The following is a 71,283-nucleotide window of genomic DNA, read 5'->3' on the forward strand; positions in this document are numbered from 1 at the left end:
GTCATAAAGCACGAATCATCTCAGGCTGGTTTCTTGAACATGACAATGAGTTCACTGGACTCAAATGGCCTCCACAGTAACACGTTTTGGATGTGGTGGAACGGGAGATTTACATCATGGATGTGCAGCCAACAAATCTGCAGCATCTGTGTGATGCTATCATGTCAATATGGACCAAACTGTTTACAGTACCTTGTTGAATCTATGCCACGAAGGATTAAGGCAGTTCTGAAGGCAAAAGTGGGTCCAACCCGGTACTAGCAAGGTGTACCTAATAAAGTGGCCGGTGAGTGTAAATGGGCTCAGGGAAATTTGTCGGGTAAAAAAATACGATGGGAAAATATATCAAATTTTACCAATTAAAGGGACAGTCAAATAATTTGAAAAATATATTTTTTTGAGGGGGGAAAATCATTTGGGTGGTGATAAATATGAAAGAAAAGTGCTAGGGAAAATAAAACAGCAAGTTATTAATTTGTATTAAATAGAGGACAAATATAGATTTCAAGAAAAAATATATTTGAACATTTTTGTTTTCAATAAAATAGTGGATTAAAATAGAAATATATATTTATATCTGATTAATTTATCAAATTTTAAATTAATCTCTTCATATAATTTTGTTGCTAGCTACTTTTTGGCCCTATAATTATTTTATTAAGTCATTTATCTATGTATTCTTAATTAAGACATGACTGGTCCTCCATTATGTTAAAGTAGTGAAACATCTAAAACATGCAGGACGCCGGTGTTATGGATTAACTGGTGGCAAGATTAACTGGTTGAAACCTATGCGCACCGCGATGTTTCTAAAGAGTAGGTGGCTGTGTTGATGCCTGATGAAAATATTGCCAACGTAACCAAACTGTTCGCAAAAAGTTAATCAGACATCATATCTGACGAGTAAATTTCTGTTTTTGCAAGCTACAACGACGTGGCAAAGAACTAATATCCACAGAAAAGCATTCAGAACAGCGTTGTTCACAAGACCAGATTGACTTGTGACACATCTCCCTCATATATAAGCATACGAAAATCAAACTGCTGGGATGCATCTGTAGCAGTAATGGTAACTGAAAGTGGACATTCTCTTCGTTTAGTGACAAACGTACTTGTGAATAAACATAAAAAAAATCAGTTTCACAATGGAGTGTCTTTCCTCTTGCTTACCATATGCTGTAAAGCGAAACAGACATCTTTGAGCAACAAGTCCTTCCATTATGTAAATTTCTGAATGCAAATATAAACCCATGTATTATTCAAGACGTACCGCTTATATTTGCACTCAAGTGCAAATATGACAACCATGGAACTAATTCAGACACTGAGTTCTGCATGACTCCTGCAGGGACAACCCAGTTACACATCATGCAACAATTAGGACGTGGAAATACGGTTTCATGGCGCCTCTTTCAATCGCAACTGAGCTGTGAATATACCTAGATTCTTTACCATATCTGCAGTTCGTGAATTATGTTGACATTTTTGCTGAGAATAACAGTGGAACTGTATTTAGCAGATCCGACCAAGATTAACTAGTGACAGTCGGGGTCCACAAGCAGATGTTTGTAAACTTTAGGTGGTCAGGTTGTTGCCTGTTCAAAACCCTGCTAACGTCACAAATGGTTCGGTAAATTTTTAATCATGCAAACAAAGCCTTGCTTATGTAAGGGGGCCCCCGCAATTGTGCCTTCACACTATTAAAGACCTCTTGCTGCAGACTCATAGAAATTAGAAGGCTGCGCGATTTATACATATGATTACTTACGTTACTGTCAGTTTCACTGCAAGGATGTGTGGTGTGGTACTCTGCTTTTATTTAAAGCATGAGAATAAGGTATAACCGTCACTGGCAAGCCTATTAAATATGTCAAACGTTGACAGCAAGTGTTTTTCTTTTCCATAAAATAAACTTCCAAAAAGATATTATCCAGATTTGAACAGGTGCCAGAGCATCAACTACCAGTTGAAAAGACGCCAACTTGACACCACTAGACTATCATGGCGCATACTCAACAACCATCCCTGCCTCTTATCAGTACGATATTAACTGACAGCTATTGACGCTTTCGAGAACAGACTTAGATCAACTGGTGACAGTCAGTTTGAAATAGTTACGAGAACATTTTTGACGTAATTTGGATGAAAAAGGGTATATTTTTTTCCCCGGTGTCTCTTACGACGGAGTTTTAGGGTGACTTGATGAAAAGAATAAAGACGAACTTTGTTTTAAGTAAAAGGACGAGAACAAAATATCAATAGTTGAAGATGAAACTGGCACAAAACCTAAGGTAGCAATGTCTGCTGTAAATGAGTTAGGAACTTTGGTATTAAAGAAATTATTTTTACCTAATCCTGTGGAAACACTTTAATCAGCAAAGGAGCTATCCCGACATATCACTGACTGTGAACAAGGCAGTTTAAGCTTCTCATCCTTTCTTCAAACTATTCCCACTTTATTTTTCAAGTTTTTACAATTTCGAGTTGAAGTTGTTTTTCCTCACCATTTTCTTGTTATTAAATTCTAACTTTTCACTTTTCCTTGATTTTGTCACTCAGACACAGACACAAGCCTCTACAAATGTTGGTTTTTTAGTTTTCTAAGAGACCCCAAAACTCCGTCCTGTATGGTGAACTGTAACAAGTGACATAAACAGTGGTTTGAAAACAATCTTGATTTTTATTGCTATTGTTTCAGTCAGTATGTAATTTGAATATATCAATGAGGAAGAGATGAGAAATAAAAAACCCAATTGTTCTTTTAAAACCTTGTATTTTATTTGCCATGGTTTAACACTTATATTGGCTTAAGTAGTACTTTGGGATCTTTTTATGGCATCTTGCGATCTATTTCGATCTTCCTTCGATGATTTTCAAGCTCTCAAACAACACATAAAACCAGTACAAGTTCTGTGTAATTTACAAGCTCTGTGTCAGCGGTTATGCGGATATTTCAAAAAAAGCAACATACAATATTGAAGCAATAAAAAGTCATTTTAATAAGTTATTCTTCAGATCTTTATGGATAACTTCCGGATCAGATAGTATTTGGCAAACATTTGTAGTTCTTTAAGTTGAACTCGCATTGTTTATTTCCTGGTTTGGTAAAGGGGTCCTAAAAAGCCACACCCACAAAAACATCTGCCTCTCCCAGCTGCCACCACAAGATAATCTCGCCACCGGTTAATCTATCACATCGGCCCTCGAACAGACTTTGGACACCCCTGGCTTAGGGAATATAAATGGGCATTCTGAAATAATGAACACACAAATGGCCACATAAAACCGTGACAAAAATAAAAATGTTATATCTACATATATTCGTGGGTGGACTTTAAAATATCTAATATAAATAACAGCAAGAGAGACATCAACTCCCATATAAAACATATTGTTTTTCCTTTGAAAGATCTCAGCAAGCGTCACTTCCGTAATTCATGGCGGCGCACAACAAAACAAAAGTTACGACTTTAACTACGGTTTTATGAATCCCGGATGATCGCCAGAGGCGATGCTTCAAGCACTAAATGATCATTCTTGCGCACGTGCAGGTCGAGAATTTAATAACAACATGGTCACATGTGACCTACCGGTGGCTCACGTGAGTCTATATAGTCACATGACACCGGGAGCCGAGTCCCGACAATCTGCTCGCGAGCACGCGGAGACCGAGGGACCGAGCGCTCTGGCGGTCATCAAGGATTTATAGAACCTTAGTTACAGGGCAAAGAGGCTCAGAGGGGGTACCAGGATTAAAACTGGAAAGCCGGAGCGGCAGAACACTGCAGGCACCTTTGGAACAAAGGAAGCAATAGTACACATGGTGCCCATGCGCCAGTTATGTTCTGTCCCACCCTACCCCCATAATGGGAGAAGGCAGAGCCTGCACCTGTAGAGGCCAAAGCCAGAGTTTCAGGCGGCCCGGATTGGGTGGAGAATCCGGCACCCCATCTGGGAGAGGAGGTCTCTCCTGGAGGGGAGGCGAATAGGCGATCCGGAGCAGAGCCTGCGCAGCAGAGGAAACCAGGTCCTCCCCGGCCAAAACCCTCAGGAGCGTCTGGGGGATCAGGCGGAATGGGGGAAAGGCATAGAGAAGGGTCCGGGGCCACTCGTGCGCCACAAGCCAGAGGACTGGCACTGTCCATCAGGGGGAACAAGAGGGGACAGTGAACCGCATCTCTGGAGGCAAACAGGTCCACCTCCGCCCTGCCGAAGATCGCCCAAATGCGATCCACCACCTCTGGGTGAAGCCACCAGTCCCCCGGAAGCGCCACCTGCCAAGACAGAATGTCCGCGGACACGTTCTGCGAACCCGGAATATAGGCCGCCCTGAGGATAGCAAGGCGTGGTGCCGCCCAGACCAGGAGCCGGCGGGTCAGGGACAGTAGTCTCAGAGACCTGGACGCCCCTTGGTGATTTATGTGAAAGACAACCGTGGTGTTGTCCGACCGAACCAACACGTCTCCCCAGCAGCCCTGGAAGGAAAGCATGGAGCGCCAGGAACACAGCCATCAGCTCCAGAACATTGATATGGACCCCACAAAGCCGCGGGGACCACACCCCCTGAGCCGCACGGACTTGCCAGGTTGCTTCCCAACCCTTGGAGGAAGCATCCGCATGGACGACTTCCTTCTGACATGGAAGGGGGCCAAGTGGAACACCCGCCATGATATAGGCCTGTGAGTACGCTGGGAGGGGTCCACGCCGACCCTGTTCAGCCACATCTGCAGGGGCCGCAAAGAAAGAAGCTCCAGAGGCACCACGCTGGATGCAGCAGTGAGCATGCCCAGAAGACACAGGTACTCCACAAACCGTGGAGCCCTGCCAAGACAGAAGCTCCGAAGCATGGCCGGAATATCGGTGACACGCCGAGGAGAAGGACAGGCGGTCATAGAAACAGAGTCTAGAACCATGCCTAAGAAAACAGTCACCTGGGAGGGGATCAGGCTGCTCTTCTCCAGGTTCACTCTCAAACTCAGCTGACGTACAGGTCCTTCTCAAAATATTAGCATATTGTGATAAAGTTCATTATTTTCCATAATGTCATGATGAAAATGTAACATTTATATATTTTAGATTCATTGCACACTAACTGAAATATTTCAGGTCTTTTATTGTCTTAATACGGATGATTTTGGCATACAGCTCATAAAAACCCAAAATTCCTATCTCACAAAATTAGCATATTTCATCCAACCAATAAAAGAAAAGTATTTTTAATACAAAAAACGTCAACCTTCAAATAATCATGTACAGTTATGCACTCAATACTTGGTCAGGAATCCTTTTGCAGAAATGACTGCTTCAATGCGGCGTGGCATGGAGGCAATCAGCCTGTGGCACTGCTGAGCTCTTATGGAGGCCCAGGATGCTTCGATAGCGGCCTTTAGCTCACCCAGAGTGTTGGGTCTTGAGTCTCTCAACGTTCTCTTCACAATATCCCACAGATTCTCTATGGGGTTCAGGTCAGGAGAGTTGGCAGGCCAATTGAGCACAGTGATACCATGGTCAGTAAACCATTTACCAGTGGTTTTGGCACTGTGAGCAGGTGCCAGGTCGTGCTGAAAAATGAAATCTTCATCTCCATAAAGCTTTTCAGCAGATGGAAGCATGAAGTGCTCCAAAATCTCCTGATAGCTAGCTGCACTGACCCTGCCCTTGATAAAACACAGTGGACCAACACCAGCAGCTGACATGGCACCCCAGACCATCACTGACTGTGGGTACTTGACACTGGACTTCTGGCATTTTGGCAGTTCCTTCTCCCCAGTCTTCCTCCAGACTCTGGCACCTTGATTTCCGAATGACATGCAGAATTTGTTTTCATCCGAAAAAAGTACTTTGGACCACTGAGCAACAGTCCAGTGCTGCTTCTCTGTAGCCCAGGTCAGGCGCTTCTGCCACTGTTTCTGGTTCAAAAGTGGCTTGACCTGGGGAATGCGGCACCTGTAGCCCATTTCCTGCATACGCCTGTGCACGGTGGCTCTGGATGTTTCTACTCCAGACTCAGTCCACTGCTTCAGCAGGTCCCCCAAGGTCTGGAATCGACCCTTCTCCACAATCTTCCTCAGGGTCCGGTCACCTCTTCTCGTTGTGCAGCGTTTTCTGCCACACTTTTTCCTTCCCACAGACTTCCCACTGAGGTGCCTTGATCCAGCACTCTGGGAACAGCCTATTCGTTCAGAAATTTCTTTCTGTGTCTTACCCTCTTGCTTGAGGGTGTCAATAGTGGCCTTCTGGACAGCAGTCAGGTCGGCAGTCTTACCCATGATTGGGGTTTTGAGTGATGAACCAGGCTGAGAGTTTTAAAGGCCTCGGGAATCTTTTGCAGGTGTTTAGAGTTAACTCGTTGATTTAGATGATTAGGTTCATAGCTCGTTTAGAGACCCTTTTAATGATATGCTAATTTTGTGAGATAGAAATTTTGGGTTTTCATGAGCTGTATGCCAAAATCATCTGTATTGAGACAATAAAAGACCTGAAATATTTCAGTTAGTGTGCAATGAATCTAAAATATATGAATGTTAAATTTTCATCATGACATTATGGAAAACAATGAACTTTATCACAATATGCTAATATTTTGAGAAGGACCTGTATGTGGGCGAGCACCGCCCGAGTGTCTTGTATCGCCTGATTGCGGGTCGCAGCACAAATGAGCCAGTCGTCCAAATAAGGCAGGATCCGCAGTCCCCGTGCCTGCAGGGGGGAAAGGGCCGTTGCCACACACCAAGTGAAAACCCGAGGAGAGAGGGAAAGACCAAAGGGAAGGACCCTGAACTGGAAGTGCCTCCCGTGAAATGCAAAGCGGAGAAACCGCCAATGATCCGGAGCAATGGGGACATGAAAATAAGCATCCTTCAGGTCGATAGACGTGAACCAGTCGCCCGGGGAGATTGCTTGTAGGATCTCCCTGGTGGTCAACATGTGAAAAGGCATAACCTTGAGGAAAGTGTTCAGACCCCGGAGGTCCAATATTGGACGAAGACCGCCAATCTTCTTGGGAACCAGAAAATAAACAGAATAAAAGCCCCCTGGATCCCGCAGGGGGTCCACCGGAACAATCGCACTCTTGGCCAGCAAGGTGCAGATCTCCCAGTTCAGGGTCTGAGCCTTCATTGAGTTGCAGATTACTGTCATCTTGGCTCGGCTGGGGACGGGAGGCCGGTGGCGGAACTGAAGACGGTATCCCCGGCACAGAGTGGACAACACCCACGAGTCCGGGGCGTGAACAGCCCAATAACTGAGGCCACCATCCGCTCGGAGAGACTGAAGGAGGGCCTTCATCTGGGCCAGCTCCGTCGAAAGCTGATCCACTCTAGTGGACAGACCCGGGGCACCTGTTGGCTCTCCTCCCAGACGCCAAAAGCATCAGAAATTATAATGCTAGCTGAATTATAAATAAACTTTTAAAACATATAGCACATTTCTTCATTAAAAATTCATATTGTAAAGCTTATTTATTCTCAATCACACTGTCCAGCATTACAGTTGGATTACATAAAACTGACCATTTATTCTGGTTAACCTTAATATCACCTGAAATGTTAAATCGATTTTCAGTGACAATTAAAATAATAACATAAACTGTTAGAAATCACTTGTGTTAAACGTTCACTGTGATGACTGCCAGCGGGAGCTTAGTGCCGATAGTCCGGTCAGATCTCTACCGGGCTAGCTCACCTCACCGCCGGTAGGGCTGGCGAGGCGAGCCGGTTACTACGCCAGGAACGGAAAACTCCGAACACGTCGGAGCACATTTGAAATTAAGCGATGTCTAGATAAATCAAGCAGATATTTCACGTCTACGTAGTTATATTCCCGCACTAAAAACATTGTAGAACTTAATTTGTGTCACAGAAAGTGTAATTTTCCACAATTTACTCACAGCTTTTGCTGCTATGGTCCGCCATGGCTTCCCCTGCTTGACCAATCCGCTTCGACCCGCAATGAATGATGGGAAATGATGGGCCGCGAAGGATACTCACAACGCATCCTTCAAATCGGGCAAAATAAGGACACATTTGTCGGCAGCATTTGCTCGGAATGATTCATGAATTGGGAGAGCCTTCGTCGCCGCGCTGTAACATAATCGGCCTACAAATACGTCCTTTGAAGGATGCAGCCCTGAGGCTGACTTCCGGGTCAGCCTCGGCGTTGGTACATTCCCTTTCCGGTTGATTTTCTGAAATGTAAAAGTGTTTTCTGAAATGTAAATTTGTTTTCTGAAATGTACATTTGTTTTCTGAAATGTACATTTGTTTTCTGAAAAGTAAATTTGTTTCGGTACTTGTAAAAGTGTTTTGCACCCCACGGCCACCGTACATATTAGAACATACAAACCTAATCTGTGCAGCAAAACTTTGGGGTTGAAACCAGCCTCCAGGATATTGTGATGCAGCTCATATTCTTTGTCTTCTTTGGTAGCCGTTTCAGAAATCTCTCCTTCTGCTGCACGCTGCCACTGTTTGAGCTGCAGTCTCCACATCTCTGTTGTTAGTTTCTCTTCAAATATTCCTTAAACTGTTACGGAGTAGTGATGTGACATTCACAAACGAGTTGGCTCTTTACATTTAAATTACGTTATATGTTGGCGATTAAATACGAAAACCGAAAGAGCGGAAGATACGAGCACACTGAGCATGCTCATTGCTCACAATTTGTTTTCGTCACGTGTCACGACGGCAGGGTGTGCGGCGCTGCGTGCGACGCGGACGCAGCCTGCGTGCAGTGGGAGAGAGGAGGAGGAGGACGGTCACGGTGTGCTTCTTCCTCGAATACGGAACAATAAGTTGGCACACTTTATTTGGTTAATGTTTCCAGTTAAGTCTTGTTACCATTAGTGCATTCATATTTTTGTTTTGATATTTTATACTTCATTTTATGGAAAATATATACATAAATACATACTTTTTTTGCATGAACATACTGTGGTTCTATTTTGCACCTTTTAAATAACAGATGATACAGCTGATGATTTACAGATGATTTAGCTTTAGTTAAAAAAATTCACCAACACATGCCAGATTTACCAAAAATGTATATACGCTGCTCAAAAAAATAAACACTCAAATAACACATCTTAGATTTGAATGAATGAAATATTCTCATTGAATACTTTGTTCTGTACAAAGTTGAATGTGCTGACAACAAAATCACACAAAAATCATCAATGGAAATCAAACTTATTAACCAATGGAGGCCTGGATTTGGAGTCACACACAAAATTAAAGTGGAAAAACACACTAGAGGCTGATCCAACTTTGATATAATGTCCTTAAAACAAGTCAAAATGAGGCTCAGTATTGTGTGTGGCCTCCATTTGCCTGCATGACCTCCCTACAACGCCTGGCCATGCTCCTGATGAGACGGCGGATGGTCTCCTGAGGGATCTCCTCCGAGACCTGGACTAACGCATCCCCCAACTCCTGGACAGTCTGTGGATGGAGCGAGACATGATTTCCCAGATGTGCTCAATCGGATTCAGGTCTGGGGAACGGGCGGGCCAGTCCATAGCTTCAATGTCTTCATCTTGCAGGAACTGCTGACACACTCCAGCCACATGAGGTGTAGCATTGTCCTGCATTAGGAGGAACCCAGGGCCTACCTCACCAGCATATGGTCTCACAAGGGGTCTGAAGATCTCATCTTGGTACCTAATGGCAGTCAGGCTACCTCTGGCGAGCACACGGAGGGCTATGCGGCCCTCCAAAGAAATGCCACCCCGCACCATTACTGACCCACTGCCAAACCGGTCATGCTGAAGGATGTTGCAGGCAGCAGATCGCTCTCCACGGTGTCTCCAGACTCTGTCACATCTGTCACATGTGCTCAGTGTAAACCTGCTTTCATCTGTGAAGAGCACAGGGCGCCAGTGGCGAATTTGCCAATCCTGGTGTTCTCTGGCAAATGCCAAGCATCCTGCACGGTGTTGGGCTGTGAGCAAAACCCCCATTTGTGGACGTCGGGCCCTCATACCATCCTCATGGAGTCGGTTTCTAACCGTTTTGCAGACACATGCACATTTGTGGCCTGCTGGAGGTCATTTTGCAGGGCTCTGGCAGTGCTCCTCCTGTTCCTCCTTGCACAAAGGCGGAGGTAGCGGTCCTACTGCTGGGTTGTTGCCCTCCTACGGCCTCCTCCACGTCTCCTGGTGTACTGACCTGTCTCTTGGTAGCGCCTCCAAGCTCTGGACACTACGCTGACAGACACAGCAAACCTTCTTGCCATAGTTCGCATTGATGTGCCATCCTGGATGAGCTGCACTACCTGAGCCACTTGTGTGGGTTGTAGAGTCCGTCTCATGCTACCACGAGTGTGAAAGCACCACCAACATTCAAAAGTGGCCAAAACATCAGCCAGAAAGCATAGGTACTGAGAAGTGGTCTGTGGTCCCCACCTGCAGTACCACTCCTTTCTTGAGTGTGTCTTGCTAATCGCCAAAGATTTCCCCCTGTTGTCTATTCCATATGAACAACATAATGTGAAATTGATTGTCAATCAGTGTTGCTTCCTAAGTAGACAGTTTGATTTTACAGAAGTTTTATTTATTTAGAGATATATTGTGTTGTTTAAGTGTTCCCTTTATTTTTTGAGCAGTATATTTAATACCATATTAAGGGTAAAATAGTTTTTTCTTCGAAATATGCACATTTAAAAAAATAGATAATTTCAACCACTCTTTTAAGTAAATGGATCCAGAAGATTTGGTTGCCTTCAGTGAGCCATAAGTCCCATCTCTATATTACTGAGCAGTTTGAGATTAGCTTCCACCTAAACTCAGTGACGCACAGACAGAGGAGTTTCTTCATCTTATTGGTGGTTGGCAAAAGTGAACAAAGTTCATCATGGTTTAATTTCTCAAATGTGTGTATGTGCATACTACATAATCAAATTTTATTAATTCAATTTATATTCCGGTACTATGAAAGCTAATCGTATTTTTTCTGTGTTGCTTTACGCATCTGTATAAATCTGTCTGCAATCATAATAACTGCGTATATATACATATACATTATATATGTTGGACTTATTTCTAAATGGAGAAACCCAAGCCAAAAACCCATCCAAAACTTATTGTTTTTTTTTTTGTTTCTTTTTCCAAATGCTGTGCATCAGGTCACGTCTTAACTCAACTATACTAGATTCCCATCTTTCTTCAGAATTGACTTTTCAACACCTTCTGTAACAGAATCGCAAAACATGAGGATTAGTGAATCAACATCACCGCTCATGTCTATTTCCCTAATTTTGTATTCACTTAATGTCCTATATTTCTCACATTCAGCTCTACTAAAAGACCAATTAGGCCACCCCCAGTATCATTCTCTTTTTTATTCAAGCCAGCTTAATTCAGTATAAGAAACTGATCACTTCTAATTGCTGTGTCTTTAATAACAATCCAACAGAGCGCTGCCAATTAATTAGAAACTTATGTAAGACCAATGGCTATTTCTGTACTTGTTCTAATGTTTGATCTTGTTCCTTCCCCATTAATTATGCATTCACGATTTCTAGACTTCACTCCTCAATAACCAACCCATCCTTTAAGTCCCATATTGTATTGTAGGCATTAAAGTCACCACACCATAACACCCTTTCATTTAAATGCAATATTACATCCTCTAGTAAAGTAAGAGATAATTTCTTAGGATTGTAAAAATGTGTTACCTTAAACTTCCCTTATGATAACATATTTTGAGAAGGACCTGTACTTCGATAAGATCCCACAAATTTTACAAGATTTATTTCCACCCAGTGTTGCATTAATTTTTCACCAAGATCTTACATTGATGATGGTAGTCTGAACGCTGTGCAAAGCGTTCTCTAGCACATCTCAAAGATTCTTAATGGGCTTAAGATCTGGAGTCTGTGGTAGCAAATCCATGTGTGAGAATGATGTCTCATGCTCCCTGGACCACTCTTTCACAATTCAGCCCGATGAATCCTGGCATTATCATCTTGGAATATGCCCGTGCCATCAAAGAAGAAAAAAATCCATTGATGGAATAACCTAGTTATAACCTCTTTATGCTCCCTAGCAATTTGAAGCCTTTTTTTCCGGTTAGCCTCACTGACTAACTTTTACTATAGCCCAGAGTTCTATTATGTTTCTTGGATTCGATTTCACCAAACGTTTAAGTGATCGCTGATCACGATCATTCACGATTTTGTTTCCAGCCACATTTTTTCCTTGAAGACGATGGGTCCCGACTATCCTTTCAGTTTTTAAAAATGCGTTCTTAACCCAATTTTGGTAGTTTCTGCATATCCTTAGATGTTTTTCTGCTTGATGCATGCCAGTGATTTGGCCCTTCTGAAACAGACTGACATCTTTTCCACGACCAGGGGATGTGTCTTTGAACATGGTTGTTTAAGAAATGAGAAGCAACTCATTGTAGTCAGTTCCCTCTGTCTTCTGCTGTCTGAAAAGATGGACACATCAAAGCAGTAAGCTGCAAATTACACTAAAAAAACAATCTTTATTTTAGACATGAATTTATTGTGTGTTGATATGATGTCCTGGCCATTGTTTTGATAGCAGTACCATCGTGCCTTCTGCTAATGTTAGTGCTGTGTGCTGCTTTTAGCTTCTTGAGGACATAACGTACTGCATGTTTTGAATAGTATTATTACATAAAAAGTTTTGCATTGTTATCACTGTTTTTGTCTTGTTTCTGAGGCACTAGATAAGTGTATCTGTGTTATCAAACAACAAAAATGGCTTAAAAACGGGTTAAATGCAGTGCTCCTTGACCTCAAGGGGGGCGGGGTGTAAAGTATGTCAGTAGCATTTAAAAAGACCGCACCAAAACAAGTTGCTCTCAGATGCATCTCAGAATACAGGAAAAAGAGGAGCCTGAGGCGCTACAGTAACAAGGAATTCAGACCAAAGCATTGCAGTTCCACTTTATGACCACAACTGAATGATTTAAGTGTGAAAAGGAAGGATTTAAAAGCATGATATGTCCCCTTTAAAGAAGCCAACAGTTGAATTGACAATTAATTATTTTCAGACATCAAAAAATCCTGTATTAATCAAGCAGCTGATTAAACACAAAAACAGTTGATGTAAAAAAGAAAGGTTTGAGTCATGTAAAAGAAATAATCTCTCTGGAGGAAGACTAGATGTTGTTCTCCAGCACTATGATCACAGCAATACGCAACTAAAACCAGAACAACCCCATGTTATGAAAGTAAAAGCAGTCTTGTTCAGTATCCTGACAGTGCTGAGATGGTTGGGTATCGTTTACGGTAAGTCATGCACTTTTCCCTCTCAATAAACAGTGAGTGGGTTTTACAGTTTATGTCCTTCTGAAGAGCCATCCTTGACTCCTCCAGATGGGACAGGGAGCGTCTGGCTTCGCTCAGCTTCTGCTTCAGAGACTCCAAGGTGGCATCAATCTGTTTCACTTCTGCTTCCAAACTGCAGACAGTTTATAAATGAGGACATGGACACAGTGAAAAAGGACACAGAGGTTTCTGTTGTTTCTGTGTGTCTACCTGAGCTGGGGTTGGTCCCTGCAGAGTTCCATGTTTGGTCTGAGAGAACGAAGATAAAGCCTGGACTGAGCCACTCTCAGTGGGGCCTCTTTGTTGTGAATGGCCTGCTGTAGAGCCTCAATGTTCTTCTCCTGGGACCCGATTTGCTCCAAAGTCTACAAAAACACAACACAGTCAAGTATATTTCATCAGCCAGTCTGTTTTTCTGTGTGTCTGCTCATTTACCTGAACTAACTTCATCTCCAGCTGGGTCTTGGCCTCAATAAGGTCCTCACAACGCAGGCTGAAGGCTCGGTCCACGCGGGTGCATTGGACTCTCAAATCGTCAGTGATGTCCTGCAGCATTTGCTCCACAAGCATTCTGGCACACACAAACACAGCAACTATGTTTCCAACTGTCGATGGAAATCTCTCTGGCAGCACAGTGAACCAATGTGGCTCTGACCTGAGATTGTTGGTGGCCTGTTCCTCCTGCATGGCCTTGGACAGGTTGTCTTGAGTAAACTGTGTCCATGATGAGGGGGTAGAAACCCTGCAGTAGACAGGAATGAACCTTGTTTGTTAAAGATGGGCACAGTGTTTATATCTTCACAGAGTGAGACTCACTGTTCCTGCATGGTGGCTGAGCTGGGGTGCTGCTGTGTATCTGGACTCATGTTACTGTGTCTTCCACTAGCATCGTCAAAGCTATAAGCCTGACACTTATCAGACCAGTCCATCTCCAATGTTTGCTGGGCCTCTCTGTTCCTTCTGACACAGAAACCATCAGTCCATGAGAATATTGTTTGGAAGACTGTTCACAATGGAGCCAGTTACCACTTTTACACTCACTTGATTTGAGCGACAATCTGAGCAGCAGTTTTCTCCAGCAGAGCCTGAATGCTTCTGATCAAGTCCACCTCCTACAAAACACACAAAACTACAGCATGTTCAGCCTGTTCTGGTCGTCTTACTTTCATAATGTAAAGATTTTTAGCTTAATTATTTTCAATGTAAGCTTTGAAAAAGTGGAAAAAATAATTCATTTTAGGACAAAAAATTATTCTTTGAAATGTTTTTTAAATAAATTATCTTGAAAATGTTTGCCCTATTATGAAAAACAAATACAATCTTTAGTTTGAGAAAGTACTTTTCAGGTATTCTTTCTCATTTCCTTGCTGCCCAAATGATTGGCATCATTTGGTGTAGATTTGATCTGTGAATTATTTCAGGAAAAAAAAATCAAAGAGCATGTTTATCTTATCTTATTGTGAACTAGGCAAACTATTAAAATATAGGCTGTTTGAACAAAGATGAATCCAAACTACTGTGCAGTAATGTAAGATTACAGATCTGACCTTTACCAGCTCCTCCTCCACGATGTCTCTGACCAGCTCTGCTCCCAGTCTTCTTGCTCTGCAGGTCAAATTATCAGTGGCGATGGCATAAGGAGTCTCAGTGGAATCCAGAGATCTCTCCAGACGCTTCTTCAGCATCAGCAGTGACTCTGTATCAGCCTGCAGGTGCTCAATGTGCCGCTGCAGCTCAGACTTCCAGTAGTGGATCTCTTGGAGTCTCTCTCCAAGAAGACGTGTTCCCTCAGCCTGGGTCTTCAAAGCAGCAGCCTCTGTGTCCTGGCTCAAAGTTCTGGACTTCTGCTTGATGTTTTGGGCTTTGTTGTGGTTGGTACCAGCCTGTTCAAGGATGGTTTGGTAGTTGGAGAACCATTCAGCAGGGCTGTATTTAGCTGAGCGGTACCCGGCGGTGACTGAGCCTGAGGACAGCTGTGGGATGTCCTGTTCTAGAGGAGGACTTTTCTCCTGGTCTCCCTGAGCTGCTGCTATGCTGCCATAATACGACGGAGACATAATAATATCTGAACTCATTTTCTGACAGCTTAGTAGAAAGAAAATCAACCAGGAAGACAATCTGAGTAGATTTAGTCAGAATAATAAGTCTCCTGTGGAGTCATACAACCAGTATGTTTGCTGTTGCCTAGTTACACATGGCTGGAGCAGCTCAAGTGACTGGGATCAGATGAGAAGAGGGGAGTGGAAACACAAAGAGGACATTACAAAACAATTACAAAACAAAGTCTGAACCTTGGGAAAAGTGTTAAATTTAAATTATTATAAACCAATAATCACACACTGACTTTTTATGTAAGATTACTGTTGCTTATTAATCTTTATTTTTTGTGTGTAATCAAAATGTCCACCATAAATATTGAGTTCTGTTTTTTTTTCAGTGATGTTACTAAGAGTGGTTTAATTTGGATGATCGATGTCCACCATTAAATAAGTGAGATAATTAACCATTAAACCCGTATTTATAATGTTGAGACAAAATGGCTTTTAGAATGCTGTGCATTACGGTAATAGAGCAGACCAGACGCCTATCCAGGCAACGGTTGAGAAATTAAGAGGAAAACAGAAAAGTAACCTGAAGAACATTTATATTAATGACATACAACTATTAGACATACAACTATTTACAACTGAAAGGTTTCCTTTCAGCTGTAAATATGTCATTCATATAAATGTTCTTCAGGTTACTTTTCTGTTTTCCTCTTAATTTCTCAACCGTTGCCTGGATAGGCGTCTGGTCTGCTCTATTACCGCAACGCACCGTGTATGTGCGAAGCTAGTGTTGGCTGGCGTGGCTGTCGGCTCACTTGACCCCAGTGAACTGTGCTGGATGACACAGAAAACATAACAGCAATAACCCTGATGGTTATGCCAGATAGCACTAAAGTCGTGAGTGCTGTGCTCTGCATATTCCAATGCGGACACGGCAGTGGCGGATGCTGGTCTTTCAAGGAGGGGAAGCTCAATTTCAAGATTGCTGATTCGCTGATTTCGCTGTCAACCAAAAAAGGATTCAGCCTCAGACAGATCATCCAATCATCATGCAGAAGCTGAGCGTCCGGGCCAGCCGAGGCCAGCCCACTGCCCCATAGACCCCCAGAGACGCTGAGCGTCCGAAGAGCGGGACAAAGCCCAGCATTTTTGCTTCGCTATTGAACTCACTGTTTAAAGCACTGTGAAGCTGCGGGAATGAGTGAGAGGAAAGCCGTGTCGTTACCAGTGATAAGAAGCTGATTCTGAACAAAAGTTGAGCACATTGTAGCGCATATTTAGTCAATGACATGTACACACAACAGTATATATTTGATCACGTATTTTTTGACATTTTAGGGGAAGCAGAGCTTCCCTTGCAGTCTTAGAGCAATCGCCACTGGGACACGGTGCTTAATGGCTCTTAGGGTATTTACAATGGCGTCATTGATGCTAACATTCTGGAGAGCAATTATCATCCCGATCATTTGAAAGATGTCATCCAAACAACTCAAAATGGCATCATTTGATAAATTATTCCCCTCAATTTGATCTACTAAGGTAACCAGAGCTGAATGAAGTTAAAGAAACTCCACCATCCTTCCTAAACCTTGAGCTGGCGCAGTAGCTGCTCAGGGAGCAGGTACCCAGGATACTAATCTCTATGTGACGCTGATTGGCCCCACAGTCATTCAGTTGTAGTTACATTATGAAATAAATGACCATGGGGAAAAATCACCCTTATAAAATAAAAGCTGGCTTTTTTAAATAAAAGCTGAGTTTTAAAAAAAAGTCACATTTTGAAATAAAAAAAGCTTCTGGAATTACATAAAAATAGTCTCAACAATAATTTTCATTTATTAGGTAAAAATTGTATATTAAACTTCTTTTATATTATAAAGCTGATGTTTAATGGAAATAATTAATATATTTCATAATAATGAGTTGAGAATTTAATATGCATTTAAATATTTCACAATTTCAATGTCACATTAAATCATAATCTATAATTTATTGATGTAGATACTTATTTCATAATGTTTCATTCATTTATTTAATTTCGAACACTTTGGCGTTCCTTACAGACCGACGTAACAGCGGTGACTTGGAGTGGTGGGGGCGACGCATGGATACTTCGTCGCAGGAAGAACAAAACAGTGTAACTTTGTTGAGTTTGGATGAAAGCTGATCTCTAACTGTTCAGGAACCGTTAAAGGAACATTTGAAGAGAAGCTAACAACAGAGATGTGGAGACCGCAGCTCAAACACCGGCAGAGTGCAGCAGAAGGAGAGATTTCTCAAACCGCTGAAAAAAGGAAAAAGAACATGAGCGTCCGCCATGTTGTGAGTGGTAAGTTGGGTTTGGAAACCTATACAAGTTTGCTTAGAACCGGGGGTTTTCTGTGTAAAGAAGAATTTCTAAAAATTACTTTCCGCTCTTTTGGCTAAATTGTTTATATATATATATATATATATATATATATATTAAGATGGAGGTTGCCAAGATCAGTTTTGGGTCGTTTTCAAAAGACAATTTGGCTTTTCAACACATTAGGTTAATGTGAAATTCCAGAGATGCAGATATGATATTGGTGTTTGAAAGTGGCTATGGTGTTTAAATGTAGGAAAGATAAATGGAAGGTCCTGGATGTAAATTTCATTGTGATATGTTTAACATCCATTTATGAGTATTCTGTGGTAAACAAAAAATATCCAAGCACTGTTATAAGAATCAATCACTAGCATTCCCCTTTCCATTGTGCCCAAAACGTTGTTGATATTCTGCTAATGTCGCAAAAACACTATTTTGCAATTGTGGTGTTTCCATTAAATAAGAAATGCAGTTAAAATCACATGTAAATACGTTTGTTCAGGCAATAACATCATCCTCCAACTGTATCCTGTAGTCTTCTTCCTCTTTTTTCGCCTGTAGTAACATCCGGTTGTTGGTCACCTGACTCGTGTGATGGGGAAAAAGTGTTTCCATTGCAATTTTGTCAAATACGGCCAAAACACCCACCTCATCCTAGCGCAAAAACATTTTAGCAAAGAATGGGAGTCTTTTCGAAATTGGAGTGTTTCCATTAAGCAAATTTATTTTTGTAATTACAATTTACGCAATTTGATGGTCAATGGAAACACAGCTACTGAGGTTTATTAAAGTAACATTTACAAGAGAGAGCACAGTTTTCACCATTCAGAGGGTTCTTCTGGTTCACAGATGGCCTTTTTCCACGGCTTCGCGGCTCATGGCGGTTCAGCACGGCTCAACTTGCTTTTTAGGCTTCTCCAATATTAACGGTTTCGTTGAACCTTTACTATTTTCAGTACCTGTTTGTTGGGATGGGTATTGAATTCAGTAGTTTCATAGGTACTGAATGAATTCCGTCGGTACTACCTAGTACTGATTCACATAAAACCAATGATACCATGTTTCGGTACCTAAATGCATCATTGTGACACTGAGGGAGTGGAAGAGTGGGCGATTTCCATGCTGAACATGGACACAGCATTGCACGCACGAGAGCGTATTGACGTCAGTAGCCGCTGGTACCATCAACAAAGCATGGTTGATAGAAAACACTCGAAAGTACGGCTGTACTTTTCAAAATGCGATGCAGATTAAGCTTGCAGCAATATTTGTGACGTGAAGTGCAAGGCCAGCAGCAGGTATACTTCTGATCTGAGGAAGCACCAGGTAAGGACACGATTTTTCTCAAGCCTGAAGAATGCACACTTTTCATCAGCCTTAGATATATGGCTACAACTACAGCTATCAGCACCATTAGCATGCCTGCGTCCGTTAGCAACTTGAAATGTTTGAAACAACTCAGATGTTGCAATACAAAAAGCTGGATGTTGTTTTGATATATACATTAAAGTTTATATACAGAGAAATAAATATGTTAAATAGAAAAATTTTTAGATTTTATTATCAAACGAATGAACATTTATTACCACATAAACACACACAAGTACCGAAAATTAGTACCGTTGAGTAACAATACAATTCCCAGGTACCAGGTATCGGTACCATATTGGTTCAAATTTGAAAGGTACCCATCCCTACCTGCTCGCTTGTGGTTCCAAGTGAGCTGTCCTGTGCTGAAAACACGACATTGGAAGACTGTCGGTCACTGATAGGATAGGTTGTGGAGTCACTGGTTGCATCAGTCGAGTGACTACCCTTACAAAAATCAGACACTATTTAAAAACAAAAAAAAAGAAAAGAAAGAAAATGGAATAGAAAATCAACACCGTGGTCCAACGATGAGATGCAGACACTTTTGTGCTTGGTGGCTGAGGAGAAGAAACAGCGGGAGCTGGTTGAAGCAAACACAAATGAAAAAGTATTCAGAGTTGTCCGAGCTAATGACCGCTCAGGGCTACCAGTGAACAAGCAGCTCAGTCACTGTTGTAGTGGATTCCATGTTTAATGATGGTGAATGTTTTGTGACTTCAAGCATCTTTTATGGTACTTTTCCTATTGCCGGTAATCTTTGAAAGATATTCTGATGCCATTGTCTCCTGAATGAAGGCAATGACATGGCTAATCAGCACCAATGCTTACTTTGTGCTCTGCTTGTGTTTTTCAATCACATTCTCTTAAGTATGTTCCACTTTTTTGTTGTGCATGTACTTAAGTTGAGTGTTTTATTTCATTCCGGACTGTCTTACTACATGCGAGAGGCATTCTTCTACCTTGCTAAATTTTTACCTTCCAAGCTTCCCTGCTTCTGCCCCTGCAGAAGCACAAATTGGTCTAGCATACAGCAAAGTATTTTCTCACTTTGCAACACTAGCTTTTATTTCCAATTTTCAAGTTATTTTTTAATGCAAAAAGTCTTTTTAAAGGGCTTTTTGTTAACCACCTCCCATTTCTGCCTTTTATCTAGGAAAGAGGAAGGGAGTCCCAAATAAGGATCTGTCACCATTTATTACGGTGATGCAGACAGAAGATGCACTGAGTGAGGAAGCTTCCTTGCGAACGGAGAGGGTGGTGCAGAATGCTGCATTTTTTTTCAAGAATTCTTTGGAGTGCTGGCAGTTGTTGGATGCGCCTTGGGTCACAGATACACTATATTGGCAGACGTATTTGTCTATCTACTTTTACATGTAAATGAACTTTAGTGACATCAATTCATTTCAATAATGGGTGTGAACAGTTGCTACAATTCGATTCAGTTTTATTTTGTGCCAATTCGCAACACATGTTTCAAGTCACTTTACACAGTCAATTAAATCCAATCATACAGATTTCAAGTGGGGTACATACGTTCCAATTAATTCTAACTATCAAACAGTGCAATCAGATTGTTTATTATTCATATTGGTTAAAAAGTTTTTCCATCTAAGGAAACCCAGCAGATTGCATTGAGTCAGTGAATTGCAGCATTCACTCCTCCCAGATGAGCATGTACAGACAGTGGACAGTCGTTTGCATTGACTTTGCACCAATCCCTCATACTGAGCATGCATGTAGGGACAGTGGAAAGGAAATCCCCCTTTTAACTGTATGAAACCTCCAGCAGAACCAGGCTCAGTGTGAGCGACCATCTACCTCGATCGACTGGGGTTTGGAGAGAACACAGCAGAGACACAAAAAGAACACAGAAGCACTAATTCAGTGGTACTTTCTATGGGAAAGAAATGTTAAACATTAATGGTTGTAGCTCCTTCAGTGGCTTCACCTAGGAAGGAAAGACAGCTAAGAAGATTCTTACTGAGACAGGTTTCCAAGTCTAAAGTATGTAAGAGAGCACATACAGTTAGTCACAGTAAAAGCTCAGCCAGTAGCTATGTCTAGGAGAGACAGGATTAAACACTGAAAGACAGGGCCAAGTGTATCATCAGTAGAAGGTGAACATTAAACTGTCAGCAGCAGCTCAGCTGATGACTCCCTCCAGAAAGGTGCCACAGACACAGAGCCAGGCCAGATGTAGCTTCGAGGAAGAGACAAAATAGAGATAGAATATTAAGTTAAAAGCCGAAATAACACAAAATTTGTGGTTTTTAGTATAACAATGGCCATCAGTGGGCTCTAGATGGACAAACTGTCTACTTTTAAGGCTAGGCTTAAAACTTTCCTTTTTGATAAAGCTTATAGTTAGAGTGGCTTAGGTTATCCTGAGCTATTTCTGTGGTTATGCTGCTATAGGCTTAGGCTGCTGGAGGACATAATGACCACTTTCACTTTGTTCTCTCTCTCTCCTAGAAGCTACACCTGGCCTGACTCTGTATCTACCTGTGACACCTTTCTGGAGAGGGGCATCGTCCAAGCTTCTGCTGGCAGCAACTTAATGCTCACCCTCTACCGATGACCCACTTGGCCCTGTCTTTTAGTGTTTAATCCTTTGTCTCTCCTAGACATGGCGATTAACTGAGCTTTTACTGTGACTAACTATGTGCTCTCTTTCAAACTTTATCCTTGAAAACTGGCTCAGAGTTTATCTGTTCTTTCTTTCTAGATGAAACGACCAAAGGAGCTACATCCATTAACATTTACTTTTCCTTCCCATAGAAAGGACTTCTGGATCAGTGCTTCTTTGTTCTCTCAAACCTCCAGTTGGTCGTGGCAGATGGCTGATCAAACTGAGCCTGGTTCTGCTTGAGGTTTCTTCCTGTTAAAAGGGAGTTTTTCCTCTCCACTGTCGCTACATGCATGCTCAGTATGAGGGATTGCTGCAAAGTCAACGCCAGTGACTGTCCACTGTCTCTACATGCTCATCCAGGAGGAGTGAATGCTGCAAGTCACTGACTGGATGCAATCTGCTGGGTTTCCTTAGACAGAAAAACGTTTTATCCAATTTGAATAAATAACTGAATCTAACTGCACTGTTCAATGGTTAGGAGTAATTGGAATTTATGTACCTGATTTTGTGAAGTGCCTTGAGACGACATGTGTTGTGAATTGGCGCTATATAAATAAACTGAATTGAATTGATTGGAGTATACACACTCTAAAACATGCCATTTGCTTAAAGAACAACCCACTTAAAGCAGTAATTTGGGCAACATTGTACATAAAATATATATACATTTTGCATTTAAGATGAAAAACGTTTTTTGTCAGTAGATAATTCAGAACTCCTCAAGCAGCAGCATAGTTTTAGCTTAATCTGGTTTAAGTTCTGTTAAAAAAAATCTCCGATTAAGCACCCTTTGCTATCCAATTGTTAATCAAAAAAAATTATTGACACATTAATCAATTATCAAAATAATCATTAGTTGCAACCCTTGTCTTCACTCCAAACTATATACACCTGAACCCATGGAAGTGATTGTAACAGTGTGACTCAATACGTTTGGCAATATAGTGTACTTCCAAGTTCAGTTCAGACACAAGCTCAGCATCGTTCTTTCCTGCTCACAGCCAAACTGACATCCCACCCTCCTTTGACCCACAGCTTTTCTGTCACACCTCAAATGTTTTGTCTTCCACCATAGCCACGGATCCTTCTGCTTCTACGTGTTTGCCTTCCACCAAATCAGAAGATGTGGTGCCCCCTTTGCCTCCCCCTTCCACCCGTGTGTCTCAAGAAGTCAGGTAAGAAGACAACTATGAACTGGATTAAGGCTCCAGATCCAGATGGTATCAGCCTTAGAGACCTGAAGGCCTTTGCAGAGCTGCTGTTAGCCTGAGCCAGAAGAATGTTCTAGTGTTATGGAAGATCTCCTGTCTTGTTCCGGCACTAAAGAAAACTCGCCCATCAGTCCTCAATGACTGTTGTCCTGACATCCCACATCATGACGGTCCTAGAGAGACTCCCGTTTGCCCACCTGTGTAAGCAAACAATAATATATCAGGACCCCCTTCTGTTTGCTTATCACTGTGGAGTTGGAGTTGCCATTGTACACCTGCTTCAACAAACCCATTGTCATCCAGCAGCACTGTGAGGATCATGTTCTTTGATTTCTCCAGTGCATTTAACACAATTCAACCCGATTTGCTTTGTCAGAAACTACAGAAGACTCAGGTGGAGGCCTCAACAATCTCCTGGACCAAAGAATACCTGACAAACAGACCACAGTTTGTGAGACTGAAGGGTTGTGTGTCCAACCAGGTAGTCAGGAGCACCACAGGGTACTGTACTCTCACCATTCCTTTTCACTCTGTGCACCTCAGACTTCCTGTACAAAACAGACTTCTGTCATCTGCAAAAAAACTCGGATGACTCTGCAGTGGTGGGGTGGATCAGAGATGGACAAGAAGCCGAGTACAGGGAGCTGGTGGACCGGTTTGTGGCATGGTGTGGAAACAATCATCTCATCTTGAGCGTGACTAAAACAAAGGAGATGATTTTAAGATTTTGAGAGAAACAAGAACAGGTCAAACACGATTTCCATCATGGGTGAAGAAGTGAAGGTGGTGGAGGAGTATAAATACCTCGGTGTTCACCTGGACAACAGACTGGAGTGGAGATGCAACTGTGAAGCCATCTACAAGAAGGGACAGAGCAAACTGTACTTCTTGAGGAAGCTTAGGTCCTTCGGTTTTTGCTGCAAAATGCTGCATATCTTCAATAAGTGTTGTGGAGAGTGTGGTCTCTTCTGCCATCATCTGTTGGGGTGTCAGCATCAGAGCCAGAGACCTTAAAAAGCTCAACAAGCTGATAAAGAAGGCTGGTTCTGTTCTGGGACTCTTCTAGAACCTATGGAGATCATTGTGCAAATAAAAATTCTTCATAAAATGAAGAACATTATGGAGAACCCTGAGCACCCTCTTCATGAGACTGTTGTAGAACAGTGTCTTCAGTCAGAGGCTTCATTAGATCTGCAGTAAGAAAGAACGCTACAGGAGATCCTTCCTGCCCACAGCAATCAGCATCTACAACGGCTCTTTGAAGAAACCTACATAATGAGCTACAACAACATTTAATTTCCCCTTTGAGATGAATAAAGTATTTTCAAATTGAATTTCAATTTAATCGTGTAATGTATAAATTTTTAATTATTTGCTCCCCTTGTACATAGTTTGTGTTTTGCAGGTATCAGCAATAAAAAAACAATTTTAACATGTATGCTTGCATCATGATTTCCTATTTTATCTGAGCATTCACTGGTGAGAAGAGCAATAAAGAACAACCCAAGCATTTGTCATTGACATTTGTGCACTGATGGCTCATTTTTAAGACACAGTAACCTAAATAAGTTCAATTTCTTACTGGGTGAAGCCATCAAACAAATATCACTATTCTTGGATGTGTCAGTGCAGAAGAAACCCTACTGTTTAGTCATAGCACTTTTATATCAAGGTGTTCGTGCCATATTAGCATCTGTATTTCCTGATACTAGGGTAGTCTTAAATGAAATGTTTTTTGTTTTTTTTTAACTACTTCTTGGTTCATAATTCTGTTGACCAAATCATAGCACACCAAAAGTGATTTATCCAACAGTTTATATATTCTTATTTATTTTCTTTTAGCAATTTTGTAGCAATCTGGTAGCAAGCTTCCACAGTGCAATGCAGCTGTCTTTCTTAAAGGCGCACTTTCACTAAAAGTCGAATCCTGTCGCTCCAGAGCTGGATGCAGTTTGTTGAACAGGAAACTAAACATTTGTACAGGCATTTTGAAGTTGTACAACCACTGCACATTTGTGAAACTGGTAACAGAGGTTCGGTTAAACACCCAAACTGCTTGTCTGCGGCGATTAATTTGCAACAGGAGAGCTGTCTGAAACACACACGGCATACATATTGTAATAACAAATATCTTCAATCGTTAAACCGTTGTACGCTGGGCTTATTGTGTATATGACCACTATAGCAAGCTAGCGTTGTCTAGCTTTAGCTTACCTTAAGACGTTGTTTAGCTCCTATCTCAGTTTGATACCACTTCATGGTGTCCCACAGTCACCTCTTCTTATCCAGTGTTTTTTGTCTTGCAGCCTTTTCTGGCTCTTTCATTCACTCTGAGTCTAATACAAATCCACAGATTGAGGAGGAGGTCCTTTATTGTTGTTGTGTTTGTGTCTGATACGAATCATGTTACTTTTGGGACTGTGAGGCTGCCTTGCTATTATTGATCCCACCCACATTAAGACGGTACTCAATCATCATGGAAAATGATTCAAAATGAGTTGTGTTGAGCTGACCTAAATATAGTAGGTACTAATACAAAAGGGGCAAAGGTGTTAGGCAGTTCTTTGATTCTGAAGGACAAAGAGAAATACAAAATATTAACGAAACAGTGTGAGAACCAGCTTCTCTGCAATTATTGAGAAAGTGGACTTCTTGTTAGACTATTCTGTTCAAGCAACCTTTAGAGTGGAAACAGAGAAACCAAATCTACACAAAGTTCATAACCAATTCACAACACATTGTCTTAAGGCATTTTACAAAGTTAATTCAATAGTTATATAGACAGATGCCAAGTCACGAACGTAGATTGTACTGATCCTAGTGATCAGACATTGTACTCAGATTGAGATTATTATTCAAATTGTTCATTTTTTCTGTTTGAAGAACCCACCAGATTGCATAGAGTAACAGCAAATAACGCAAAATTAGAGAGTAGTATGAGAATGTCACAGAGTGAAAATGGTCATTATGTCCTCCACCAGAGTAAGCCTATAGCAGCATAACTACAGAGATAGCTCAGGATAACCTAGGCCAGTCTAACTATAAGCTTTATCAAAAAGGAAAGTTTCAAGCCTAGTCTTAAAAGTAGACAGGGTGTCTGCCTCACGGGCTAAAAACGGGAGATCGTTCCACAGGAGAGGAGCCTGATAACTAAAAGATCTACCTGCCATTTTGCTTTTAGAAACTCTAGGAACCACCAATAAACCTGCAATCTGAGAGAGAAGTTCTATGTTAGGAACACATGGAACAGTCAGACCTCTGATGTATGATGGACCTAGATTATTAAGGGTTTTATATGTGAGAAGGAGAACTTCAAATTCTATTCTGGATTTAACAGAGGGCTGATAAAGGGAAGAAGAATAGAAGAAATATGATCTCATTTTTATTTTCATCAGAACTGTTGCTGCAGCATTTTAGATCAGTTAAAGGCTTTAAGTGCACGTTGTGGACATCCTGATAGTAAAGGTCGCACTTTAAGCTGTGTTAAAGTACGACTCTACTTCCTGGTCTGGACCTTGTGTTGAAAGGGGTTTGGAGAACTAATAAATTCGGCCTGACTGCTAGATAGACTGTCCAAAGTGAGATGGATTCCATCTCTCTGGATCAGATCAAGTTTTTCCCAGATATTCATCTATGAACACACTCCTAAACCTTGTGGAAGATGTTTACAGAATAGTTACTGTTGCTATTGCTGGGTAGGGGGGGTCTATCAACAAACCTTGTAAATTAACAATAGGATGTTGTCAAAGTTCATGTACACATAAAAGTAGACAGAAAAATACTTTTGGCAATATAGTGTATATATTGATTATAAAGCAACTCAGTCCAGGCTAAAGTCAAAATGCTTCCTAATATGCATATTGTGTTTGAATATTTTTTGCAGATGTTAAGCAGATGCTGATGGTTAAAGAAGAAGCTAACTTAGACTACAAACCTTGTGCTGACCTGCATGACCCAAAGACCCAGCACATACAGGAGGAACAGGGGAGAGTCTGCACCAGTGTGGGGGGAGAACAGCAAGACACTGAGAAGGATATAGAGGTTGATGATATAAAGCACTCTGTCTCTGAGCTGATACACTTGTCAGAACATGGACTGAAAACTATAAACATGGACAATGACTGGAAAGAGAGCAGAGCTCCCGAGTCAGATGGAAACGACAAACCTTTTAGCTGTTCTGAGTTTGCTAAACAAGGGTTGAAGTTTAGCTGTGAAGACTGTGGTATAACATTTGTAGGAAAACGTGCTTTGGACAGTCATAAGAGAATCCACACAGGAGAGAAACCTTTCTGTTGTGATCTTTGTGGACATAGATTTAGCCATAAAGGAAGTTTCAACATGCATAAGAGAATCCATACAGGAGAGAAATCCTTCTGCTGTGATCTATGTGGAAAAAGATTTGTCCAAAAGGCAAATTTAATATCACACATCAGAGTTCACACAGGACAAAAACCATTCTGTTGTGATCTTTGTGGAAAAAGATTTACCCGAATAGATACTTTAAAGACACATAAAAGAAGCCACACAGGACAGAAACCTTTCTGTTGTGATGTTTGTGGACAAAGATTCACCCAAAAAGCAAATTTAACAATGCACGTGAGAATCCACACAGGACAAAAACCATTCTGTTGTGATCTTTGTGGACACAGATTTAGCCGAATAGATTTGTTAAACACACACAAGAAAATCCACACAGGACTGAAACCTTTCTGTTGTGTTGTTTGTGGACAAAGATTTAGTCGTAAATCTAATTTAAACATACACATGAGAACTCACACTGGACAGAAACCTTTCTGCTGTGATCTTTGTGGAAAAAGATTCAGTCATAAATCAAGTTTAAACACACACAAGAGAATCCACACAGGACAGAAACCTTTCTGTTGTGATCTTTGTGGAAAAGGATTTAGCGAGAAAGGGTCCCTAAACAGACACACGAGAATCCACACAGGAGAGAAAGCTTTCTGCTGTGATCTTTGTGGAAAAAGATTTAGCGAGAAAGGGTCTTTAAGGAAACACATGATAATCCACACAGGACAGAAACCTTTCTGTTGTAAAGTTTGTGGAGAAAGATTTAGCCTGAAAAGAAATTTATGCACACACATCAAATTTCACAGCGGAGGAAAAAATGCTAAGCTATGAATACTTGGAACATTCATAGTTATTTTGATATTATTGTAATATTTGAACTAGTGTCCCAGCTGAACACAAATGCACCATTCCCAGCAGTTGGGAAAGTCCCCTTTCACCAAAGACAATTCCTCCAACTTGCATTTTATATGATGTTTGGAGTTTGGGCTGACTGGATGCTACAGGCAGCCGTTTGGACATCAGCTGATTTTTCTCCAGTATCTAATGTTTACATTCAGCTTGAAGTTGTATCAGGTGAGTCATTCACTTCTGGGCAGAACAGCTTATTGTACCTTATTGCTGTTGAAACATATGCATATGTTGACAAGGTTTTGGTTCAGCCCACATTTCTTTCTCCACTGTAGCTGCATGCAAAACCTTCATTCATTCATTAAACATTTTTATTGCAAGTAACAGCAGATGTTAACAGCAATATTTACTTTTCCAAAACTACATACAGACAGAAAAATACTCTGATTTTTAAAGTGTGATTAATGACTAGTTTTGTTTTTTAGTTGTTTCTCTTAACCTCTGTGCAATAACTTAAATATGGTAAAACTAAGGAACAGTACAGAATGAGGAGTGGTTTTTCATCTTAACATGTTTAGCTTTGTGCAATATAGAAATACTTTTACTTTGAATGTACCTGTTGTGAGGTTTTCCAGTTCTGTTTATCATAAATAACACCAAGAAATGTAGCTTTGTGTACCATTTCATCAATCGTCCCATTTACAGTGCCTTGCGAAAGTATTCGGCCCCCTTGAACTTTTCAACCTTTTGCCACATTTCAGGCTTCAAACAGAAAGATATAAAATAAAAGATTTTTGTGAAGAATCAACAACAAGTGGGACACAATCGTGAAGTGGAATGAAATTTATTGGATGCGTCAAACGTTTTTAACAAATAAAAAACTGAAAAGTGGGGTTTGCAATATTATTCGGCCCCTTTACTTTCAGTGCAGCAAACTCACTCCAGAAGTTCAGTGAGGATCTCTGTCCCAAATGACTGATGATGATGAATAGAATCCACCTGTGTGTAATCAAGTCTCCGTATAAATGCACCTGCTCTGTGATAGTCTCAGGGTTCTGTTCAAAGTGCAGAGAGCATCATGAAGACCAAGGAACACACCAGGCAGGTCCGAGATACTGTTGTGGAGAAGTTTAAAGCCGGATTTGGATACAAAAAGATGTCCCAAGTTTTAACATCCCAAGGAGCACTGTGCAAGCAATCATATTGAAATGGAAGGAGTATCAGACCACTGCAAATCTACCAAGACCCGGCCGTCCCTCTAAACTTTCATCTCGAACAAGGAGAAGACTGATCAGAGATGCAGCCAAGAGGCCCATGATCACTCTGGATGAACTGCAGAGATCTACAGCTGAGCTGAGAGAGTCTGTCCATAGGACAACAATCAGTCCTACACTGTACAAATCTGGCCTTTATGGTAGAGTGGCAAGAAGAAAGCCATTTCTCAAAGATATCCATAAAAAGTCTCATTTAAAGTTTGCCACAAGCCACCTGGGAGACACACCAAACATGTGGAAGAAGGTGCTCTGGTCAGATGAAACCAAAATTGAACTGTTTGGCCACAATGCAAAACGATATGTTTGGCGTAAAAGCAACACAGCTCATCACCCTGAACACACCATCCCCATTGTCAAACATGGTGGTGGCAGCATCATGGTTTGGGCCTGCTTTTTGTCAGCAGGGACAGGGAAGATGGTCAAAATTGTTGGGAAGATGGATGGGGCCAAATACAGGACCATTTTGGAAGAAAACCTGTTGGAGTCTGCAAGAGACCTGAGACTGGGACAGAGATTTATCTTCCAACAAGACAATGATCCAAAACATAAAGCCAAATCTACAATGGAATGGTTCACAAATAAATGTATCCAGGTGTTGGAATGGCCAAGTCAAAGTCCAGACCTGAATCCAATCGAGAATCTGTGGAAAGAGCTGAAGACTGCTGTTCACGAACGCTCTCCATCCAACCTCACTGAGCTCCAGCTGTTTTGCAAGGAAGAATGAGCAAGAATTTCAGTCTCTCGATGTGCAAAACTGATAGAGACAAACCCCAAGACTTGCAGCTGTAATTGCAACAAAGGGTGGCGCTACAAAGTATTAGCGCAAGGGGGCTGAATAATATTGCACGCCCCACTTTTCAGTTTTTTATTTGTTAATAAATAAAAAACTGAAAATTTCATTGCACTTCACGATTGTGTCCCAATTGCTGATTCTTCACAAAAAATTCGAATTTTATATCTTTATGTTTGAAGCTTGAAATGCGGCAAGAGGTTGAAAAGTTCTAAGGGAGCCGAATACTTTCGCAAGGCACTGTATCTGTATTTTCAGTCCTTTGTCCATTTTGCAGTTCACAAACAACATTATTTTGGTTTTTCTCTCATTTAAAGACAGTTTTTTACAATCAAACCACATTTATAGATTTTTAACTTCTTCATTGACTTCTTTTATGCTCCAGAGTATCTCCAACACATAAAATGTTTGTTTCATCAGCAGAAAATACACATTTCATAACTTTAGAGATCTTTTATTTGTCATTTACTTAAATTATAAATTATTTATTACCTAAATCTGACCCTTGCAGAACCCCACAAGCACTGTCTAAACACTGAGAACACGCATCTCCCAGTTTCACATACTGATGTCTGCCAATTAAAGAACTTTTAAACCAATGTTACACAAGTCTTCTGAACCGATAGCGTTTCAGCTTTTTTAACAATAAATCATTATTGTGCATTCACGCCAAACATATCGTTTTGCATTGTGGCCAAACAGTTCGATTTTGGTTTCATCTGACCAGAGCACCTTCTTCCACATGTTTGGTGTGTCTCCCAGGTGGCTTGTGGCAAACTTTAAACGAGACTTTTTATGGATATCTTTGAGAAATGGCTTTCTTCTTGCCACTCTTCCATAAAGGCCAGATTTGTACAGTGTAGGACTGATTGTTGTCCTATGGACAGACTCTCCCACCTCAGCTGTAGATCTCTGCAGTTCATCCAGAGTGATCATGGGCCTCTTGGCTGCATCTCTGATCAGTCTTCTCCTTGTTCGAGATGAAAGTTTAGAGGGACGGCCGGGTCTTGGTAGATTTGCAGTGGTCTGATACTCCTTCCATTTCAATGATTGCTTGCAATCATTGAAATGCTCCTTGGGATGTTTAAAGCTTGGGAAATCTTTTTGTATCCAAATCTGGCTTTAAACTTCTCCACAACAGTATCTCGGACCTGCCTGGTGTGTTCCTTGGTCTTTATGATGCTCTCTGCACTTTGAACAGAACCCTGAGACTATCACAGAGCAGGTGCATTTATACGGAGACTTGATTACACACAGGTGGATTCTATTTATCAGTCATTTGGGACAACATTGGATCATTCAGAGATCCTCACTGAACTTCCGGAGTGTGTTTGCTGCACTGAAAGTAAAGGGGCCAAATAATATTGCAAGCCCCACTTTCTGTTTTGTATTTGTTAAAAAAGTTTGACACATCCAATAAATTTAATCCCACTTGTTGTTTCTTCACTAAAAATCTTTATTTTATATCTTTTTGTTTGAAGCCTGAAATGTGAGTTTGGACACACCTTCTCATTCTCATTCTTATTATTGTGGACTGTTACAGTAGATACTTCGAGTTAGAGAAGTTAAATAATGCTACTTCTGCTGCTGTGTTTCATAAGTTGAAAGTTGTTTTTGCTATGCATGACATTCCAGATACTGTGATATCTGACAATGGTCCCAACATACATGTAGTGAGTTTCAGATATTTGCTCATACTTGGGACTTTAGTCATGCCACCACAAGCCCTTATTATCTTCAGAGCGATGGGCTTGCTGAGAAAACTGTACAGACTGCCAAGTCTTTACTGACAAAAGCTACAGCTAATCATAAAGATATACAGTACAGACCAAAGGTTTGGACACATCTTCTCATTCAAAGAGTTTTCTTTATTTTCATGACTATGAATATTGTAGCTTCACACTGAAGGCATCAAAACTATGAATTAACACATGTGGAATTACATACTGAACAAAAAAGTGTGAAACAACTGAAAATATGTCTTATATTCTAGGTTCTTCAAAGTAGCCACCTTTTGCTTTGATTACTGCTCCGCACAATCTTGGCATTCTGTTGATGAGCTTCAAGAGGTAGTCACCTGAAATGGTTTTCCAACAGTCTTGAAGGAGTTCCCAGAGATGCTTAGCACTTGTTGGCCCTTTTGCCTTCACTCTATGGTCCAGCTCACCCCGAACCATCTCGATTGGGTTCAGGTCCGGTGACTGTGGAGGACAGGTCATCTGGCGCAGCACTCCATCACTCTCCTTCTTGGTCAAATAGCCCTTACACAGCCTGGAGGTGTGTTTGGGGTCATTGTCCTGTTGAAAAATAAATGATGGTCCAACTAAACGCAAACCGGATGGAATAGCATGCCGCTGCATGATGCTGTGGTAGCCATGCTGGTTCAGTATGCCTTCAATTTTGAATAAATCCCCAACAGTGTCACCAGCAAAGCACCCCCACACCATCACACCTCCTCCTCCATGCTTCACGGTGGGAACCAGGCATGTAGAGTCCATCCGTTCACTTCTTCTGCGCCGCACAAAGACACGGTGGTTGGAACCAAAGATCTCAAACTTGAACTCATCAGACCAAAGCACAGATTTCCACTGGTCTAATGTCCATTCCTTGTGTTCTTTAGCCCAAACAAGTCTCTTCTGCTTGTTGCCTGTCCTCAGCAGTGGTTTCCTAGCAGCTATTTTACCATGAAGGCCTGATTCACACAGTCTCCTCTTAACAGTTGTTCTAGAGATGTGTCTGCTGCTAGAACTCTGTGTGGCATTGACCTGTTCTCTAATCTGAGCTGCTGTTAACCTGCGATTTCTGAGGCTGGTGACTCAGATAAACTTATCGTCCGCAACAGAGGTGACTCTTGGTCTTCCTTTCCTGGGGCGGTCCTCATGTGAGCCAGTTTCTTTGTAGCGCTTGATTGTTTTTGCAACTGCACTTGGGGACACTTTCAAAGTTTTCCCAATTGTTCGGACTGACTGACCTTAATTTCTTAAAGTAATGATGGCCACTCGCTTTTCTTTACTTAGTTGCTTTTTTCTTGCCATAATACAAATTCTAACAGTCTATTCAGTAGGACAATCAGCTGTGTACTTTATCCACCTACTGCACAACACAACTGATGGTCCCAACCCCATTTATAAGGCTTGAAGTCCCACATATTAAACCTGACAGGGCACACCTGTGAAGTGAAAACCATTTCAGGTGACTACCTCTTGAAGCTCATCAACAGAATGCCAAGAGTGCGGAGCAGAAATCAAAGCAAAAGGTGGCTACTTTGAAGAACCTAGAATATAAGACATATTTTCAGTTGTTTCACACTTTTTTGTTCAGTATATAATTCCACATGTGTTAATTCATAGTTTTGATGCCTTCAGTGTGAAGCTACAATATTCATAGTCATGAAAATAAAGAAAACTCTTTGAATGAGAAGGTCTGTCCAAACGTTTGGTCTGTACTGCTGCAGATTTGTCGGCTGCACATCCATAATGTAAATCTCTCGTTCCACCACATCCCAAAGGTGCTCCATTGGCTTGAGATCTGGTGACTGTGGAGGCCATTTGAGTACAGTGAACTCATTGTCATGTTCAAGAAACCAGTCAGATGATTCGTGCTTTATGACATGGCGTGTTATTCTGCTGGAAGTAACCATCAGAAGATGGGGACACTGTGGTCATAAAGAGATGGACATGGTCAGCAACAATACTCTGGTAGGCTGTGGCATTGACACAATGCTCAATTGGTACTAAAGGGCCCAAAGTGTGCCAAGAAAATATCCCCCACACCATTACACCACCACCACCAGCCTGAACCGTTGATACAAGGCAGGATGGATCCATGCTTTCATGTTGTTGATGCCAAATTCTGATCCTACCATTCGAATGTCGCCGCAGAAATCGAGACTCATCAGACCAGGCAACGTTTTTCCAATCTTCTATTGTCCAATTGTGGTGAGCCTGTGCGAATTGTAGCCTCAGTTTCCTGTTCTTAGCTGACAGGAGTGGCACCTGGTGTGGTCTGACCATTCTCCTCTGACCTCTGGCATCAACAAGGCATTTGCACCCACAGAACTGCCGCTCACTGAATATTTTCTCTTATTTGGACCATTCTTTGTAAACCCTAGAGATGGTAGTGTGTGAAAATCCCAGTAGATCAGCAGTTTCTGAAATACTCAGACCAGCCCGTCTGGCACCAACAACCATGCCACGTTCAGTCACTTAAATCACCTTTCTTCCCCATTCTGATGCTCGGTTTGAACTGCAGCAGATCATCTTGACCATGTCTACATGCCTAAATGCATTAAGTTGCTGCCATGTGATTGGCTGATTAGAAACTTGGGTTAACGAGCAGTTGGACAGGTGTGCCTAATAAAGTCGCCGGTGAGTGTATGTATATGTATATATATATATACATATATATATACATATATATTAGTGGGAGTACAGTTTATTAATGAAGAAGCTAGAACTCATAATGACCCCAGTTTTGCCTGTATGACAGGAGCCATTGCGAACAAACCAGAGAAGACATTTAAACAAATCCGTCTGAGTAAGAAAGACTGATGTGTCACAAACAGCAGGGACAAGACAAAACACAACAGATAGTGACAAAGTAGATCCAGAAAAGGAGTGCCCACTCCACTCCAAGCCTCACCCGCTAAGAAAATGTAGGCTGTTTAGAAGCAAGTCTTTAACAGAAAGGAAAAAGGTTCTTAAAGACAAACACATTTGCTTTAGGTGCTGCTCCTCAGTTCAACACATGGCCAAAGATTTTACTAAGCCGATAAAATGTGTGTAGTTGTGAAAACCATCCCACAGCTTTACACCCAGGGTTCCTTACATAAAAAGTGTCCTGCTACCCCAGAAGATCATGGCGGGAAGCAACAGGATAACTACTATCGCAGTAACATCCCAGCTGGCCATCCAAACAGAGCAGTCAAAATGTACGCTGTCCTTGAGCAAAGCAGTTGCTCTTTAGCAAAAACAGACTTTTTCAACCTGTTCAACACTGATGGACCACTAGAACCATACACACTAAAAACAACACAACACACAGAGTGTGACATGATACCTGATGATAGATCAGAAATCCCATCTCTAGATATGGCTAGACACTATTCCCACCTAAAAGCAGTCGCAGACAAAATACCAGCTATTGACAAAAATGCAGACATCCTCCTCCTCCTTGGAAGAGATATCCTCCAAGTGCCCAAGGTTAGGGACAGCACAATGGGCTCTGCAATGAACTTTATGCCCAGTGTCGCGCCCTCAGATGGGTCATTGTTAGAGAAGTTTGTCTGAACAGAAATCACAAATTAACTAACATAAATGTTTACAGAACTTAACACACTACAAAGCGGATGAGCTACTCGCTTCAGCACTTGCGAGAACAGCATACAAGTTAAAGAGAGACTGGACAACCCTGTCCCAGATACAATCTTTTAAACTACGGTGTTTCCCCTTAGAGTCAGATGCAGACTACATCAGCAGTAAAGTGTTCCAGAGAACACAGCATGATGACAAACCTGCGCTCCCAGTCAAAGACTGGGTAACCTTTACGGTTACCTCGAAGCCGCCTTCCAAACAACCCGCCACAAGCTGTCAAAAGGCACACATCACTACAATGCACTTTGGACACAAAACCACTCATGAAAAAACATTTCATAGACTTCATGCAAAAAATGTTTGATACAAACCAAGCAGAGCCAACTCCACCACTAAAAGGAAACCAAGAGTGCTGGTACATACCCATTTTTGGCGTGTATCACCCCCAAACGCTGACATGAACAATGCTTTTCTTGGAGTCCTGATACACTTCCGCAGAAACCCATAACAGAGTTAAGGATGACGGTACATGTACTTGGCAATAGTCCATCCCCAGCCATAGCCATATATTGTCTCCGCCATGCTGCTCTTGAAGCAACAAGCACCACAACTGAGGCAGTGGAGTTTATCACTCGCAACTTTTACGTTAATGATGAGCTTGAATCTTTTCTCAGCAAAGAATTCACTGGTAAGAGCAGTTTCAACTCTTTTCAGAAAAGCAAAAAGCATGTCAACTGAAAATATTGACAGCAACAAGGGCAATGAGAGCATAGAAGCACAAATGGTTATTAAAGCTGTGCAGCAAGACATTTTCACAAAAGAGATAAAGTGTCTGAAAAGGAGAACAACTGCCTAAACAAAGTCCTTTTAAAAAAGTTGACTCCATTCTTGGACAAAGACGAACTATTAAGAGTAGGTGGCTGCACAGACTCAGCAGAAATGACTTTTGAGGAAAAACAACCTCTTATCATCCCAAAGTGTCATGTTGTCATCCTGTTAGTAAGGCATTATCACGCACAAGTTGCTCACCAGGTACGCCAACTTTCAGCAGGAGCTGTAAGGTCAGCTGGCTTATGGCTTATTGGAGGAAAAAGACTTGTGCCTAGTGTTATACATAAATGTGTAACCTGTAAAAGGTTGAGAGGTTAACAGCAAATACAACAAATGTCAGATTTACCCTTAGGCAGGGTCACTCCAGAACCACTATTTTCACACGAGTAGGAATAGATGTTTTTGACCCATGGACTGTGACCTCTCACGGAACTAGAGGAAGTCATGCAGAGAGTAAAAGGTGGGCTTCTGTCTTCTCCTGTCTCAGCACTAGAGCAGTGCACATCGAAATTATAGAATCTATGACATCTGCAAGCTTTTTAAATGCACTTATATGTTTCACTGCACTACAAGGACCTATTAAAAGGCTCACGTCAGACAGAGAAATGAACTTCATAGACACTTGTAAAGACCTCAACTTCAAAGCAGATAATCCAGACATACAAAGCTACCTACAAGACAACAAATGCAGTTGGACATTTAATCCTTCCCACTCTTCTCATATGGGTGGAGTGTGGGAGAGGATGATCGGCATCGCAAGGTGCTTATTGGATGCACCTCTTCTTCAGACAAAATCATCCTCTCTAACATATGAAATGCTCACCACTCTAATGGCAGAAGTTACTGCTATTATGAATTCAAGGCCCTTAGTCCCAATATCCTCAGACCCAGAATCACCAGTAGTGCTTACCCCATCTATGCTGCTGACTCAGAAGATGGATACGCTCTCTGCTCCTGCAGGTGACTTTGATATGCACAACCTTCCAAACAGACACTGGAAAAGAGTACAAGGACTAGCTGATGTGTTCTGGAAAAGGTGGAGGATGGGCTACCTAACAACACTACAACCCCAGAGAAAGTGGCACACTGAAAAGGACAATCTGCAGGTTGGAGATGTACTACTCAAAGACTCCCAGACCAAAAGGACGATGTGGCCTACTGGACTTGTTGTTAAAACTATACCTAGTCAGGATAATAAAGTGTGTAAGGTTGAAGTTAGGGTGTCTAAACAAGATTCTTGATGTGTAGTAGTTTAATATATTATTCCAGGTGGGAAGTGTGCTGTCCATTAAGGACAAGCAAAATAACACAACAATGACCTCTAAGTGGGGTTGAGCGGTACTACAGTTTTGTTTCTTGTAACAGGAAGTTTCGGTTTCAACATGTTTTTGTTGCTGATCAGTGAGTGGAGTTGCAGCGCGAGTTACAGTGGAAATGATCTTCTACAGGGCTACAAGGAGCATATGCCTGCAAGACTCATGTTGTTTGGTGATGTTCTGTACCAAGCTGTTGATCTGATGAGTGTACTATTATGCAAATTCGTCACAACATGAATACTAATGTATGCAAACGGCGATCAGTGCAAGTCATGGTCATTTCTACATGATGCATTTCTGTAATATGGTTTCACAAGCAATTATTTTTACTTTATGTTTCAAATGCAGAAACGTTTTGTGTTTTGTATATGTGTACTTCTGCAGTTTTACAGAGAAAGCTTAATATTCAAATGGACATTAAACGTGACCCAAAGACATAAATCGGTGTCTTCATTTGAAGCTGTTTGCTATATATATATATATATATAAGTCATCACATCCACTCAACACCTGATCCATAAGCCTTTGGAAGGTAGCGGGTGCACCATGCAATCCAAAAGTCAAAACAGTGAACTGGAAAAGCCCCCAAGGGATGCGAAAGGGCTTCAACTCCCTGGACTGCATGGAAAGCGGCACTTGCCAGTAACCTTTGCACAGGTCAATAGTTCTCAAATATTTAGCTTTGCCCAATCTACTGATCTTATAAGCAATGCGGGGAATAGGATAGGAGTCAAACTTTGACACAGAATTAAGGTACCTGAAGTCAATACAGAAGCGCATTGTTTCCTTCTTTCTTTGGCGCCAGAACAACAGGATTACATCGCTCACTTTTGGAAGATTCAATAATCCCAAGGGACTGCATCAGATCCATCTCTTTCCTCAGGGAGCCGAAAAGGTGCTCTGAAATCCTGTTGCTCAGACGTTTAACTTTAGCATCACTTTTTAACACAATCTCATGTTGAAGAATATCTATTCGACCTGAATATTCTTTAAATATATGAGGATTACATAATGCTCTGACCTGAAGTTGTTGTTCACCTGACAGGTGTTTCAGGTCAAGTTCCATTGCTGCTAATGAGGGCATGTACTGGTCATCCACATCTTCCTCCTCTTCCACAGTTCGAAACAGCATGACTTCTGCCCTTTTTTGGTCTTTCTGTCCACTCCTTGAGGAGATTAACATGCAGCACTTTGGTGGATTTTGGCGGTCTGGATTTAACAACTTAATAGGTGGTAGGTCCAAGCTATTTTACCACCTCAAATGGCCCCTGCCACCTGGCCAGAAGCTTACTCTCACTGGATGGTAGCATGACAAGGACCTTCTGACCCAGGACAAAGGTCCTCTGCCGGGCTAACTTGTCGTACCAAGCCTTCTGGTACTTTTGGGCTTTTGTCAATGCTATCATCTTCTGTAGCCTCTCTCTCATCTGCATGATATAGGTGATAACATTATCAGGCCCCTCCCTCCCCTCTTCTCCAATCAAGGTCTCCTTTAGTAAAGCCAGATGTCCCCTCACCTCATGACCGTATAAAAGTTCAAGTGGAGTGTCAACATGCACAGTGGGGCGGTTCCCTGTAAGCGAAGAGGAGATGGGGTAACCATTGATCCCAATTGGAACCAATTTAATCCACAAACCTACACAGCATTTGTTTGATTGTCTGGTTGAACCTCTCTGTAAGCCCGTCGGTCTGTGGATGATGAGGGGTAGTTTGTACACCCTGAATCCTCAGCTGCTGATATACCAGCTTTAGATGAGTAGACATGAAGTTAGTGCCTTGATCTATCACAATCTCATGGGGAAATCCAACCCTGGAAAAGAGTTGCACCAAGGAGAAAACCACAGCTCTAGCTTTAATTGTTTTTAACGGGAAACACTTCTGGCAACTTTGTTGCATAGTCTGTTATCACCAACATATATTGGTTTCCAGCTTTACTTCTTTCAAGTGGACCCACAATGTCCATACCCAAACACTCAAAGGGAGTGTCAATCAGGGGAAGAGGCCGTAGTGGTGCTCTTGAGGGGAGCCTGTTTGAGTTTTTTTGGCACTGAGGGCAAGTCCTACAAAACTGGGCAACATCAGCCCTTAATCCAGGCCAGTAGAAATGACGCCTGATGCGAGCGAGGGTCTTGTGTTTCCCTAAGTGGCCAGCCCAGGGAATTAAATGACCCAGATTAATCACCATCTCTCTTGCATCCTTGGGGACTACAAGCTGCCTGAATGCCCCCTGTTGGCAGTAAAGCATATTTTCCTGTAGAACAAACTCATCAGCGTTACCTTCCTCAGGTTATTTGGCTCTCAGGAAAAGGGCAGCCAGACTGGGGTCATCATAAATCAAGTCATACACATTCCAAGTCAAGTACATGGATTCAGTTGATCCTAGTTACCAAACAATGCAGTCAAATTCAGTTTATTATTCAAATTGGTTAAAAGGTTTTCTATCTAAGGAAACCCAGCTGATTGCATCCAGTCAGTGACCCACAGCATTCACTCCTTCTGGATAAGCATGTAGTGACAGTGGACAGTCGCTTGCATTGACTTAGCAGCAATCCCTCATATTGAGCAAACATGTAGCGACAGAAAACTTCTAATGTTATTTACAAATGACTTCAGGTTTTTAAAACCATGAATCAGAATTGGACTCCCTCACAACTAAAGATGAGGTCAAAATAGCCAAGTACATTTTTTGCTATTTTTATTGCATTCAAATCGGAAAGCAGCATCACGATTCTGTTATTAAAATGCACTTATCAGGTCTTATCAGCAAATGTGACTACCTGTATAACCACAGACCTTTTCATTTTGATGGTTTGGAGTAAATACAGGTAAATAAAAATAAATAGAATATTGTGAAAAAAAACTTTCAATATTTCTTGTCACTCATTTCAGAAAATGAAACTCAGAAACTCACCATAGTTATGCTACTGTAGGTTTAGTCTGCTGGAGGACAAAACTACTTTCCCTCACTCTGCTACATTCTCTTACCACACTCTCCAGCGCTCTTTGCTTTGGTTTCAACTTATAACTTTATGTTCTCTCCTTGTTTTTTTCTCTTCCAAGAAGCGACACCTAGTCTGGTGTTTAGCTGTGACACCTTCATGGAGGAGGGCAACAACTTTGGACTTGCTTAAAACTACAAAAAAAAAAAAAAAAAAAATGTAAGGTATTTTTCTTTAATTGCTAGTTCAAGTATTTGAATAAATAAGAAATAATTAAGGTACTGATTAGAGGTTGGGGTAGTGCAAAGATTAGAAGCAAAATGTTTTCTATGTACATTCAAGATACTCCTGCCAAAAAAGCCCCGATGCCTTCAATGAACACCCAATTTTTAGTTTGTCATTAGTTTGTCTGTCATTACAGTCTGGAATCATGGCTTCTATAGTGTTGCTGTTTTGATCTTTAGGATTTTTTGCCAGTTATAATATGAAGATGTTTGAATTTGTTTGAATGAGTGATTTGTGTCTAAAATAATTTTTTATTATATTAAGATATGGTTAATCAATTTGAGTCTTCATTGTGTAAACTTTAATAACATTTAACAGCATAGTAGCACAAAAAATATATGCTAATTTTAATTAGAAATTTCCAGACCTTGGGTCTCTGATGTATATGTGTGGGAAACTGATATTTGCATTAAACGCACTGTGTGTGCTCCTAAAAATAGAACCTTGAGACAGCTAGCACAAAATAAATGGCAAATGTCTTAACATAGAAGGGCTATTGAAAATAAATAACCCCCTAAACTGTCAGAAGTTCCTTTGGTGAGTTAAATTCCTGAAATCTACACATTTTCTATTTTGAGCTGGGTTTGAAGCAGTCAAGTGTTTTAGGAAAAGACAACAATAAATATTGATGTATGACGACCTTCTAACAATTCATGGGTTCACTCACATATTTGCCACAAACATGTTCAGAAGATTCATTAGATTCCATCATAAGTGTGGATTTAAAAACCGTGCTAAAAAGATTTTTTGCAAAAACCCACACCACAAGCCATTACATTGACAAAATGATTTACAAATTAAAGTGAAAACCCTCACATACCGTTGAAAAATAGAAACAAAAACACCCAAAGGTGTCCATTGATCTACAGCAAAACAGATTATTAACAACAGAAAACATGCAGCAGAGTTGTTGGTCTTCCTAGAAGTAGGCATCACAGAAACCTTGACCTCAGGTCAGACTGCACAATGCTCAGAGAAATAGTAAAAGTCATAAATTATAGTTCATATTTTACTGACCTCAGAGGGTCAGATGTTGAAGATTATGACAGTACCATTAGAAAAAGAACGAACTGTTTTGACTTGCAAGGGAGAATTGTTAATCACGTTATTCTGGAGCAAGAGATAATACAAAAGTTCGACTTTTGTCAGAGAATGTGCAAATTATGAGTCCTCAAGGTAAGAATCGAATCCTGTGTCTGTTTTTACCTGCAGTGTCAATTTAAAGAAGTTCACCGTGATGCAAGTAGAGGGTTTAGCATTTAGTTAAAGAAACATCTCCCCTGCACCTCTGCAAACACAGAGGTTGATGCAGGAAAGGTTAATACAAATGTAAAACCAACAAAGTAGGGTGAACTGCTAGTTGTAGGAGTAACTGCAAGCAGCACATATGAGGCCAAGGGTTAAAAAGAAACTCTCAACAATCATGTTCCAAAATGTTAAAATCTAACACTTCTTTCTGGCCCTGAATTACCCACATCTTACTACCTTTGACCGGCCTGCTTGAGTTTGTTGTCAAAGTGTAAATCCTGTTACGTTTTTATAGGTGCATGATGAAACAGCATTTATTGTGAAGACCAGTATTGCTTTCTTAATGTCATTGGTGTGTTTATGTGCCTCATCAAATGTTTTGAACAGCTTTAACAAAATTGCTCATAGCCCTTAAATATGTCGGTTAACATTAAAAATAGAAAGGAAAATAGTAAAATTGATGCAAAATGCAGTTTTTAACCCCCACGTCGTGGGGTCTGCTCAGCTGTCTGGTGCAGGGGGTTTCGGGCCGTTTTCTATGGAGGGGTGCATGTGCTTATGGTACAATGGCTGGAAGTTTGCTTCTGGCTTGGCCTGCAGTTTTGGGTCGGGTGTAGCTTGTTGGTCAGGATCAGGGCTCTAATGCTAATGCACAATCCATCCATCCATCCATCCATCAATCCGTCCGTCCATCCCTCCATCCGTCTGTCCGCCCGCCCTTGCGGGGTACACCCTGGACAGGTGACCAGTCAATCACAGAAGGCATGTCAAAGAGTAAAGTAGAATGAAAGAAGCAGCATGAAGAGGGTGTGTGCTGGAGCTTAAGAGTCAAATGTTTAATATCATGACAGTGGCAGATATCTAAGCAACCCTTGGTGGATGTATGCACAATTCCAGGTAGTTGGCCTATTCAGAAAAAAGTCCAGATGTGGTTTTCAATCCCTGTGTGCCTTGTCTGATTCGGAGGACTTGCTCTTTTCTTTAAAAATACGAGAGCAAAACTTTACACTAGAACTGCCAAGGAGTCATTTTGACTGTAAACATTTTCAACTCTATGTAACGCTCTATGTTATGTATTTATGTATTTATTTGTTTATTTGGTAGGGACAAGTATATACATCTTACATGACACATATTATAGCACTTATAACCATGGCTAATTTGCAATGCTCTAGTAGAGCCCTCTGTGACTCAGACCTCATGACTCTAAAACGGTTTTCTTCAAAATCTCTTGAACTCTAAGATATTTGTAACATAAAGAATCACAGTAAGGACCATGTATACCTTCAACAACAAAAACAAGAGTTTTGAAAATATTAGTTAACCATAACTGTTTGGAAATTTTTAAGTTCAATTCAATTCAGTTTTATTTATATAGCGCCAATTCACAACACATGTTGTCTGAAGGCATTTCACAAAAGTCAGGTACATACATTCCAATTAATCCTAACAATTGAACAGTGCAGTCAGATTCAGTTATTTATTCAAATTGGATAAAACGTTTTTCTGTCTAAGGAAACCCAGCAGATTGCATCCAGTCAGTGACTTGCAGCATTCCCTCCTCCCAGATGAGCATGTAGAGACAGTGGACAGTCACTGGCGTTGACTTTGCAGCAATCCCTCATACTGAGCATGCATGTAGCGACAGTGGAGAGGAAAAACTCCCTTTTAACAGGAAGAAACCTCCAGCAGAACCAGGCTCAGTGTGAGCAGCCATCTGTCACGACCAACTGGGGGTTTGAGAGAACAAAGCAGAGACACAAAAAGAACAAAGAAGTACTGATCCAGGAGTACTTTCTATGGGAAGGAAAAGTAAATGTTAATGGATGTAGCTCCTTTAGTTGTTTCACCTAGAACGAAAGAACAGATAAACTCTGAGCCAGTTTTCAATGTTAGAGTCTGAAAGAGAGCACATAGAGTTAGTCACAGTAAAAGCTCAGTCAATTGCCATGTCTAGGAGAGAGAAAGGGTTAAACACTAAAACACAGGGCTATGTGGATCATCAGTAGAGGGTGAGCATTAAGTTGTTGCCAGCAGAAGCTTGGATGATGCCCCTCTCCAGAAAGGTGTCACAGGTAGACACAGAGTCAGGCCAGGTGTAGCTTCTAGGAAGAGAAAAGAGAGAACAAGGTTAAAAGGTGAAATAACAGCAAACAATGCAAAATTGGAGAGTAGTGTAAGAATGTAGCGAAGAGTGTGAAAGTGGTCATTATGTCCTCCAGCAGCCTAAACCTATAGCAGCATAACTACACAGATAGTTTCAGTTCTGATTATTTAGTTAAACGGCGCTTATTTACAACAATGTCGTCTCAAGGCACCCCACAAAGGGTCCCACTGATGGTCATAGTTATACTAAAAACCACAAGGATTGGGATACCTCTCTCTGTCAGACTGATTATAACCATTGGAAAAGAGAAGGGGTCATGCAGGTAGCAGAAATGGAGGGTGTGTTTGCACCTCAACCATAACTGAGCTGGTTTAGACTAAACCTGACTCCCCCTTACTCCGTCCAACAGGGAGGGAGGAAGGCGGAGGTAAAAAATAAGGAAGATAGCTCAGAATAACCTAAGCCACTCTAACTATAAACTTTATCAAAAAGGAAAGTTTTAAGCCTAGCCTTAAAAGTAGACAGGGTGTCTGCCTCACAGACTAAAACTGGGAGCTGGTTTCACAGGAGAGGAGCCTGATAACTAAAGGATCTGCCTCCCATTCTACTTCTAGAGACTCTAGGAACCATCAGTAAACCTGCAGTCAGAGAACAAAGTGCTCTGTTAGGAACGTATGGAACAATCAGATCTCTGATGTATGATGGAGCTAAATCATTAGGGCTTTATATGTGAGGAGGATAATTTTAAATTCTATTCTTGATTTAACAGGGAGCCAATGAAGGGAAGCTAAAATAGGAGAAATATGATTTCTCTTTTTAGTTTTCATCAGAACTCTTGCTGCAGCATTTTGAATCAGCTGAAGGCTTTTAACTGCATTTTGTGGACATCCCGATAGTAACGAATTACAATAGTCCAGCTTTGAAGTAACAAATGCATGGACTAGTTTTTCAGCGTCACTCCTGGATAGGATATTTCCAATTTTGGCAATGTTCCAGAGATGAAAGAAGGAAATCCTTGAAACCTGTTTAATATGGGATTTAAATGACATGTCCTGGTCAAAAATAACACCAAGGTTTTTTACTTTATTACCGGAGGTCAATTTAATGCCATCCAGGTTAAGTGATTGACAAAGCAGTTTCCTTTTTAAAGACTCCAGTCCAAAGACGACAACTTCTGTCTTGTCTGAATGCAGCCCTAATGTGAAGGTGTATTCAAAATTAATTTAGTACCTTCACAACCCTGGGTTTAAACTGCTTTAATAAAGTTTAATCAGTCTTTCCAAATGTCTTCTAAAATTCCAGAATAAAAACTATTTTATAAATGTTAAGTAAAATAAAAACAATAGAAACATAAAACAGTACATTTGGTCTGCTGACTTGATCTGTTAGGTGAGATGATGCAAATGTATTTTTTCATCATTGCTTAGCTTTTCTCTTGTAAATCACATTATTGTAGATGTCATTGTCATCATGATTCAATAGGTCTCCTGGGCTGGAAGAGTTTACGAAAACCATATCTTCTTGTAAGTCATAAATCTGAGAAGAATAAAACACAACAAATAAAAAACGCTGCGTGAGCAAGCAGAAATATTTTAAACCTGAAGTCTTGTTTAGTCACATCATTAATTCTCATCTTATCATCTGTATCAGCAGGGTTCGGCACATTCATTCTGACTCCATCAACTAAAAGAACAAATTAAAATTTTATTTCTAATGGGTGTCTTAGGTTACGTTCACACAGCAGGCAAATGCAGCCCACATCCGATGTTTTTGCCCATATCTGATTTTTTCATGATAATCTGAACGTCCCAATTCAGATTTTTTCACCTTTGTACTGCTTCTATATGTCGTACTAAATCAGATACGTAGACTTGTTATGATTTGGTCATAATATTGTCATCTCCCATTGCCCAACAACGTAATAGCAACAGAGAGATGCCACCATCGATTATTACTTCCATAAACAGTGAGCTGCTGTGTGATTTCCACATTCTCCTTCTGTGCATGCAGGTCGCTTTGGGGTCGTGAAGCACTGAGATTGAAGTCTGATGGCAGTCGCAATTAAATAGTAGTGTGAACCACCATGGTAAATCAATCACATTTCAGCAAAACATCAGAATTGAACATCAAGACCTCCTTTGTGAACATAGCCTATTTGTGTGTCTATGTGAGTGCATAAAATGTACCTTGTTTGCTCTTTACTTTGCTTTTTAAACCAATGAAAAGGACAAATGTTAGAATTAACAGCAGAGCCAGGACTGCAGGCAGAATGTAAAATAAAATCACATCTGGAAAGAAGACAAAATAGAGAAATATTTAATCTGTCCATCAAAAACCGACACAGAATTACAGCATGTATTTGTTTAGTAAGTGTGGTGGAAAAGTGGCAGCACCAAAATCTCTTACTATACACTTGTGTTTTTTTCTGTTTGACTTCAGAGATCCTTTATAACGCTGTAGTAAATATTTTGATTAAGACAGTGTGCATAATGCGCACTATGAAAGAATAAAACAAATAACAGAACTTCCATGAACCCCTCAGTAATTCTGTTAATTCCTGAATCTAAGATCCCTCCTTTCAATACCCTCCAATAAAGGTTAAGAAAAGTTATCTCTCAATACACTGCCTTTGCTCCTTTTTTTGAAAAATAGGAACACTCCCCCCAGTCACCAGAGGTGTGGTTCCTGCTTTCTATGCAACACTAAAAAATGTGTCAACCTCAACAGCTCAACAATGTCCAGAACCTTCAGCATCTGAGTGAATCTCCACCACCATCCTGCTTTATAACTACCTCAGCAATCAATGATGATGGACTCACCTTCTGCTGAGCCCTCAGTCTCCTTCATAAAGAACTTGGTGAGCGGAGTGAGGAAAACAATTTCCTCAACCTGGGTGAGGAGATCCCTCCCAACTTTCTTGAGGTAAACAGAACGTCTTCTCGACAACCTCTCAGAATTTTACCAATTTTTGCTTCTTCAGCCACAGAAACCACAGTCTGTTTTATCACACATGAACTGTCTCAGAAGTCCCCAAAGATAATCAATCCCTAAATCAGAATCAGAATCAGCTTTATTGCCAAGTTCGTATATACAAACAAGGAATTTGACTCCGGTACACTTTGCTCTCTGGGTTTTGTTTAACGGCCTCCTTCTTTAGTTTGAGTGCTGGTGTCCAAAAGCAAGTCCTTTGTTTGTCACCAGAACAGGTACCAGTGACCCTTAGACCACAGCTGCTGGAAGTCACATGTGCAGCTTCTACATCCTCAGCCGTCACCTGCCTACCTGCTCTCTAACCCCTCTATCCCTCTTCACTAACCTTCAACAAGCTCTGCTCACAGTAGAACCTGTCTTCACACAAGCCTCTACCAGATATCACCAGGATCTCAAACTCTGCTCAAAATCATTTTCTGACAACAACACAGTGGGCCATCCTGTTTTGTTGCAGGGGTTCCTATTTGGCTTAATCCTACCTGCCTCGACTAACTGGACTTTTGTTTTCCCAGATGCTGCAGAACTCTCCCTCTTGCACCTTTTTAATTGTAGCTCATTGTAAATAAATCCTATTTTAAATTTAGTCTGATATCTGAGTCTGATTCAGCATGTGGGCCAGGAAGCGCTCTAGAAACATAGCAGATTCATCTTCTGCACTGAGCCCCAAGCGTTTGAGGTTGGAAGGACTCCTTGCCATCACCCTAATCTTTAGCTGTCTAAAGATCCAAGTCAAGATTCTGACTGGGAAACTCGAAATGTTCAAATAACTTCTAGTCAGAAGGAAAATGTTGTTAAATGATCACTTTAAACCTAAATCTGCCAGGGGTATAAATTTTGGTTTTATGTGTAAATTCTTTGAAACTTTGAAATTCCTTCATGGTTTCAGACACACAAAAGGAACATATTGTGAAACAACTAACAAATAGCATGATCTTCAGTGTGCAGCTGAAGCCACTATTTTTATTTGTATTCATTGTGATTTTTTTTGGTGTTTGTGTCTTCACTTTGCTGTAGCTTTAACACACTTAAGTCACATTTGAAAAAACTCAAACATCTAAATGAAAAAAGAAGCATTTGGCTGGTTTAGCTGTTAAATAAGATGTTGAAAGCTCTGGTCACATGTTTCCTAATTGTGACAGGTTGTTCCTGTAAAGGATGTTGTTGTAGATATCATGATGATTCGACATGTTTGGTGGACTGGAAATGTTCATGTAAAACGCATTCTCTTGTAATTCATGTATCTAAAAAAACAAACAAAAAAAACAAACAAGAAAATCGAACAAAATTAAGATTCTCTTCACAGGCAATAGGAAATATTTTAGAGCTCAAATTCTGTTTACTTACATCATTACTGATCATCCCCACATCTGAGTTCAACACATTCAGTCCGACTCCATCCACTGAAAACACAAAGTGACCATGATTTGCCTCTATGGGGGGTTTCTGTGTGAGTGCATAATCTGTGTAAATGTACCTTTCTTGCTCCTTGATTTGTATTTTAAAACCATCCAAAGGAGAAATACCAGGATCAACAGCAGAGCGAGGACTGCAGGCAGAATGTAAAATAAAGTCACATCTGAAAACAAGGAAACATATAACTCAGTTGGGTCACTGAACCCTTCCCAGAAATAATACCACAGAATGAAATGTTCTTATTTTAAATGTGGCGACAAAGCTGTGATCACTTAAAGTCAGACCTTATACTCATATTCCCGTTTTCTGTTGCTGTCTCCAACACATTTAGATGAATTTATTTACCATTTCTTAACTTACATGATCTCAACCCACTCAGAAACCTGAAAAAGTCCACACCTCAAAGTTTAGCATCACTTAATCTAATGAAGGAGGCACCTGAATTTATTTCCCCCATGTTGATGTGTCCTTGGTCTTGGTTAAGACACGTTAAAATTGAAAACCAACATTGTAGTAGTGATATACTTTGAATATGTGAAAGTTTTGAGGCTGTGGGTGGTTAGGTCTGGACTGTGGTATAAAAACACAAGAACAGCTAAATAAGATCAGATAAGTAAGAAAAAGTAATGAGCGGTAAGACTGTCTTACATTAGCTCTAACCAAACCTCTGTTTAATAATGCAGATTCTCTTTATGTGCATTAACAGCTCTGACCAGTTAGACCAGAATATCTGCATGTTAGAAGTAGCTTGTATGGGAAGAGTGAGCAAACAGGAAAAATAAATAGAGACAAACAAATGTAAAGAGTTTGCTAGGAGCATGTGGTGATGGTGGCAGAGATGTGACCAGATCAGCAGAGCTGATCAGAGACACAGAGCTGGTTTGAGTTGGAGAGACTGTAAGGGAAACATAAACACAATGTGGTAAAATCCTTAACCGGGATTTTCTGATGCTTTTGATCATTTCATCTCTCACTTTGCTGACCTCACCAACTTCCAGCTGTATTTTTATGTAACCCAGCTGATAGTCGGAACAACAGATAAATGTTCCTGCATCAGCTGCTTCCAGATGACTGCTGCTGTCCAAAAGCGAGTTTTTTGTTTGTCACCAGAACAGGTATCAGAGACCCTTAGACCACAGCTGCTGGACGTCACATGTGCCAAGAAGGTTCTGTTAATGATCCATGTGGATTTCGTGTCCCCTACCTACTTTGGGACATGAGAGATATTCTCTCAGAGGGGATAACCTTCCCTCTTTCAACTTGACGCCTCTCACTTACCAGGGAGATCTCCAACACCAAGATACTCAGCTGGAGGCTGGCTTGTGATGTCTTTCTCATTGGTAAACTCCAGAGTAGTAAACTGCAGAGCAGAATTAACCTGCCCTGGACCCCACCTTTGAATGCCCTTGAATGTACCCGGCCGAGCACCAAGAGCCACGGCTTCAACGTGAGACGTTTGCCTACAAGCTTCCCCACCAAGCCTGGCTCCAGGATGGTTCCCTGGGCTCTTTAGTCTGGGTAAGAAATGCCCAATATTGTGGCCTGCCCTTCATCAAGATCACTGAACATATTTCATCTTGTTAAGCTTTAATAATTCACATCACAGATCTTCTTTTTGTCTTTACAAAATGAGCATAAGCGCACAATGAAAGTAACAAACAAAAACACAAACAGGTAATGAAGTTACCAGTCAGATGTGGGGATGTTGTCAGAGATGTAATCTGCTCATCAGTGATGATCGGAGACACAGTGCTGCTTTGATCTGTAGAGACTATTATAGAAAAACCTAAATCAAAACCTTTCATTTATTTTTTTTTCAAATTCTTTATTTTTAAATTTTGTCCATCATTATAATCTTTACTTTGCAGATCTCACCAACTGTCAGCTGTATCTTTATGTAGCTCAGCTGAGAGTCTGAACCACAGTAGTATGTTCCTGCATCAGCTGCTTCCAGGTCAGTGATGGTCACAGAGAAACAGCTGGAGGAAACATTGTGCAGCATGAACTTTCTTCGATTTTCCATTATGTCTGTGCAGTTGTTGTGTTGGTCTCCTTTACAGAGGAACATCTTTTTATCGCGCTGTTCTGGTGGATTGGGACACTGCAGAGTCACTGGATGTCCCACGATGCCACTGATGTGGAATAACTCCAATTCTGTCAGATATAATTTATTTAAGATTTATTGATTGGAGAAACACTGAAATATTTCAATGCATCAATTTAAAAAAAGAACTGCTATTTTTGCTGATTCACACATGCAACATTATGAGGCAGATTATGACTTCTCACTTTTGACCTCCAGCTCAACAGCAGAGAAAACATCTACTCCTGAGTTTCTCTGTACACCACAAAGATATGGCCCAGAATCCCTCAGGGTCAGTTTGGAAATAGTCACTTTGAATATACTTGTGTTTGTGTCACTGTTGAAGCTGAGTCGTCCTTTTTGTTTGGTGTCAGAGGTGATTACTGCCTGCTGTAGACATGTGGAGGGACGGTTTCCTCTGCAGATGTACTTCAGGTTGTTGACAGACTCAGAGTCATACGGACAGCTGATGGACACTGAACCTTCCTCAATACTTTGGATTTTACTCACAGTGTTGCAGCATCTGTCTGGTATAAAATAAAAAACAACATTTAAAAACGGAAACTAGAATTTATTTTTTGTATTCTTTTTTTTAATAGCATTGCCTATAGCATCAGTGTCTTCCCACGGTGTCACATCCCCCTTAGCTCACGTGGAAAAGAGCTGAGGAGGAAGAGCTGCGGGACCTGTGCCAGCATCAGTGCCAGCGTTTCAACAGGAGCCAAAGGTAAGGACCCATCATTCCGTCCATCATCACGGGATATGTAAACTGTTTTCCCAACAAGCTGGATAAACTAGCAGTGCGTACTGTGTCGATGGGACTATCAGGAAACCAGCTTGATTATGCTAATTGAGATGTGGCCAACCATGCTAACTCTGGAAGCACACATAAAACTATGGATGATTTTCATCTACTCTGGGCTGACAGGATGAAAAAGAGCGGTATGAGGCCATAAAATCTACCGCAGAACTTTAGACTTTGTCATGATAAAAGTGTTTGTTGTCAACTCTACTACTGCTACGACAATCTGTGATGCCATCCACACTGCTACCAGCAGACACCGAACACAGCATCCCCAGGCCCCTTTTCCAGAGATTTTAATCATGTCTTCCTCTTCTCAACTCTTCCCACCTTCATCCAGTATGTTACATGCCACACCAAATACAATAAAACACTGGACCTTTGGCACGCTAACACAAAGTAAGTAAATAGCTCTTCACCTCTCCTTCCCCGGAGGAGCTTTAGATCACAACCTGGTTCATCTCCAGCTTGTGTATCTCTGTACACAGAGAACCAGCTGTGACACACAGTGAGGAGATGCCCTGAGGAGACTGACGAAGCTCTAAGGGACTGTTTCAGCTCCCCTGTGTGGGAAGAGCTCTGTTCTCCTCATGGGGAAAACACTGACATCATCACAGACGGAATCACGGACCACTTTAACTTCTGTGTGGACAACACTGTTCCCCTCATGAAGGTAGGATGTTTCTCCAATAACAAGCCCTGGATCAACCCTGAAATAAAGGCTCTCCCCAAGAGGAAAAAGAAAGCCCTTAGAAGAGAAAAAAAGAAGGAGTTGAGAGCTGAGAGTTCAGAAAAGGAACTGAGAAGAAAATCAGGGGTGGAAGAAAACTTCTACAGGAATAAAATGAAGGACCTGCTGCAGCAGAACGACACCAGTGTGGTTTGGAAGAGCCTGAATACAATTTCAGGTCACAAACCAATCTTTCCGCTTGTAGGAAATTTAGGGTAGGTGAATGATCTGAACCAGTTCAACAGGTTTGAACCAGCACCTGCCCCTCCCCCGTCCCGGTTATCTCCCAACTTCACATTTGTCAGCTCCCAGCTACCCTCACTCCCTCTGCTTCAGAAGACTCATCTTCATTATTCACAGCTTCATTCACACAGCACCCTTCCACCAAAACCCCCATGTTCCTCTCAACACTTTGGGTGAGAAATGACCCGCAAAAAGGTCAAGGTGCAAAAGACTGCAGAGGTTGCATCAGTCTGAAGCTGGGGATAGCACCACAGCTGTGCATACTGTGCAGGAGGTCTTCTGTGTGGTCCCAGTGCCAAAGACCGCACATCTCAAGAACCTTGACAACTTCAGTCCAGTAACATTGACCTTGCATTGGAACAAGACCCTGCAAAGGCTAATCCTGGATTTTTGCAGGAGCAGACCCTCCACACTGACAACAGTGAACATCCAGGGAACTGATGTTGAGATAGTGGACCCTTATAAGTACCTGGGTGTTCACCAGAACAATAAACTGGACTGGAGTAACAACAGTGATACTCTTTACAAGGGGTCTGAGCAGTTTACTTGATAAGGAGGCTGAGATCTTTTGGTGTGGAGGGGGAGCATCTAAAGACTTTTACTGATTCTGTGATGTCATCAGCCATCTGCTATTGTGTAGTATGTCGGAGCAGCTTCTCTACAACTGAGAGGAAGCAGTTAGCTAAGCTCATTAGGAAGGGCAACTCTGTCCTAAGATGAACACTGGACACAGTGCAGGTGGTGGAAGGCAGAAGAACTCCAGAAAAAATAACATCACTAATGAACTATCATCCATGCATGAAGCTGCTGCAGAAATAAGAGTCCTGCAGTGACAGACTGCTGCATCCTCGGTGCACAAAATAATTTATCGCAAATCCTTCCACCCAGCAGCTGTTAAACTTTATAACCATCACTGCTCCCAACTAACAATATAAGTTGATTACATCTCTGCTATTAATTTGACAGTTTTCCAGCTTCTTGTAAGTAAATGTGAGAAATTTGTTTTACAAATGTATAAAGCCTAATCTGTACAGTTTTAAATATTATTACTTACTCATATGCTATTTTTCATAACTGTATAGTTTTGCCTACATTTAACATTTGACCTAATGTGAAGTCTATCTTATGTTGTATTTTTGTTACTGCTTATCGTTATGTTTATCTGCGGGCTTCTGTTTGTCATTTTGCTGCTGTAATACTTGAAGTTTTCTCCTGAGAGACATTAAATGAGATTTATTGTGGCAGAATAATTAAATACATTTTACCATTAATATAATACAAATAGAGGTCAAAATATATTAGTATGGCTGTACTGTTATAACCTTTTTAAAAGTATTTCTGAATGAAAGAATACATTTAAAAATATTCAACAAGAATATTTACATGACTTTAGTATCAACCTCAGTTTAGCTTATTATCCCCAATTGTACCACGTACCTTTTCTTACTTCCAGCTTTACCTCAGTGTAGAGATCTTTTCCTCTTTTGGTCACACCACACCAGTATTTCCCAGCATAATCAAAATGAAGATCAGAGATGGTCACTGTGAAGACTCTTCTTCTTGTGTCATCATGAATGTAGTAATTGCCTTTTTCTTTTTTTAATGTTGTAATAAGAACATCACTGTAATCACAGTCATTCTTACAAAGGTATTTTTCGTAACGTTCATACCCTTGATTATATGAGCAGGAAATGTTTACATCTCTGCCCTCAAATCCAAAAACATGGATGATTCCTGCAGCAATGCTCACACAACTCAGGCCAGCTGAAAAGAGATGGCACCATCAACTTGGTCTTTATATAATGCATCCTGAAAGTATTACCACCCTGTTACCTCTTTCATATTGTGTTAGATTACACATTTATTCTAAGACTGATCTGAGTACAATTCTCTCTAAAATCTACACAAAATAGCTCACGATCAGAAAATTTAAAAACGTTTTAAACATTTCAAATATATAAAAAATTTCAACATTTACAAATAAGAGTTATGTAAGTATTGAAAGCCATGGCTTAATGTCTTTTTGAACCAAGAATCAAGTCGTCCTGGGTATGTCTCTACAGTGCCTGCCAAATGCATTCGCCACCCTTGGCTTTTTACCTATTTTGTTATATTCCAACCTGTCATTTACATGTTTTAAATATTATTTTATGGAATGGATCTGCACAAAATACTTTTAGTTGGTGAATTGAAATGACAAAAACATATAAAAATAATAAATACAAAATAAAAAACTTAAAATTGGGATGTGCATATGTATCATCCCCGCCTTTGCTAGTAGTTGTAGTGCAACCCAACACCTTCAAAAGTAACATAATTATTAAAATCAAGTCCACTTATGTTTCACACAATCTGTCAGTATAAACACACCTTTTCTGAAAGGCCTGAGAGGTGTCAACACTACTAAGCAAGAGGCATCACACCATGAAGTCCAAGGAGCTCTCCAAACAAGTCAGGGACAACGTTGTTGAGAAATACAAGTCAGGGTGGGGTTATAAAAAAATCTTTGATGCTTCCCCGAAGTATCATCAAATCCATTGTCTTCAAATCGAAAGCATGTAGGTACCACAACAAAGCTGCCAAGAGAGAGCCACCCACCAAAACTCACAAACCTGGTAAGGACGGCATTAATCAGAGAGGCAGGACAGAGAGCAATGGTAACCCTGAAGGAGGTACATTGTTCCACGACAGATACTGGAGTATCTGTCGTTACGACAACAATAAGCTGTGCATTCTATAGAGTTTTTGATTTATTTATTTATTGTTTTTCAATTTTAGGTGTCCTCAAAGATGTTCAAATGGATTTAAGTCTGGACTCTGGCTGTACCACTCAATGACCTTCACAGACTGCTCCTGAAGCCATGCCATAATTGGGGCTTTTTGCTTTAGGGCCATTTCTATTTTGGAAGACCAATTTCTTAGCCTGGAACAGGTTTTCTCAGGTTTTCTCAGCAATCAGTTCCTGTTGTAGAAAAACATCCCCACAGCATGATGCTGCCCCCAAAATGCTTTTCAGAAAGGATAGTGTTAGCTGTCTCTAAGCTGTGATTTTGCTAAATTAAAGCCGGCTGCTATGTTAGTCTGGACAGTCTACCATAAAGACTCAATTAGTAAAATGCATTAGCAATGGTTGACATTCTGAATTGTTCCCCTGTCTCTATAGGTTATCACTGGAACTCTGTCTTCATGACAGTTTGGTTCTTGGTCACCTCTCTGATCTAGGCCCTTCTTCCCTCATTACTCAGTTTGTTTGGACAGCCAGATCTAAGGAGGTTCACAAACTTCTTCCATTTCCTGGAACCTTTAATGCTGCTTGAATGGTTTTGTTTTCTTCTTCAATTGTGTGCTGTGAAACCAAATGTCTACAGATAATTCCTTTAACTGTACAAATTCATTCATTTGAAATAAATCCAATACATCCAAATCAGGATTTAAAGAAAAGGGTGTGTCTTATTATTTAACTGTTATTTTAAAATGTTGATATTTTAAATACATTTAAAAAAATTCTTAATACATGTTTTAACTTTTTTAGTATGTCTTTTTTGTGTAGATTTTTAAAAACAAAGATTGTACTAAGGTCAGTTTTGGAATAAGTTTGTAATGTAACACGGTAGTGTATACACTTGACTTTTACTGCTAAATCTATGATTTACATATTTCATAAAACACTTTTTTTCATACTTTGAACTTCCTAAATGAGTAATTGCAAAAGAAGTATTTACAACATATGAACATTTCAGTATCAGTGCAGTATCTACTGAGAATTTATTTTTGTTTTATTATGTTTAAATAAAGGTAATCTAAGTCAATAAATGTAATCTCAAAATTTAAAGACTGTATTTAACTGTATTTAATATGTTCCAATGACAAAACTTACTGCATAAGTTGAAGAGGCTCCACATCGTTATATTCTTCAATGCAATGTACCGAATACAGTGGAAGTCATTTTGATCTGTGAGTTAGTGGAAGAAGGAAGCCAGAGTCTATTTGTTGTTTTGACCCCCTGTCTGATGAGTTTCCTTTTAAACATATGAAAGACCACAAAAGTTTAAAATGTGAGCCTCTAACGACCTGAACACAACAAAGTCGATGCATGGAGCATTTTTTTTTTCTATGCTGTGTGAATTATTTAGAGGAAACATTTTAATACTGAGATAAGTGACCTATTTGTTAGTGGTTTTGCTGTCAACCATAGACGTTGTTTTCTACATCTCAGCTTGACTGCTAATTTGATGTTTTAGCCTCTTTGTGGTGAAACTGCTAAATGTTTAGTGCTACTAGGTGGTTAATAAGTGTAAACCTGTCATTTGTAGACATTTTCTAAAGTATTTAAAGGGATCAGCCATTTTTGAGGTTGCTGATGGACTACATGAAAACAAATCAGTTTCCACTAGCAAAGAATTTCATGTTTTAAAGCTATGATTGAATAATCATAAAATATACCAACCTTATTATTACAACTCCTAACCGTTTGATGAGAATTTATATGTTTGCCCACACCAACGTGGAAGAATTTAAGTACAGGAATCTTACTACAAGAACATCTATGGCAATGATAATCTCATAGTTTTATACCACCTGCTGCTCCAGAAGTTCATAATAAAAAAATCTAATAATCTAACCTTTATCTAACGCCTGTTGTTTTATAGGACTTGATAAAGAGCACTAAAAAAAGAAACTCTTATTAAGGAAAATGTCGATGGTAGACCTGGCAATGTGGATTTTCTGCACACAATTTGAAAATGATTTAGAATTAACCATTAAGAGCAATGTTTGGACCAAAAATATGTTACTATATTTTGAGTTGACACCTTGGCCTGAGGATGGATCATGGGGAAACTGAAGATGGCTGTAGAAGAATTTTATAATTATCTTTGCTTATGTTTATATAGATAGATTAGATTAGTTAAGTTTTGATGCAGCAAACGGGAAATGCTTGTGTGAAATATGTGCTTGTGCAACTAGGCTGTGAAAACTAGGAGTTAACTAAGCAGAACATGAGTCCGTGAAACAGGAACTGAGCTTGACTGCTGGGGAGGTGACTGAATGACATGAGAACCATTTACCTAGTGTATAAAATACAAAGCAGCTGGTTGAGATCTGAACAGAGGAGCTGAGTGAAAAAGAGTAACATTGAAGGATCTAATAGGACACAGAAGGATCTAACTAAACTGAAAGCTAGAGACTAACCAGTAAGATTTGGTAATAATCTAAACTAAAACATAAAGAAGGAAATACAAGTTAAAAAAAATCTTAAAATAAAGGAAAAGCCAGGTACGGAAGCCTACAAGTGACAAAAACCACAATAATAAAAATAACCCAAAATAACTCAAATTCAAAACCAATAAGATCCGGAGATCATGAATAGTTGTCATTTCCCTTTATTTATAGATAAAAAAATCATTTTGTCTTAGACTGTTTATGGGCATCTTCAATTTAAGCACAGGTTATTCCTGAGGAAAATTTATCACAGATAAGAGTGTAGATTTTAAGTCATCTAGGAGCTTAATTTTAAGCTGAAAAACACTGCCCCACTTAAAGAAAGTAGAAAAAAAATAATTTATATATCCAACAAGGAATCTTATGTCCTTCTTTTTGAACATTTACTGGTACTTTCAAGAAAAGGAAAGAAAGGGGTTATTGACCTCACACATCTATGCATATATAATAGAAATTTAGTAAGTATGTGGGATGGCATATGAATTCATTGCACACACGTTAAGAACCTGTTTACAAAATGCTTTGTGTAAAATTTGATACAATTAAACCAAAGATTATTCATACTTGTGGCAAATTTAGTTTTTTAATTATTTTATTAAATCAAGAGGTTTGGTTCTTACATGAAGTGAGACAATCATCTTAAAAAGATTATAAAACAATGGAAACAGAATATCAGTTTGGAAAATTTGCATTTTTTATTTACATTTTTACATTTAAAAACTTCATGTTTAAAATCATTTATACACTTCTTATTAACTGATGAAAAAAATCTTTATTTGCCTTGCAGCAATCAAACCCTTCTTTTAATTGCTGACCCGTCTTGTGCATGTTTGCTCTGGTATTAAGGGGATTCTGTCATGATCCTGGTGTGTGCTTGTGAGTGTGAATAGTGTAAGGTTTTTTCTTAGAGGATCTCTGCTGGAAGGCGTGGCTTCTAGCTGAAGTTCACACACCTGTCTGCAATTTTCTCATCAGTTGCTGGGGTTTTTAGGAGCTGCTTGAAGACCAATCTTCTCCTGATGCTTGACCTCACTGGTAGATTCAAGCCAAATCTTGTCTTCCAGAGAAAATTGAATTTTTGTGCTTTACCTCGCCTGCCTTGAACTAATTTTTGTGTCTGCTATGCCTCTTAAATTGAGTCTCTACTGGTGGCCTTACGTCTGGCCAAGTTACCTCTTCAAGCCTCTCCAAAACGGATCTCTCCAAGAAACCCTTCCTCTGTCTTTCACTGCAGCTTCTACATCCTCAGCCGTCACCTGCCTACCTGCTCTCTAACCCCTCTATCCCTCTTCACTAACCTTCAACAAGCTCTGCTCACAGTAGAACCTGTCTTCACACAAGCCTCTACCAGATATCACCAGGATCTCAAACTCTGCTCAAAATCATTTTCTGACAACAACACAGTGGGCCATCCTGCTGTGTTGCAGGGGTTCCTATTTGGCTTAATCCTACCTGCCTCGACTAACTGGACTTTTGTTTTCCCAGATGCTGCAGAACTCTCCCTCTTGCACCTTTTTCATTGTAGCTCATTGTAAATAAATCCTATTTTAAATTTAGTCTGATCTCTGAGTCTGATTCATCATGTGGGCCAGGAAGTGCTCTAGAAACATGACAGATTCATCTTCTGCACTGAGCCCCAAGCGTTTGAGGTTGGAAGGACTCCTTGCCATCACCCTAATCTTTAGCTGTCTAAAGATCCAAGTCAAGATTCTGACTGGGAAACTCGAAATGTTCAAATAACTTCTAGTCAGAAGGAAAATGTTGTTAAATGATCACTTTAAACCTAAATCTGCCAGGGGTATAAATTTTGGTTTTATGTGTAAATTCTTTGAAACTTTGAAATTCCTTCATGGTTTCAGACACACAAAAGGAACATATTGTGAAACAACTAACAAATAGCATGATCTTCAGTGTGCAGCTGAAGCCACTATTTTTATTTGTATTCATTGTGATTTTTTTTTGGTGTTTGTGTCTTCACTTTGCTGTAGCTTTAACACACTTAAGTCACATTTGAAAAAACTCAAACATCTAAATGAAAAAAGAAGCATTTGGCTGGTTTAGCTGTTAAATAAGATGTTGAAAGCTCTGGTCACATGTTTCCTAATTGTGACAGGTTGTTCCTGTAAAGGATGTTGCTGTAGATATCATGATGATTCGACATGTTTGGTGGACTGGAAATGTTCATGTAAAACGCATTCTCTTGTAATTCATATATCTAAAAAAACAAACAAAAAAAACAAACAAGAAAATCGAACAAAATTAAGATTCTCTTCACAGGCAATAGGAAATATTTTAGAGCTCAAATTCTGTTTACTTACATCATTACTGATCATCCCCACATCTGAGTTCAACACATTCAGTCCGACTCCATCCACTGAAAACACAAAGTGACCATGATTTGCCTCTATGGGGGGTTTCTGTGTGAGTGCATAATCTGTGTAAATGTACCTTTCTTGCTCCTTGATTTGTATTTTAAAACCATCCAAAGGAGAAATACCAGGATCAACAGCAGAGCGAGGACTGCAGGCAGAATGTAAAATAAAGTCACATCTGAAAACAAGGAAACATATAACTCAGTTGGGTCACTGAACCCTTCCCAGAAATAATACCACAGAATGAAATGTTCTTATTTTAAATGTGGCGACAAAGCTGTGATCACTTAAAGTCAGACCTTATACTCATATTCCCGTTTTCTGTTGCTGTCTCCAACACATTTAGATGAATTTATTTACCATTTCTTAACTTACTTGATCTCAACCCACTCAGAAACCTGAAAAAGTCCACACCTCAAAGTTTAGCATCACTTAATCTAATGAAGGAGGCACCTGAATTTATTTCCCCCATGTTGATGTGTCCTTGGTCCTGGTTAAGACACGTTAAAATTGAAAACCAACATTGTAGTAGTGATATACTTTGAATATGTGAAAGTTTTGAGGCTGTGGGTGGTTAGGTCTGGACTGTGGTATAAAAACACAAGAACAGCTAAATAAGATCAGATAAGTAAGAAAAAGTAATGAGCAGTAAGACTGTCTTACATTAGCTCTAACCAAACCTCTGTTTAATAATGCAGATTCTCTTTATGTGCATTAACAGCTCTGACCAGTTAGACCAGAATATCTGCATGTTAGAAGTAGCTTGTATGGGAAGAGTGAGCAAACAACAGGAAAAATAAATAGAGACAAACAAATGTAAAGAGTTTGCTAGGAGCATGTGGTGATGGTGGCAGAGATGTGACCAGATCAGCAGAGCTGATCAGAGACACAGAGCTGGTTTGAGTTGGAGAGACTGTAAGGGAAACATAAACACAATGTGGTAAAATCCTTAACCGGGATTTTCTGATGCTTTTGATCATTTCATCTCTCACTTTGCTGACCTCACCAACTTCCAGCTGTATTTTTATGTAACCCAGCTGATAGTCGGAACAACAGATAAATGTTCCTGCATCAGCTGCTTCCAGATGACTGCTGCTGTCCAAAAGCGAGTTTTTTGTTTGTCACCAGAACAGGTACCAGAGACCCTTAGACCACAGCTGCTGGACGTCACATGTGCCAAGAAGGTTCTGTTAATGGTCCATGTGGATTTCGTGTCCCCTACCTACTTTGGGACATGAGAGATATTCTCTCAGAGGGGATAACCTTCCCTCTTTCAACTTGACGCCTCTCACTTACCAGGGAGATCTCCAACACCAAGATACTCAGCTGGAGGCTGGCTTGTGATGTCTTTCTCATTGGTAAACTCCAGAGTAGTAAACTGCAGAGCAGAATTAACCTGCCCTGGACCCCACCTTTGAATGCCCTTGAATGTACCCGGCCGAGCACCAAGAGCCACGGCTTCAACGTGAGACGTTTGCCTATAAGCTTCCCCACCAAGCCTGGCTCCAGGATGGTTCCCTGGGCTCTTTAGTCTGGGTAAGAAATGCCCAATATTGTGGCCTGCCCTTCATCAAGATCACTGAACATATTTCATCTTGTTAAGCTTTAATAATTCACATCACAGATATTCTTTTTGTCTTTACAAAATGAGCATAAGCGCACAATGAAAGTAACAAACAAAAACACAAACAGGTAATGAAGTTACCAGTCAGATGTGGGGATGTTGTCAGAGATGTAATCTGCTCATCAGTGATGATCGGAGACACAGTGCTGCTTTGATCTGTAGAGACTATTATAGAAAAACCTAAATCAAAACCTTTCATTTATTTTTTTTTTCAAATTCTTTATTTTTAAATTTTGTCCATCATTATAATCTTTACTTTGCAGATCTCACCAACTGTCAGCTGTATCTTTATGTAGCTCAGCTGAGAGTCTGAACCACAGTAGTATGTTCCTGCATCAGCTGCTTCCAGGTCAGTGATGGTCACAGAGAAACAGCTGGAGGAAACATTGTGCAGCATGAACTTTCTTCGATTTTCCATTATGTCTGTGCAGTTGTTGTGTTGGTCTCCTTTACAGAGGAACATCTTTTTATCGCGCTGTTCTGGTGGATTGGGACACTGCAGAGTCACTGGATGTCCCACGATGCCACTGATGTGGAATAACTCCAATTCTGTCAGATATAATTTATTTAAGATTTATTGATTGGAGAAACACTGAAATATTTCAATGCATCAATTTAAAAAAAGAACTGCTATTTTTGCTGATTCACACATGCAACATTATGAGGCAGATTGTGACTTCTCACTTTTGACCTCCAGCTCAACAGCAGAGAAAACATCTACTCCTGAGTTTCTCTGTACACCACAAAGATATGGCCCAGAATCCCTCAGGGTCAGTTTGGAAATAGTCACTTTAAATATACTTGTGTTTGTGTCACTGTTGAAGCTGAGTCGTCCTTTTTGTTTGGTGTCAGAGGTGATTACTGCCTGCTGTAGACATGTGGAGGGACGGTTTCCTCTGCAGATGTACTTCAGGTTGTTGACAGACTCAGAGTCATACGGACAGCTGATGGACACTGAACCTTCCTCAATACTTTGGATTTTACTCACAGTGTTGCAGCATCTGTCTGGTATAAAATAAAAAACAACATTTAAAAACGGAAACTAGAATTTATTTTTTGTATTCTTTTTTTAATAGCATTGCCTATAGCATCAGTGTCTTCCCACGGTGTCACATCCCCCTTAGCTCACGTGGAAAAGAGCTGAGGAGGAAGAGCTGCGGGACCTGTGCCAGCATCAGTGCCAGCGTTTCAACAGGAGCCAAAGGTAAGGACCCATCATTCCGTCCATCATCACGGGATATGTAAACTGTTTTCCCAACAAGCTGGATAAACTAGCAGTGCGTACTGTGTCGAAGGGACTATCAGGAAACCAGCTTGATTATGCTAATTGAGATGTGGCCAACCATGCTAACTCTGGAAGCACACATAAAACTATGGATGATTTTCATCTACTCTGGGCTGACAGGATGAAAAAGAGCGGTATGAGGCCATAAAATCTACCGCAGAACTTTAGACTTTGTCATGATAAAAGTGTTTGTTGTCAACTCTACTACTGCTACGACAATCTGTGATGCCATCCACACTGCTACCAGCAGACACCGAACACAGCATCCCCAGGCCCCTTTTCCAGAGATTTTAATCATGTCTTCCTCTTCTCCACTCTTCCCACCTTTATAAACTATTAAAATAAATGGATAAAATGTTCAGATAAAACAAATGTATCCTTTATTGGGAGTCATTTATATTTAACTATATATATTTTCAATGCAGGAGCTGATCCAATTCTCCTGGACTTGTTAGGTATTTATTAAATGATAATTTGACAAACTGCTAAAACTAGAAAATACATTATGCTCCCAATAACAATAAATTTAACACAGGACTCTGATTAAAATAGCATATTATCAACTTGGTTAGATACTGATGCCAAATTTTACTTTACTTCATTTTAGTTTGTTGTAAAATCTCCAGTGAAATGTGAAAACATCAACTCATTAATATTTACCTTTTTTTACTTCCAGCTTTACTTCAGTGTACAGATCTTTACCCAACCTGGTGACTCCACACCAGTATTTCCCGGCATCATGTGAACGAAGATCAGAGATGGTTACTGTGATAATTGTTTTCTTTGTGTCATCGTAGATTAAATATTTGCTTGTATTTCTTTGTAATGTGGTAATTAGAACATCGCGGTTGCCGCATCCATTCTTACACAAGTACTTTTTAAAACTCTCATAATCCTTAATATATGGGCATGAAATTTTAACTTCTTTGCCCTCATATCCAAACACGTGGATCAAACTTGCAGCACCGCTCACACAGTTCAGAGCTGCTGGAAACAGAAAACAAAATCAGTTCTGTTATTATGCTTTAACATGTGAACAATTAAGTTTCTTGTAAAACTACTTTTTTAAAGAAAAATCCTGATCAGTTTTTTATCAATTTAAAGTACAGAAGGATAATTAACGTGCACATTTCAGTCACAACACACACAGGATGTGCTGCCAAGTCTTTTTGTATTTTTTTATCCTTCAAAAATACATTTTCTTTTAAATGAAATACTTTTCACCATAAGGTTAAAGCAAACTGCCAAAGAATTTCTGTTGTTGATCAAATGATATAACTTACTGCAGATGATGAACAGCACGTGTTGACAGCTCCACATCTTTCTGCTCCTCAAGACAACAGATTAATTAGGCCAGAAGTAGTTTTAAACTGATCTGGAGCATTTAGAGGAAACAGAGGCTATTAACAGTTGGTTAGTTTAACACCTTTTGAATGTGTCAAGTTAGCTCACATGTGTGAAATGTCGTCTTTCTGCATGGCTTAAGTGATCACTGTGCAGCTGAGCTGCTTATAGATGTCACGACTAACAGAAAAAGAGGAAACAGTATTTTCTCACCATAACATAGAGTGGGGGGTGTGGTACAATAGTAAACTCAGTTGCTCCTCAGCAAAGTGGTTACTGCTCTGAATCTTTGCTGTGTAGAACTACTTGTGTGGACTTTAGATTTTCTTTACTTGAATGTTTCCATTTTCTTAAGGTACTTTGATTTCTTCTTACAGTCTAAAGAACATGTATCTTAGGTCAAAATGCAAAGCTAAATTCACCTTAAGTATAATTGTGTGCATGGACGCTTTGTTTGGATCATACATTTGTTCTGTCCTTCATGCAAACGGGTGTCCCCTGCCTCTCCTGCTGTCTGATATCATCTTCTCTGCTCACTGCTTTCGCAGAAATCTGACCAGATGCCCATATGAACTGTGATGTTGAGCAGCTTTGCAAAGCCGTCATTTAGAAAGCTGCATTTCCCGGTTTAAACTTGTTAGTTTATTGCTTAGGACTTTGTGGTGAGCAGAGGTGGGTGGAAGAGCATTACTTTAATATATATTTTTACTTAAGTAGAAGTGAAACGTCATCCAGAAAAATTACTCAATAGTAAAATAAGTATTTGGTAAAAAAACGACTCAAGTACTGGGTAACAGTTTAATCATAACTGCTCAATTATTATGTGAAAATTATGTAATCAGACAGAGCCAATTGGGGTAATATCTGTTACAGAATGATGTCAGTTTCAAATGCCGTGCCTCCCGTGGGATCAAAGGTCACGAATATTCAATGTTAGTTTTCGGCCTTGCGGCTTACCTGCAGAGATTTCTCCAGATTCTCTGAATCTTTTGATTATATTATGGACTGTAATAATCCCTTGCAATTGTATGTTGAGAAATGTTGTTCTGAAACTGTTGGACTATTTGCTCACACAATTGTTCACATATTTGTGAACACGTCCTGTGCTTGTGTACAACTGAGGCTTTAGGGATCCTCCTTTATACTCAATCATGAGTCTCACCTGTTTACAATCAACCTGTTCAACTGTGGAATGATTCAAACAGGTTTTTATTTGAGCATTCCTCAACCTTCCCAGTCTTTTATTGCCCCTGTCACAGCTTTTATCGAACATGTTTCAAGAATCTATTTGAAAATGAGGGAATATTTGCAAAAAATAAAGTTGATCAGTTTAAATATCTTGTCTTTGTAGTGTATTTGGCTGCATGTAGGTTGAACAGGATTTGCAAATCATTGTTTTCTGTTTGTATTTATGTTTTAACCGTCTAAACTTCACTGGAATTGTGGTTATATATTAGCCCAGTCAAACAATTATGAATAAAGATGGCTTCAGATTGAAGTCAGGGGTTTGATTAATTTAAGCGTCCCCACAACCCCTTTCTATTCCAGCCAAGGCCATTTGTGACACTCTGGAAGCAGCTAGCAAGTCCTCCTGAACAACATAAGGGGTGCTAGCTCCTTGCTAACTGGACATGTTTATAGGCAATAGGAGAACCTGTTAGGAATGCATAAATATTTTTTCTTCTCTTTTTGATCCTTTGTGAGAAGCCTAATTAATGCCATCCAGGGAGGTAAGACATATCACCCCTATAAAAAACCGCCACCACAATTAATGTTTAGAAAACAAGAAATGCTTCAGATCCACAGGTTTATGTACTTACATCATTATTCCTCGTGTCCTCTCTAGTACCAGCTTTCATTCTGAAATCCACCAGAAAACAAATATTATTGTTCTGTCGTTTCTTTTCTCTTTATTTGATTTGTATGCATGTGTTCTGTGTAATATATACTTTGCCTACTCTTTAATTTCTTTTTTGAAATCATCAGAAGGACAAATGGCAGAATCCACAGAAGAATCAGAGTAACACGCAGAATGTAAAATAAGGTCAGATAATAAGAAAGTAGAAAACTTAGTAGATTTCAAGAGTACATTTCCTGCAAACAAATGCACAGAATGATAGCACGCCATTCTTGTTTTAACACACTTCATAGACAATGAAAAATCCCAAAGATATTTGCCCCGATATCACAAAAGCTGCATGTTGGTCTTTGTAGTCATTACATGGACATAGTAAAATTAAGTCTCGTTTAAAAATTATTTAAGACGTAGAACATAAACTTTAGCAAATTTAAGACTTTTTAACATTTTAAATTTAGATTTTTAACTTTTTGAAATTTGTCCCAAAACGTTTCGAGTTTATTCTTTGAGATGTACACACCAAACGTTTGGACACACCTTCTCATTCAAAGAATTGTCTTTATTTTCATGACTATGAATATTGTAGCTTCACACTGAAGGCATCAAAACTATGAATTAACACATGTAGAATTATACACTGAACAAAAAAGTGTGAAACAACTGAAAATCTGTCTTATATTCTAGGTACTTCAAAGTAGCCACCTTTTGCTTTGATTACTGCTCTGCACACTCTTGGCATTCTGTTGATGAGCTTCAAGAAGTAGTCACCTGAAATGGTTTTCCAACAGTCTTGAAGGAGTTCCCAGAGATGCTTAGCACTTGTTGGCCCTTTTGCCTTCACTCTGCGGTCCAGCTCACCCCGAACCATCTCGATTGGGTTCAGGTCCGGTGACTGTGGAGTCCACAGCCTGGAGGTGTGTTTGGGGTCATTGTCCTGTTGAAAAATAAATGATGGTCCAACTAAACACAAACCGGATGGAATAGCATGCCGCTGCAAGATGCTGTGGTAGCCATGCTGGTTCAGTATGCATTCAATTTTGAATAAATCTCCAACAGTGTCACCAGCAAAGCACCCCCACATCATCACACCTCCTCCTCCATGCTTCATGGTGGGAACCAGGCATGTAGAGTCCATCTGTTCACCTCTTCTGCGCCGCACAAAGACTCGGTGGTTGGAACCAAAGATGTCAAACTTGGACTCATCAGACCAAAGCACAGATTTCCACTGGTCTAATATCCATTCATTGTGTTCTTTAGCCCAAACAAGTCTCTTCTGCTTGTTCCCTGTCCTCAGCAGTGGTTTCCTAGCAGCTATTTTACCATGAAGGCCTGATTCACACAGTCTCCTCTTAACAGTTGTTCTAGAGCTGTGTCTGCTGCTAGAACTCTGTGTGGCATTGACCTGTTCTCTAATCTGAGCTGCTGTTAACCTGCGATTTCTGAGGCTGGTGACTCGGATTAACTTATCGTCCGCAGCAGAGGTGACTCTTGGTCTTCCTTTCCTGGGGCTGTCCTCATGTGAGCCAGTTTCTTTGTAGCGCTTTATGGTTTTTGCGACTGCACTGGGGGACACTTTCAAAGTTTTCCCAATTGTTCGGACTGACTGACCTTCATTTCTTAAAGTAATGATGGCCACTCGTTTTTCTTTACTTAGCTGCTTTTTTCTTGCCATAATACAAATTCTAACAGTCTATTCAGTAGGACTATCAGCTGTGTACTGTATCCACCTCCTGCACAACACAACTGATGGTCCCAACCCCATTTATAAGGCTTGAAATCCCACTTATTAAACCTGACAGGGCACACCTGTGAAGTGAAAACCATTTCAGGTGACTACCTCTTGAAGCTCATCAACAGATTTCCAAGAGTGTGTGGAGCAGTAATCAAAGCAAAAGGTGGCTACTTTGAAGAACCTAGAATATAAGACATATTTTCAGTTGTTTCACACTTTTTCTTCAGTATATAATTCCACATGTGTTAATTCATAGTTTTGATGCCTTCAGTGTGAAGCTACAATATTCATAGTCATGAAAATAAAGACAACTCTTTGAATGAGAAGGTGTGTCCAAACTTTTGGTCTGTACTGTATGCTATTTTTTCCACTGCCAAGCCGGATGTTAATCCATTATGACAGTCTACACACTTCCTGATTCTTCCAGGAAATAGCAATACAACGCTTGGCCTCCAAGAAACCAATATTCAGTAAGATTTTTATATTTTTAGAAAATGCAATTCTGTCAGGGTAAACATTTAAAATACACAACTTGAGGTCGATGGTTATAATTTCTCCAATAACTTGACTCAACACATTCGAAACTTTTCCAAAAATTATTGACTTTAAGATATTCCCACATACAATGATACAAAGAATTCAGTTCAGTTTTATTTATATAGTGCCAATTTGTTGTCTCAAGGCACTTCACAAAGGGTTTGGAATGGTGCGGGGTTGTTGGGGAGGTTAGAATAAACTACTGAGTGTTAGAGTTTGGCCATTTTAGAATGGGATATGTGTAGGGGTACTAAGTAATATAATAAACTGATAAAGTTTGTCCATCTAGAGCCCACTGGTGGCCATTGTTATACTAAAAACCACAAGGATTGGGGGTACAAAAGAAGCCGATAGCTTAGCACCAGAATCAAACACACACCTTAAAAATACCGTTAATAAAAGGGTTAAAATGCATAAGCGTGAACGGCGCGTTATGATCAATCTTCTGTGTTTAAAAACACCCTTTAAATAAAGTTTGTCTTAACTTTAAAAACACACAAACACAGAACACAAAACTGAGCACGTTTCACACAAACAAAACCAAACTTCATAAAATGAAAACGTTTAGATCATTTCATCCTAAATATTTCTGCCCAAACCTAACCTCTGAACCATGTTGAGGAAAAGCTGTCCAGGGTGGCGAAGTTTGAAGAAACGTCCACAGTCAACAAACGGTTAGCTACAGCTAACCTCCTTAGCTGTGGGGAGTGGCCGCCCGTTACAGTAACCATGGTGATGCGGCTCCTGTTGTCGTCCTTTCAGACCAGAAAAACCGCTCCACTCGGATTTGTAGAGACAGCGTCTCTACAGGGAATTCTGTGGAACACAGTTTGCTTCTGCAGGCCTTAGAGAGAAAGTCAAGCCAGGCTTGTACCTTAATTCCCGTTCATGAATGATACACATACAGTGATTCATTTGTACTTATCTTAGTGCATATGATCGATGATCGTATGACACTCTCGGATCCAGTTGAAGAGTTATGTCTGTTCGCCAGCAAAGAGACATTAGCGCGCTGTCTCTCCGGCCAGCCTCGCTGCGGAGTCCGGGTGGAAGAGAAAGATTCCTTGGAAAAGGGATGCTTTTATACAGCCAGTGCATCATGGGAAGTCCACTGCTACCCCCCCTCCTAAGTTGGAAGTAGCTTAAATGCAATTTATTTTGAAAGTTCCAGAAAAGTTTGCACCGCATCTTTCATGTTGTATCCATGGCTGTGGGTCCCAACACTGGGACGGTTTACGCTAAACCTGACTCCCCCTTACTTCATCCAACAGGGAGGCAGGAAGGCCGAGGTAAAATTAATTGTCGAATGTTGCTTCCTGTTGCATTGTGTGAAAGGTGGGTAACTTTAAAATGGGCTAAGTCAATTCAATCGAATCATACAGATTTCAAGCCAGGTACATACATTCCACTTAATCCTAAATATCGAACAGTGCAGTCAGATTCAGTTATTTATTCAAAATGGTTAAAAAGTTTTTCTATATAAGGAAACCCAGCAGATTGCATCAAGTCAGTGACTTGCAGCATTCACTCCTCCTGGATGAGCATGTAGAGACAGTGGACAGTCACTAGCATTGACTTTGCAGCAATCCCTCATACTGACCATGCATGTAGCGACAATGGAGAGGAAAAACTCCCTTTTAACAGGAAGAAACCTCCAGCAGAACCAGGCTCAGTGTGAGCGGCCATCTGCCATGACCGACTGGGGGTTTGAGCCCTTCTGAACTCCACATTTAATACATGTATCTGTTTGAGTTAAAATGATGTTGGCTGGTGTAATGTACTGTCTAATTAGTTTAGGGCTAAAACGTTTAAGTGTTTGTTTTGATTTTGAGTCAATGTGTTATGCCATTCATCATTCATATATCAACCTGTAAATCATTTTTCTAAGCTTCCAGTATTGGTTGTGCCGTTTCACTAGAACTGTCCACGAATTGTGTAATACAGAGATCTGACCCTTTCCATTTATGTGCTATATAATAACATTTTCAAGTGTTGATAACAAAAGGGCTTTCAAACCGGTACTGGTAGTAGTAGCAAAATATTTGAATTGGAGGTATCTTAAAAAATGGTTTGAGGGGATACCACAAGATTCTTTTAGCTCTTCAAAAGACATAAAAGTATCTTCTTTGTACAGACCAGGCATATTTGTTGTATCCTGCTTAAAATGAAACTAGAAATAGCCCTACCAGGTGGAAAGTTATTACAAAAGATTTAATAAAATTGGACAATTGTTGTGATTCTCCTCTATACTTGTGAACATCATGCCAAATCTTAATTATTGTTTAAAAGAATGGATTTGTTTTTAATAGGTTTTCTCTTATCAGCCAAATACAGGTACAGATTTGGTGGAAGAATAATAAAGACTTCATCGAGACCCATGCAGGTATCTAGTCTGCAACAAAGTAAAACATTGCTGCTCTGATTTGAGCAGCCCAGAAATACCAAATAAAGTTTGGTAAGTGTAATCCCCCTCTATCATATGAAAGGTACAGTAATGAAAGTCTGAGCCTTGGTTGCTTGTTGTTCCAAATAAAATTAGTAAATCAATTTCTCAAGATTTGAAAAAGGGAGGCTGAGGGAGATAATGGGATTGACTGAAAAATATATATATTTAGGTAGGATTGACATTTTCAATCTATGTATACTGCCTCTCAGAGATATAGGTAATGATATCCATCTATTTATAAGCTAACAGTCTCAGTGAAAGGGTCGTAATTAACTGTAACAAGACTGTCAATAGATGGGGTCATTTTTACCGCTAAGTAGATAAAAATGTAGGTTTCAGACACTAAAAAATGAGTTTCAACTGGGGGGTGTTGCCTTTCCTTTCCATTTAGAAATAATATTGATTTCTTGTAGTTTATTCGGTAACCAAAAAAGAGACTAAA

The 71,283-nt window shown here is 40.3% G+C and overlaps 4 protein-coding genes across 10 annotated transcripts; 1 reads left to right on the forward strand and 3 right to left on the reverse strand.

Moving 5' to 3' along the window:
* Positions 1-12,578: 12,578 nt before the first annotated feature.
* On the reverse strand, positions 12,579-15,438 carry tekt4 (tektin 4). The gene is made up of 7 exons (XM_047366600.1): positions 14,841-15,438; positions 14,335-14,405; positions 14,110-14,253; positions 13,949-14,035; positions 13,729-13,864; positions 13,504-13,658; positions 12,579-13,426 (listed from the first exon to the last, which is right to left on the reverse strand). Exons 1-7 carry the CDS (start codon positions 15,366-15,368, stop codon positions 13,213-13,215), a joined length of 1,335 nt encoding a protein of 444 aa, XP_047222556.1. The 5' UTR covers positions 15,369-15,438; the 3' UTR covers positions 12,579-13,212.
* Positions 15,439-17,440: 2,002 nt separating this feature from the next.
* On the forward strand, positions 17,441-28,727 carry LOC124868366 (gastrula zinc finger protein XlCGF57.1-like). Its single transcript, XM_047365573.1, has 2 exons — positions 17,441-17,670; positions 26,786-28,727. Exons 1-2 carry the CDS (start codon positions 17,565-17,567, stop codon positions 28,039-28,041), a joined length of 1,362 nt encoding a protein of 453 aa, XP_047221529.1. The 5' UTR covers positions 17,441-17,564; the 3' UTR covers positions 28,042-28,727.
* Positions 28,728-45,389: 16,662 nt separating this feature from the next.
* LOC124868368 (polymeric immunoglobulin receptor-like) lies at positions 45,390-55,228 on the reverse strand. Of its 6 annotated transcripts, none has more exons than XR_007038310.1 (9): positions 55,036-55,209; positions 53,861-54,187; positions 50,855-51,175; positions 50,441-50,719; positions 50,253-50,336; positions 48,627-48,728; positions 48,497-48,552; positions 46,348-46,449; positions 45,390-45,697 (listed from the first exon to the last, which is right to left on the reverse strand). XR_007038310.1 is itself a non-coding variant. In XM_047365579.1 (9 exons), exons 1-9 carry the CDS (start codon positions 55,049-55,051, stop codon positions 48,268-48,270), a joined length of 1,113 nt encoding a protein of 370 aa, XP_047221535.1. In that variant the 5' UTR covers positions 55,052-55,228; the 3' UTR covers positions 47,802-48,267. The 6 variants fall into 6 exon arrangements, 5 of the variants coding, with proteins under 5 accessions (XP_047221535.1, XP_047221533.1, XP_047221534.1 ...); XM_047365579.1 differs by lacking the exons at positions 45,390-45,697; positions 46,348-46,449 and adding an exon at positions 47,802-48,393 and having other exon boundaries at positions 50,972-51,077; positions 51,159-51,175; positions 55,036-55,228; XM_047365577.1 differs by lacking the exons at positions 45,390-45,697; positions 46,348-46,449 and adding an exon at positions 47,802-48,393 and having other exon boundaries at positions 50,855-51,077; positions 51,159-51,175; positions 55,036-55,221.
* A 3,087-nt stretch (positions 55,229-58,315) lies between these two features.
* Positions 58,316-64,348, reverse strand: LOC124868367 (polymeric immunoglobulin receptor-like). 2 transcript variants are annotated; one of them, XM_047365575.1, is made up of 8 exons: positions 64,208-64,348; positions 63,585-63,908; positions 62,441-62,644; positions 61,910-62,188; positions 61,721-61,804; positions 60,092-60,193; positions 59,962-60,017; positions 58,316-59,858 (listed from the first exon to the last, which is right to left on the reverse strand). In XM_047365575.1, the coding sequence occupies exons 1-8, from the start codon at positions 64,242-64,244 to the stop codon at positions 59,733-59,735; spliced, it is 1,212 nt and encodes a 403-aa protein (XP_047221531.1). In that variant the 5' UTR covers positions 64,245-64,348; the 3' UTR covers positions 58,316-59,732. The 2 variants fall into 2 exon arrangements, with proteins under 2 accessions (XP_047221531.1, XP_047221530.1); XM_047365574.1 differs by having other exon boundaries at positions 62,324-62,644.
* Between the last annotated feature and the right edge of the window lie 6,935 nt (positions 64,349-71,283).

The sequence above is a fragment of the Girardinichthys multiradiatus genome, chromosome 5, assembly GCF_021462225.1.
Source record: "Girardinichthys multiradiatus isolate DD_20200921_A chromosome 5, DD_fGirMul_XY1, whole genome shotgun sequence".
NCBI lineage: Eukaryota > Metazoa > Chordata > Actinopteri > Cyprinodontiformes > Goodeidae > Girardinichthys > Girardinichthys multiradiatus.

What these genes read in the sequence shown, in the direction of transcription:
- tekt4 (XM_047366600.1), bottom strand. Translation starts at nt 15,368, where the DNA reads ATGAGTTCAGATATTATTATGTCTCCGTCGTATTATGGCAGCATAGCA. An exon ending in TGGAGGAGGAGCTGGTAAAG is followed by an intron (nt 14,406 to 14,840) that starts GTCAGATCTGTA and finishes TGTGTTTTGTAG; the next exon opens with GAGGTGGACTTGATCAGAAG. An exon ending in CAGGCCACCAACAATCTCAG is followed by an intron (nt 13,865 to 13,948) that starts GTCAGAGCCACA and finishes TGTGTGTGCCAG; the next exon opens with AATGCTTGTGGAGCAAATGC.
- LOC124868368 (XM_047365576.1), bottom strand. An exon ending in AACATCCCCACATCTGACTG is followed by an intron (nt 48,729 to 50,252) that starts GTAACTTCATTA and finishes CCTTGTTTTCAG; the next exon opens with ATGTGACTTTATTTTACATT. An exon ending in CAAATCAAGGAGCAAGAAAG is followed by an intron (nt 48,553 to 48,626) that starts GTACATTTACAC and finishes TTGTGTTTTCAG; the next exon opens with TGGATGGAGTCGGACTGAAT.
- LOC124868366 (XM_047365573.1), top strand. Translation starts at nt 17,565, where the DNA reads ATGTGGAGACCGCAGCTCAAACACCGGCAGAGTGCAGCAGAAGGAGAG. An exon ending in CGTCCGCCATGTTGTGAGTG is followed by an intron (nt 17,671 to 26,785) that starts GTAAGTTGGGTT and finishes TATTTTTTGCAG; the next exon opens with ATGTTAAGCAGATGCTGATG.
- LOC124868367 (XM_047365574.1), bottom strand. Translation starts at nt 64,244, where the DNA reads ATGTGGAGCTGTCAACACGTGCTGTTCATCATCTGCA. An exon ending in TGTTGAGCTGGAGGTCAAAA is followed by an intron (nt 62,189 to 62,323) that starts GTGAGAAGTCAC and finishes TATATCTGACAG; the next exon opens with AATTGGAGTTATTCCACATC. An exon ending in AACATCCCCACATCTGACTG is followed by an intron (nt 60,194 to 61,720) that starts GTAACTTCATTA and finishes CCTTGTTTTCAG; the next exon opens with ATGTGACTTTATTTTACATT.